The 61,822-nt window shown below is 40.3% G+C and overlaps 2 protein-coding genes across 7 annotated transcripts; one reads left to right on the top strand and one right to left on the bottom strand.

Annotated features, from left to right (window-relative positions):
* Positions 1 to 1,306: 1,306 nt before the first annotated feature.
* On the bottom strand, positions 1,307 to 61,432 carry tfb1m (transcription factor B1, mitochondrial). Of its 6 annotated transcripts, none has more exons than XM_057858878.1 (8): positions 61,409 to 61,432; positions 55,103 to 55,251; positions 54,455 to 54,606; positions 54,106 to 54,214; positions 53,218 to 53,369; positions 52,150 to 52,269; positions 9,430 to 9,557; positions 1,310 to 6,322 (listed from the first exon to the last, which is right to left on the bottom strand). In XM_057858878.1, exons 2-8 carry the CDS (start codon positions 55,233 to 55,235, stop codon positions 6,055 to 6,057), a joined length of 1,062 nt encoding a protein of 353 aa, XP_057714861.1. In that variant the 5' UTR covers positions 55,236 to 55,251; positions 61,409 to 61,432; the 3' UTR covers positions 1,310 to 6,054. The 6 variants fall into 6 exon arrangements, with proteins under 6 accessions (XP_057714863.1, XP_057714861.1, XP_057714860.1 ...); XM_057858877.1 differs by lacking the exon at positions 61,409 to 61,432 and adding an exon at positions 56,386 to 56,423; XM_057858879.1 differs by lacking the exon at positions 61,409 to 61,432 and adding an exon at positions 55,813 to 55,918.
* On the top strand, positions 26,207 to 31,140 carry LOC130930775 (claudin-20). The gene is made up of 2 exons (XM_057858882.1): positions 26,207 to 26,623; positions 27,192 to 31,140. The coding sequence occupies exon 2, from the start codon at positions 27,342 to 27,344 to the stop codon at positions 28,065 to 28,067; it is 726 nt and encodes a 241-aa protein (XP_057714865.1). The 5' UTR covers positions 26,207 to 26,623; positions 27,192 to 27,341; the 3' UTR covers positions 28,068 to 31,140.
* Positions 61,433 to 61,822: the final 390 nt, after the last annotated feature.

Here is a 61,822-nt window from a genome sequence, read left to right as displayed (position 1 = left end):
GTGTTCAAAATGCCTCTGAGACTTCAGCGAGGCAGTCGGGGTCACCAGTGAAGCGGGATGCTTTGCTAAAGAGTCTTTATTGCTCAAGTGCTGTGTCCAGCTATGTAACTCTCGTGCATGCTCTCTGTGAACTTTCGTGCACTCTCTCTCCCTAATGAGCCGGAACGCGCGCGGCTCTTTATAAGGTCCGTCACGTGACTGTGACGCAGCCGGTAACGCGCTCGGCCAAACAGACAAGTACGGTGGGTGAATTATGCCCAACAAAGGGTCACCACACACGTTAAAATATTTGACGCAATTAACGCACATGTTCCGCTCAGACAGTATTCTGCCTTTTGGTAAGTTTTACAGCAGGCTTTTTGTGCTGTCTAACAGCGAACTCTTGTGGTCGCTTTGCGACATGGTTTATTTTTTTTCTTGCCAGTTCAATATGGCTGCACGACGTGTCAGGCTGACGCCTGCGTTGTAATGTTGTGCTTATATGATCCTTGGACAAGATTTGTCCGTAAGTATGGTTGTTGTAAAGAATGTACATATTATGTTAGTAAGCGAAATGTTCTATTTTTTGTACGAGACGCTTTTTGTTTATGTTTTAGTGAACCTGTATAGCGTGCTAAGCTAACGTTGTTGCTAATGCAATGCTTGTGTACTTTTTGTTGTTGTAGTTTTACGACGGTCTAAAGACGACAATGGTTTGAGGCTATTTTATTAATAAATCAGATGAAAAAGGGAGAAGTCTGATTATTAAGGCGTCGTTCAGTAGCTGTCTAGCTTTGGAAAAAGTAGACGCTTCGGAGTGAGGACAGCATAGACAGATTTAAATGACAGTAGAGTGAAATGCCCACTACAGTCCTTATGTACCGTATGTTGAATGTACAGTGGGGAGAACAAGTATTTGATACACTGCCAATGGGTTTTCCCATTGGCAGTGTATCAAATACTTGTTCTCCCCAATGGGTTTTCCCATTGGCAGTGTATCAAATACTTGTTCTCCCCACTGTATATATCCATCTTGTGTCTTATCTTTCCATTCCAACAATTTATTTTACAGAATATATATATAATTTACAGAAAAATATGGCATATTTTATAGATGGTTTGAATTGCGATTAATTACGATTAATTAATTTTTAAGCTGTAATTAACTCGATTAAAAATTTTAATCGTTTGACAGCCCTAATATATATATATATATATATTATATTTTAGTCATTATTATTTATTTTTTTTATTTTCAAACTGCATTTTCCCATCCAGAGTGAGGGGGCACACTTTAAATATATTAAAGTGATACAGACATCTTTGAGTGAACTTTGAGTAAAATTCAAGTATCTTGAGGCAGGGCTGAGTGTCCTCTTTTTTTGGAAATCAAAATCTGGTCACCCTATTATATATTATGTCCTCTGGTTGTCCTACGTCTCAGACCGTTCTTGGGGGTAATTTAGTTAGTTTTGTGTAGCGATCGCAAATGCTACTCGATGACAGCCAACAAACACTTTTAATTTTTTCATTGTTAACAAATCTTAATTCTATAACTTATTTACACTTCCCCCTTACTAAAGTTGATTTTTTTTTTTTTTTAACAGAAAATGTAACAATGGCAGTCAGATACCATTTTAATTATCTTTTCAGGTCATTCATTGTCAGACAGAAGCAGCACGGCACGTCACGCTAAAAAATTAGTTAAAAATATCAAAATTGCTTACTTCTTTGTCCTCTGAAATACAATGCCAACCCAATAAAATGTTTACTGCATAAATTTCTACTGCCGAGCTGGCGTTAAAAGTCCACGCAAGTTGATTCAGTCTTCAATTTTTTTCCTCAGAGTTTTTGGTTTCAGGAAACGTATGAAGAAAACATCCTTCATATGTCGTAATGTCTAGAGTCGTTTCTACAAGTTCCAAAAAAGCAATGTGTGATCGGCATGTTCGTTTTTGAAAGATTACCGGAGAAAAGTAGCACAATTACCATGGTTTCTATGCGAGGGCGGGTCTATAATGTCCCACTCCTGCTTTACGAAGCAACGTCACAGTCTAAAAATAGCATGCGTGCGGTACGCCATTGATGAAGAATACTCAAGTCCATGCCTCATAGACTGGACATAGGTGGTGCTACTAAATACTAGAGATGTGTTTTGATTATTTCTTTGTTTGTTTCTCATGATTCCATATTTTTTCCCCTCAGAATGGAGTGATTTATAGAGCAAGTGCAGGGAAATATATAAACTTTTACTGACCACCACAATTTTTATTCATTTCTTTTAGTGTTTCTGAATGCTAAACAGTTGCATTTTTGAACAAATTATTTTTTCAAGCTTTTTATCTGAGTTTGTTCTACATGATAAAATGTCTGAGTGAGTGCTCTTTCGAGACTGGCAATTCCATACTTTTTGCTAGGGGTTGTAAACGCACAAGGTAATGGGGAACAGGTGGAAACAATAGACCCTACCCACGTGACGTCACAACTCCGCTCTCCTGAATGGTACCGCCCACTTGTCCGTCAAAACATAGTGTTAACCTGTTACGGCTACGTACATTTCTCCTATTTACGGCGTGTTTTTCTGCTCCTTAACATTAATAATCAAAATGGTGAAGGCGTGTGTGGCTGTTGGTTGCACTAACAGAGAAGATGGAAGGAGAGACTTGAAGTTTTACCGTATTCCGAGGGATCCAAAGAGGAGAGCGAAATGGACGGCTGCAATTCGACGTGAAAACTGGGCACCAAAAAATCACCACAGACTATGAAGTAGTCATTTTATATCCGGTAAGATGCATTTAAGATATACTTAGAGGGTTTTGGGCTGACAAATAACCACAATTAAGATCATTGCGAGGCTAATCGCCGACAACATACGACGTAGTACGACATAGTTTCAAATTCAAGATGTTTGTGACTTCCCTTTCTTCCACCATCGTTATTTTTTGAATAATATTTAGCTGGTACCAAGTGAAAGAAACTGGCCTCGTCTACGGAGCTGACAAATAACCACAATTAAGATCATTGCGAGGCTAATCGCCGACAACATACGACGTAGTACGACATAGTTTCAAATTCAAGATGTTTGTGACTTCCCTTTCTTCCACCATTGTTATTTTTTGAATAATATTTAGCTGGTACCAAGTGAAAGAAACTGGCCTTGTCTACGGGGCTGACAAATAACCACAATTAAGATCATTGCTAGGCTAATCGCCGACAACATACACGTATGTATGTAGTGAGAGTGCTATCGCTAAACCATATAAACATTAAAAGCCTTAACTCCATTGACAAACGACATGAAATACATTAGACTTGACAGTGGATGTTAGCAATAACAAAAGATTTTGAATTGAAAATTTCGTAACTCACCTTTCCAAGCACAAGATTCCCGCCGAACGAGGACCTATTTCACCCAACCAGCAACGAAGTATTTATAAGCCTCCAAGCTCTTGAAGTTTTTCAAATTTTCGTGGGAATAGGCTGATTTTGTGTGGACAAGATAATTGTAAATATCAGCGTAGCAGATGTCAGGCAGACAGGGCGAAGACAGTGGGTCGAAAAACATCGATTTGGGCATCAAATATGGATCTGGCGACTGTATAGAACGAAGCTTTTCCACATAACGCCTTTTATGCAACACATCCAGTGAGTTTACGGCATCAGGGTCTTCCATGAAATGCATTTTAAATTCCTCGATCAATTGAAAACAATGCTAATACAGAGACAAAATGACGGACAAGTGGGCGGAACCACACAGCGAGCATGTGGTTTTGTGACGTCGGTGGGTAGGGTATATAGGCAATTAGGTGACACACGGCGGGTAGACTTCAAAATAAAACAGGAAATGACATGACACGTATTTAATTGAATGAATGATAACATAGACACCAACCTTGTGAAGTGTTGTCTTCTTTTTTTTAAGTTATTGAGAAAGAAGCTTTAAAAATTAGGTCTTTCACAGTCACAGCCAATTATACTGTAAAGCTGGTTAAAGTAAGTTATGCTGTTGTAAGGTGTGTTAAATTCTTGTTCATGTGCCCCCTTTCTATTGAGCACCTGCCCCTCCAAACTCTGCACGGCCCTGCACACAAGCATCATCTGTTCCCTGTGAGCGAGTATGTTCTAAATGTGTAAAGCAATGTTCTAAAGTTGTAAGCAAAAAAAGAAATCGACTCAATTTAAAAATTGTGCAGATAATAATGTACCTCAGTAAAAATCTTTGAATGTTCCCCATCCCACATAATGACCATAGTTACACAAGCACACTGCAATTCCCCCCCACACTGCTCACATAAGTGATACAAAACACATTCATAAGCAGGGGTGCACATAATTTTTTTGCCCAGGTTCTCAGAGGAGGACCTGGAGATGTGACTTGGTCCTCATTGAGCTTGAGAGCCGATCCGCCTGATGCGATAAATTTATGACAAGCTTTACTTAGCTTTGTAAAATGCCAGCAAAAACACGTTTGTCAGTGCATGACGCTGTTCATTACCTTTATTCCGCCACTTGTCCATAGGGAGAGTGTGGTCATGTTTGACATCGATAGTTTGCTTAATTGCCACATGCTCTCTGTTTTTTTCGTGCTTTTCAAAGTTTGGATGACTGAAATTCTTTGACCGTACATAAAATGCGCTGCTCTTATCGGCGACATTGGGATTCTCACGGCACATTTTGTACCGCATTTCCGTGCGAGCATCATTTGCTTCTAGCCATGGTACCTCCTGTAGCCACTTTTCAGCAAAAGTCCTTTTTTTCGGTAGCTCCGGTGACGTCTCTGTCGTCTGTCTGTCTTTTGACGGGGGTGGGGGAACACGGAAGTAATTACTCAGTGTGGCCTGCCTCTTCGACATTTTGAGAAGTTATTTTCTCGTGTCCGCCGCAAATACAGTGGTCAGCCATCGGTACGCAAAAGCGTATGGAAGCCGTTGAGGGCCAGCGCGTTTGTCTACTTCCAGTACACATGCACGCATGCGGACCACTTATGTGCACCCCTGTTCATAAGTCTTTATTTGTAAATACCGGTAATCACCCTCTTAAAATATTTGCCTAAGCCACATTGGGACAAATATTTACTTTTTTCCTCAGGATGATGGCCACCTCTGCTAAAATTGGCCACATCCTTAGTCAAATGGATTACTCAATTCTGCCCCTGAAATGGAATCAATAGTCAATATAGTCTAATGAGAATTTGCTTCAGTATTTCACGTTTTCTACAAAAAAAAAAAAAAAAAAGTGACTCAGGCGATTATTGAAAGAGGATGACGAAATAGCACATCAAAATCAGCTTTCCTGTGTGCATCACACTTCAAAGGAAAGACGCCTTGTCACTGGTAATCAAGTTTCATGAACTGAACCTATTTTCGATTCAATTTGGCCAAGTGGTTCGTTGCATCACAAGATGCTTCATTAGCCATCACTAGTCTTAGGTAATATTTTACTATCAGAGGTACTGAATTGTCAATTTCACGATCTCTGAGCCAACTCGTCAAAATGAGAAATTATAGTATCTTTCGGACTGTAAGCCACAACTTTTTTTCCCCTCATTTTGAATCCCGCGGCTTATGAGGCTTTCTTTGATGATTTGGGTTACTAGGTAATACTTTATTTGATAGCGGCGTTATAAGATTGTCTAAATTATGACATGACGCTCTTAATGAAAATTTTTAAAAATTTATGACAGTCGTAAGACCATCTTGTCATAATTATGATAGTCTTATGACGCCGCTGTCAAATAAAGTGTTACCGGCTTATAGTATAGCGCGGCTTATCTATGAACAAATGCCGTTTTCGTGTCAAATTTGGTGGGTGGCGGCTTACAGTCCTTTTAGTCCGAAAATCACGGTATGTTTTAAATACTGGACTTTTTCCCGATAATCTAACCGTGATTCACCTGTATATGAGATAGATGTTTGTTTAACTGCTGCATTTGTCCCAATTTGCCTTTTTATTTCTTTCTTCTTCCAATAAACAGCCTGTGGAAACTCTTAGTTGCACGAAAAGCAGCATCAAAAATGCACGCCACTGCCAGGTGGAAATGTCAAGGCCTTAAGTGCTTTCTGCTCTTTGTTGAGTTCAGTCCGGTTGCTCGGGGCTCCGTGGGCTTCCCTCCAAATCGTTTGTCTGCGCACCCCTTTGCTTGGTGAGGTGTTTGACCCGGAGCTCTTCTCTGAAGTCGTAGCCGAACAGAAGCGGATCCCGGTCGCACATGTGAGCGTAGACGTCCACCAGCGCCTTCACTTGGGGGATGGTGAGCTCGGTGGGGCGCAGGGTGGGCTCCACATCTGCCTTGCGCATCAGCTCCTCTGTGAACGCGTCGCGACACGCCTCGGGGAACAACATTCTGGAAGGAGGGCGAATAGAGAGATGCTTTGATATCTCAATGATCATGCATGTTTAATGCTCAAATAGAAGGAAGGAGTACTCAGCAGTTATTTAAAATCAAACAAAAAACTTGTTAATCGTTCACCTTTTGCACTTTCAACCTGCTGAACACAGATTTCTCAAGCATTCAAGTCAATGGAGGATGTGTATTGTGACTATTTTGTGCTTCCAGGGGGAATGATCTCAATTGTCCATAGAATGTGAGTGTGACTATACAGTGGTGGCCAAAAGTATTTGTACCCCTGCAATTCTGTCAGCTAATGCTCACTTTTTCCCACAAAATGATTGCAATTACAAATGCTTTGGTAGTAATATGTTCATGTATTGTGCTTGCAATGAAAAAAGAACACCGACAATGAGAAAAATAAATAAATCATGGGCCTGACAAAAGTATTGGCACTCTTTGAAAAATCATGTGATGCTTCTCTAATTTGTGTAATCAACAGCACGTTACTTACCTGTGGCACATAACAAGTGGTGGCAATAACTAAATCACAGTTGCAGCCAGTTAAAATGGATTAAAGTTGACAACCTCTGTCTCGGTTCCTTGTGTGTACCACATTGTACATGGAGAAAAGAAAGAAGACCAAAGAAGTGTCTGAGGACTTTAGAAGCAAAATTGTGAGGGAGCATGGGCAATCTCAAGGCTACAAGTCCATCTCCAAAGACCTGAATGTTCCAGTGTCTACCATGCGCAGTATCATCAATAAATGTAAAGCCCATGGCACTGTGGCTAACCTCCCTAGATTTGGACAAAAAAGAAAAATTGACGAGGGATTTCAACGAAAGATTGTGCAGATGGTTGATAAAGAACCTCGACTAACATCCAAACAAGTTCAAGCTGTCCTGCCGTCCGAGGGTACAACGGTGTCAACCTGTACTATCCGTCGGTATCTGAATGAAAAGGAAGTCTATAGTAGGATACCCAGGAAGACCCCACTTCTGACCCAGAGACATATAAAAGCCAGGCTGGAGTTTGCCAAAACTTACCTGAGAAAGTCAAAAACTTTTTGGAAGAATGTTAGAGCTTTTTGGGAAAAGGCATTAACTCAAGAGTTTACAGGGAAAAAAAACGAGGCCTTCAAAGAAAAGAACACGGTTCCAGCAGTCAAACATGGCGGAGGTTCCCTGATGTTTTGGGGTTGCTTTGCTGCCTCTGGCACTGGACTGCTTGACCGTGTGCATGGCATTATGAAGTCTAAGACTACCAACGAATTTGCAGCATAATGTAGGGCCCAGTGTGAGAAAGCTGGGTCTACCTCAGAGGTCATGGGTGTTCCAGCAGGACAATGACCCAAAACACACTTCAAAAGGCACTAGAACAGTGGTTCTTAACCTGGGTTCGATCGAACCCTAGGGGTTTGTTGAGTCGGTCTCAGGGGTTCGGTGGAGCCTCTGCTGCTGAGGTCAAGACACACAGACTCATCCTGTCTATATGCGATGGCATGCCCCGCTTGGCCATCACTGGCTGCAGATGATCACGTGACATTGCTTGGCCAATCAGTGCTGCGATAGTGGTCGGACGATTATATACAACATGGATTCTCATGTATCATGGAATGGGATGGAAGTCACCGTCCTATCTGCATGATTTGCCATGCCAAGTTGAGCAATTCTAATCTCGTACTGGCAAAATTAAAGGAACACTTCGAGAAACTGTGAGGAGATGGGGCATATAAGAACACAACGCTTGCTGAATTCAAGGTGAAGAGAGTCAGATTCGATGATAAGGCCACTCTGCCTGCTCTTTGAATTGTACCCATTAACAAACCGATCATCTCAGCATCATACGATGTTGCGTACCTGATCGCAATGCAGGGCAAGCCAAACACTACTGGTGAAGCGCCGTTAAAGATGGCGAATCTGATACTCGGAACACTATGTTAGTTTTCAGTATAACGTGAGGTGCATGGACTGCTGCTGGGTGTACAAAGTACACTTCTGGTGCTCTTTGGTGTAGGGCTTAAAAAAGCGACAGTTCAAAAAAACCGAGGCACTCAAGAAGTACGACTTAGGTGCCTCAGTTTTTTGAATTGTCACTATGTTAGTTTTGTTCTGCATGGTTCATTTTGTGCACCAGTAGAAAAAATATGTCTTAAATTTGAAAAATAAAAAATAATTTATGCTAACGTTGGGTTCGGTAAATGTGCATATTGAAACTAGTGGGGTTCCGTAGCTCCAACAAGGTTAAGAACCACTGCACTAGAAAATGGTTTGAGAGAAAGCACTGGAGACTTCTAAAAGTGGCCAACAATTTGTCCAGACTTGAATCCCATAGAACATCTGTGGAGGGATCTGAAAATGGCAGTCTGAAGAAGGCACCCTTCAAATCTCAGAGACCTGGAGTGGTTGGGCAAAGAAGAATGGTCTAAAATTCCAGCAGAGCATTGTAGGAAACTCATTGATGGATACCGGAAGTGGTTGTTCGCAGTTAATTTTGTCTAAAGGTTGTGCTACCAAGTATTAGGCTGAGGCTGCTAATACTTTTGTCCGGCCCATTTTTGGAGTTTTGTGCAAAATGATAATGATTTTTTTTTTTTTTTTTTTCCCATTTTCTTTTGTGTTTTTTCGCTGCAAGCAAAATAAATGAAGATATTACTACCAAAGCATTTGTAATTGTCATCATTTTCTGGGAGAAATTGAGCATTATCTGACAGAATTGCAGGGGTGCCAATATTTTTGGCCAGCTCTGTATGTGCCCTGACTGACTGAAAATATATTTCAATTTTCTACAAAGTGTATCTTATCATTTTTTCAATATGGCCATTCTGAATCGCCGCTGCTGCTTAATTGCCAGACGTGTGCCGCTTTCAGCCAACACGCTGAAGTTATATAAAATGTGCCGCCTCGTCGTTCCCATGCAACCTCGCTGACTAATAATTGCTGCTCTCATTCACACAGCTAGCGCCGTGTTGTTATCTGGCCTCCTCACAGGCACGTGGGCGAGTGGACAGCCTCCTCATTTCGAAGTGTGCATTTTTGGTCAGGTTCGGTCAGAGAACCTTCCAAAGTGTGTGAGTGTTACAGATGAGTTGGAAAAGACGACACGTTGACATCGGTGCTCACCCGATTCCTCTGCGGCAGTACTTTCTGCGGAACTGGAAAATATTCCTGACGACTTTCTCCACCATTTTGAAGGGCTGCTGGATGCTGGGCTGAACCAGAGGGGTGAAGTGAACAACTCCAACATCCACCTTTGCACGCACACAAACACAGTCAGCAGGGTCAAAAACATTGACCTTGAGAAGATATTGCACAAAGGTGTGCTTGTGGGAATGAGGAGCAAAGTGGCAGCAGGCAGTGGGAGGGAAAAAGACAAAAGTGTCGAAAATAAGGTTGTTGGACAAATAAGTGATAACGGCATAGAGGGGAAAAAAAGATGACGCAGCGTGGCTGGCAGTTGAGTTGTCATAGTAACAGCACAGACCAAACACTCAAATGTCCTTTCTGTGGTAACGTCAACACTTTTTGTTCACTTAGAGACTGACTTACCTCATTTTCATGTCATTCTTTTCGGAAATGAAATACATTTGTTCCCAAAATTGAGCTATGCCAAACGTTTCCACACTTTGGCGAAACAATGTTCAACAACAAAAAATTGAAATCAAATAACTGCAAATTTAGACACACGGAACCGTTCTATTCTTAAATCTGAAACGGCACAATTGGCACACCAGGTAGAACCTAAATAGAAAGCAGGGCATGCGTTATCTCAATTTCAAAGTGGATTTATTATAGGAAAACCATCAAATGTCACTAGAACGAATGTTCATTTGCTGCCACCCCCCACTTTTAATGGATTGAGCGCATATTAGCGATAAACTCATTTAAATATACAACAGAAGAACCACATGATAAGACGTCTCTCATTGTCAAAGGCATTGAAAGAGTTAAAGGGAACCTCGGACTTAAAGACTCGTAGGCTCTAATAAGCCACAATTGTTTTCTTTTACTAAAATGTGTTATTAGTAGTGCTGTCAAATTTATCGCGTTAACGGTGGGTAATCAATTTTTTAAATTAATCACGTTAAAATATTTGACGCAATTAACGCATGCACGGAATGACCCGTTCATGCGTTGCCTCAAACAGTTTACAATGACACCATTTTAGCACAATGAGAGCAAAAAGGCAGAGAAATGCAAGTGGACACACGCGGTCATTGGACCGCGCCTTTTATTGGTTTAAGCTTTGGCAACTCTTTCACAACAAATATACACTCACCGGCCACTTTATTAGGTACACCTGTCCAACTGCTCGTTAACACTTGATTTCTAATCAGCCAATCACATGGCGGCAACTCAGTGCATTTAGGCATGTAGACATGGTTTAAGACAATCTCCTGCAGTTCAAACCGAGCATCAGTATGGGGAAGAAAGGTGATTTGAGTGACTTTGAACGTGGCATAGTTGTTGGTGCCAGAAGGGCTGGTCTGAGTATTTCAGAAACTGCTGATCTAGACTGCTTCGAGCTGAGAGAAAGGCAACAGTGACTCAAATAACCACCCGTTACAACCAAGGTAGGCAGAAGAGCATCTCTGAACGCATAGTACGTCGAATTTTGAGGCAGATGGGCTACAGCAGCCGAAGATGCCACTCCTTTCAGCTAGGAACAGGAAACTGAGGCTACACTTTGCACAAGCTCATCGAAATTGGACAATGGAAGATTGGAAAAACGTTGCCTGGTCTGATGAGTCTCGATTTCTGCTGCGACATTCGGATGGTAGGGTCAGAATTTGGCGTCAACAACATGAAAGCATGGATCCATCCTGCCTTGTATCAACGGTTCAGGCTGGCTGTGGTGGTGTAATGGTGGGTAATATTTTCTTGGCACTCTTTGGGCCCCTTGGTACCAATTGAGCATCGTTGGAACGCCACAGCTTACTTGAGTATTGTTGCTGACCATGTCCATCCCTTTATGACCACAATGTACCCAACTTCTGTTGGCTACTTTCAGCAGGATAATGCGCCATGTCATAAAGCTGGAATCATCTCAAACTGGTTTCTTGAACATGACAATGAGTTCACTGCACTCAAATGGCCACCACAGTCATCAGATCTCAATCCAATAGAGCATCTTTGGGATGTGGTGGAACGGGAGACTCGCATCATGGATGTGCAGCCGACAAATCTGCAACAACTATGGGATGCCATCATGTCAATATGGTCCAAACTCTCTGAGGAATGCTTCCAGCTCCTTGTTGAACCTATGCCGTCAAGAATTGAGGCAGTTTTGAAGGCAAAAGGGGGTCCAACCCGTTACTAGCATGGTGTACCTAATAAAGTTGCCGGTGAGTGTAAGTAGTGGCGAACGACGTGGGGAAGAATGACAGGAGACGATCTTTTTCATAACACTCTTAATTGAACACAACGCAGAATCTCTAATTAATTTAAAGCTCGCCATTGACACCTTGTCGTGTATTTCAATCACTATCTTTCATAGTTAAAGACACTGTTGAAGAACGGCAGGGATCCCATGTGACGTCACCACTCGGCGAAGTCAACAATTGCGAGCTACTACTGTAGTTTATTTTTGGATTGAAAATTTTACAAATTGAATTAAAACGGAAACATTAAAAGGGGTTTTACTATAAAATTACTATAACTTGTACTAACATTTATCTTTTAAGAACTACAAGTCTTTTTCTACCCGTGGATCCCTTAAACACAAAGAATGTTAATAATGTTAATGCTTTCTTGTGGATTTATTGTTATAATAAACAAATACAGTACACATGTTGAATGTTTATGTCCATCTTGTGTCTTATCTTTCCATTTCAACAATAATTTACAGAAAAATATGGCATATTTTAAAGATGGTTTGAATTGCAATTAATTAGGATTAATTAATTTTTAAGCTGTGATTAACTCGATTAAAAATTGTAATCGTTTGACAGACCTTTATTAAAAACATAAAATATTGCCATTGTTGTAAAATCTATAGCATTTAGTACATGTTTTGACCTACAGAGGGTGCCATGTTTTATGCACGCAATGGACGCTCGGGGTGATGATGTAGTTTGTCACTCACTAGACGAACACTACTGGTCTTCTGCAATTCCTTCTATGTGGCGAGATGTCCAACACACGCGCACATCGGCTAAAAGCGGCGAGTACTTACTATTTGTGTTTTTATTGAGTCTTCTATTACCCTTTAATTGCCTCAAAATATTGAGTCTTTTATTACCCTTTTATTGCCTCAAAATACGTTTTGCATGTGTTTCCCTCTCATACTTTTAAGCACTGTGTTTTCTTGTGGTAGCTTTGAAGCAGATTGGCTATCTGTTGACCACATTAGTCACGTAGCACATTTATACAACCCTTATTTGATATTACTATGTTTAAGTATTTTCTTAGGGCATTTTTGATATTTGTGTGAATCTAAACAAAACAAGCTGAAAGCGCACTGTAGTACTTTGGGTGTCAAATTCGCCTCTTGTAGGACGTTTAGTCAGTTTAGCACATTTTGGCAGAACACTGGTTTTGTCATGCTCTTGTCTCGTCTCATCCTGTTCATTTTGTGAAATATCGACAGAGCTGTAATGCTCATCAATGTTCCTCTTGGGTTCAAATTGAAAGGGTTGAACAGATGACATGTTTATGTTGCTGGAGTTGTACTCTGGGAGCCCGGCAGCGTAACCATGTGACGGCACCACCCTGCGACGTCAAGAGCAATGGCGACCTACCAGTTAGACTAATTTTACAAATTGTATAAAAACGAAACCATCAAGAGGAGTTTTTGTATCTAATTATTTTAACTGATAATAACGTTTATCTTTTAAGAACTACAAGTCTTTCTATCTCTGGATCCCTTTAATAAGCTCGGAGACAGAAAAAAATACAGCTCAGGGAAATTTAGTTCCACTTACTGTTTTTCTAAATTTAGAAAGATTTTTTTTTTTTTTTTAAAAACAGCATGTAAGGAAATCTTTACAGTCACGATTCCAAAAGGTAGTTTGATGACTTTCTGAACCCGAAATCTAATATAATAGTACAACTGCCTAGGTACTGTATAACACAATATTCAGAGTAGGGGTGTACTTGTGGCGCTCCCTGCGCGTGTGGTCCTCACTGGTGTCAGAACATGACAACTGGTGGAGGTGTTGCCTTCCGATCCTTCCCGTGTCAGCCCTAAGCTGACGTGACACGCGGTTGAAGAAGTCGTGACAGACTCAGCAGAGTTGCTTTAGGAGCTCTCGCTTTTACCAACAAGCGCACCCTCGCTGCCCCCCCCTCTCTCTGATCACTTGTTTTTCTCTAAAGGATCATCTTTCTTCATCTTCTGAACACTAGAATGGAATCACACGTAACATCAGAAGACAATTTGATAATCCCACATCTGGGCATTTGGTGCTGGTTTGTAAACAGTGTTTGACATGAATGTTATAGCTTAATGGGGTGGCGTGTGGTGGTGGTGCTTGCACACAATCCACCATAGTATGTGTGTGTGCGTTTAGCCAGAGCGCAGCAAGCGGACCAACGAATGCTAAGCTTCTCTGTGTGCTGCCTTACCAGGCCACTGGTTCGCTCACACACACGCACACACACAAACACATCAGTGGTATTAGTCATCATCATGATCATAATACATTTCATTTCATTTAGGGCTTTTTGGTTTTGGGTGCTTATCAAAAATCCATTAGAGAAAGAAAACTTTGTGCTCCTGGAACTTGTAAAGAGAGCAGAATTCACTGCCTCAATTAGTAATGCGAACAAGTCCAGTGATATCTCGTTTTTCGTGATTAATGGAGACCGCGATAAGTGAAAAACCGCCAAATAGCGAAGAAGAAAAAAAAAAAAAAAAAAAAGGCCATGTTTAGTATATTTATTCAGATTTAGCATTGGAAAGAGATACATACAGTTGTGGTCAAAATTTACATACACTTGTGAAGAACATAATGTCATGGCTCTCTTGAGTTTCCGGTTATTTCTACAACTCTGATTTTTCTCTGATAGAGTGATTGGAACAGATACTTCTTTGTCACAAAAAATATTCATGAAGTTTGGTTCTTTTATGACTTTATTATGGGTGAACAGAAAAAAGTGATCAAATCTGCTGGGTCAAAAATATACATACAGCAACGCTAATATTTTGTAACATGTCCCTTTCCCATTTTCACTTCAATTAGGCGCTTTTGGTAGCCATCCACAAGCTTCTGGCAAGCTTCTGGTTGAATCTTTGACCACTCCTCTTGACAGAATTGGTGCAGTTCAGTTAAATTTGATGGCTTTCTGACATGGACTTGTTTCTTCAGCATTGTCCACAAGTTCTCAATGGGGTTTAAGTCAGGACTTTGGGAAGGCCATTCGAAAACCTTAATTCTAGCCTGATTTAGCCATTCCATTACCACTTTTGATGTGTGTTTGGGGTCATTGTCCTGTTGGAACACCCAACTGCGCCCAAAACCCAATCTTCGGGCTGATGACGTTAGGTTATCTTGAAGAATTTCAAGGTAATCCTCCTTCTTCATTATCCCATTTACTCTCTGTAAAGCACCAGTTCCATTGGTAGCAAAACAGCCCCACAGCATAATACTACCACCACAGTGCTTGACGGTAGGCATGGTGTACTTGGGGTTAAAGGCCTCACATTTTCTCCTCCAAACATATTGCTGAGCATTGTGGCCAAACAGCTCGATTTTTGTTTCGTCTGACCACAGAACTTTCCTCCAGAAGGTCTTATCTTTGTCCATGTGATCAGCAGCAAACTTCAGTCGAACCTTAAGGTGCCGCTTTTGGAGCAAGGGCTTCCTTCTTGCACGGCAGCCTCTCAGTCCATGGAGATGCAAAACACGCTTGACTGTGGACACTGACACCGGTGTTCCACTAGCTTCTAATTCTTGGCAGATCTGCTTTTTGGTGATTCTCGGTTGAATCTTCACCCTCCTGACCAATTTTCTCTCAGCAGCAGGTGATAGCTTGCGTTTTCCTCCTGATCGTGGCAATGACAAAACAGTGCCATGCACTTTATACTTACAAACAATTGTTTGCACTGTTGCTCTTGGGACCTGCAGCTGCTTTGAAATAATGGCTCCAAGTGACTTTCCTGACTTGTTCAAGTCAAGGATTCGCTTTTTCAGGTCCATGTATATATATTTTTGACACAGCAGATTTGATCACTTTTTCTGTTAACCCATAATAAAGTCATAAAAGAACCAAACTTCATGAATGTCTTTTGTGACAAAGAAGTATCTGTTCCAATCACTCTATCGGAGAAAAATCAGAGTTGTAGAAATAACTGGAAACTCAACAGAGCCATGACATTATGTTCTTCACAAGTGTATGTAAACTTTTGACCACAACTGTACATGTTTTTTAAACTTTTTTTTTTTTTTTTTTTTTTACAAAAGTATAATTAAGAAAAACTCATGTATGTATAGATATTTTAATAAACGTTTTTTAAGCACTTCAAATGTAATAATTATGATAATTTTTAAACATATTACTGTGCCATCGAATTATTTTTAAACAACTATATAGTAGAAAAATGCGTGTCTTTATTAAATGCTTCATTGACCGAGCCCACTCTAATCTGCTCAAACTGCTCACTTACACAAAATGAGTTCCCACAGCAACTGTTTAACAAGTTAAATGATGATTGACACATGTGGCGCTTTGAAGCTTCAGCTTCCAAGCATCTGTGACAACATCAAACCGTAACGTCTGTCAATCATCGTTAACTTTAATAAGCAATTACAGTGCACTGCCTGACAAATTTGGAGCAGCAGGAGGAGAGTGAGACTACGTGATCGGTTCGGGACAGCTCATCTGTATTTATTTATTTAGTTGGGAAAAATTTCTGCGATGGACTGAGGGCGCGAAGTTTGAAGCGCAAAGTAGCGGGGATCGCTGTACATTGGGTTAGAATACATTTATCATTGAGCACCTTCCTTCAACCCTGAAGTGGCCCTCCCAGTTTATGACACATAATTGACATTTGTAGTCATCAATGGAAAAAAATGACTCACAGAGAGACTCTTGGAATCTAGCAAAAAAAAAGCAAATAGCTCCCAAAAAAATACTGAGTGATTCCCAAGATGTTTAGCTGGTCAAGCAAACAATTGGGGCTGCATTTAGCTGTGCTGGCAAACTGCAGAACTATCGCTTATCAGATCTATAGATAGGCCTGTGTAGCCTCACTGCTGCCTGAAGTGCAGTAATAGGACCACATTGGTGGAGCCTGATTGTCTGATAGTGATGATGAGCAAATGATGCATGCGTGATGAAAAGTGCCAAGCTGTTTTGTTAAATGCATTCTTTCTACCACATGAATTAAAATGCAATCACCTTTCTTCATCAACATCACACTCCTAGACGGTGTTGTTAGTAACAGTGTTGGAATATAACAGCGTTTCTGATGGCGTTATATTTTTTTCAGTAATGAGTAATCTAATTAATTACTTTTCCCATTGTTATAACGGTGTTACCATTACTGAGAATGTGAAGGGGCGCGTTGCTCCAATTTGGTTGCATGCAGCGCGAGTTGTCTGATTTTTTTCACACATCACCTGCCTGGAGAGAGCAGAGCAGGAGTGGGGAGGAGGGAAGGGGGTGGTAACGCCGTCGATGATGACTGGCTAGGTGGGTGGATCATGCCTGCTTCAATGCACGCTCTGGCACACATAACTAGACAGCAATATTAGCGACGGGCCAGGGAATTTCAAAGGTAGCGTTCTCAAACTTGAATTATATTTAATATTGTTACTTTACGTACTTTAAGGATAGTGGTCTGCTTTTTGTGCAGTAGGCCTAACATACAGTTTCAGAGATTTGCACTGGTTAATGGTCAGTTAACATTTGTGTTTTCTTTATAGACTAATAATTTATATCCAAATAAATACCAAATGCTCTAAAATACTGTATATAGTGTTTTTATTCTTCAATCAGTTAATATAAACATCTTTGACGTGAAAGATGTTATAGAATGTATAATGAAATAACTTGTAGAAGATGAAAAGTAACGCCTGTTTTTTGCCGAGTAATTAATTACTCTTACAATGAGGTAAATGAGTTACTAAATTACTTTTTGGGAGAAGTAATTTGTACCTATAACTAATTACTTTTTAAAAGTAAGATTGACAACACTGCTCCTAGACAAACTTTAGTTCAGGTGGTGTCATTATCAATACAACAGGATGAGCAGCAGATGTCAATAATGGTGAGCAGAGCACAGCTGCATTGATGGGACGGCTCTGTGGCGAGCTTTATAAGAATCAATTTTTTCACCTGTCATGCACTCAGCAAGGATTTAGCCTGATCATATACTGAACATCTGAATTGTAAAATGCTTCTATCAGTGCCTTGGTGATGCAAGATCAGACCACCATCTGTTCAGGAGAAGCAATAAAAACGCATGCCTTGAATTCCGCCCCGCGCTAGAATAATTAGGCCATTTATATTCTACGCTCTATGATTTAAGAGAAGAGCGGGGCAAAAGTCGATATCGAGACTATACAGGCGGCATTTCTGCCATCAGCTTGTCCATGTCACTTTGCTATTATGATTTATGGATGGCCTTGCTACACAGCTTCACTAGGTAGCCCATGTAATATGTACTGCACCGTGCCATTAATCCTCCTCTCCAATAACCTCAGCATGCCAGGACACTTCACTGTAAATCACATGCCGTCACCTGGCCTAAAACTTGAGGTGCAATGAACACGCTTAGACTTCACTTTTCCCACAGGAAGAAAATATAGAAATATGAATGCAATTACTGTGTGCAGGGTTGTGTGGGCAAAAACAAGTGACTCATCTAAATGAGTTTGCCCTGTAGGAATCGATACAAAGGCTCTCACTATCACCATTGTGCTAATTTGATCAAATATCAAAACCAAAATACAGTAGTACCTCTACATACGAAGTTAATTTTTACCAGGACTTTGTTTGTAAGTCGAAATGGTCATATGTCGAGCAGGATTTTCCCATTAGGATACATTATAATTCAATCAATCATTTCCACAGCCGGAAAAACTACACTAAATCCTAAATAAATTCTGCTGTTACCATTACAAGTGGCAATTACACATAGCAAAACAAATGAATTATAAATAAAAATTGGAATAATCATAATAATGATTCCTGCAATAATGTAACTAATCGGGATCAAATGTGTTTTGCGTGCTGTCCCTGAACACACCGCGTGGCTGACGTGACAGTGAGATAGGTGTGGTAGAGATTTTACTTTCTATTTTAATGTTCTGTTGTTGTTGGCATCAAATGCAGCAGACAGTAGGTGTGTTGTGTTGCACAAGTTCTGAAATAAACCTGACGAAGCTGGCGATTTCTTTGGCGATGTTACCACAATAATAATTGTCACCTTAACTTATAAAGACTTGCGAACGGTGGTCGGAGGAGGGCCGTCGCGATCGTAGACGTTCTACAGCCGTATTGTCGAGCCAATTTACGGACACGCACACCACGCTCATATTTTTCTATCATTTTCATCTTAATTTCAATGGTAAAAGTCACCTTTTTCCTTTTCTCCCCAACTGCACTAACCTTCTTGGAACCCATGTTGATTTCTCTCACAAGAAAATCCGCCGTGCGTCTTGTGGGAAAACAAGGAAACTGCGGTGCTGTCATAAATCGTCATATTTGGAGCATGTCGTCGGACGTACAAACAAATGGCGAGTCAAATTTTACGTCGGATATCGAAAAGATTGCGTTTCGAAGGGATCGTATGTCGAGGTACCACCGTATATCAAATACAGTGGTACCTCAACTTACAAACGCCTCCACAAACCTTATTTTCAGGTTACGACACATTTAGACGGGAAAATATTGCCTCTTGTTAAGAAAGTAATTTTAGGTTACGAGAGGCAAAAATACTATATAACTATACTATAACTATATACTGTAAAAGATGTATGTACTTCTTGATTTCTGCTTTTAAATGTCGCACCATAAAATCCTGCTGCCCTATTGGTCATAATCTCTCCCATCCATCCCCTTCAGTACGCTGCTCTCCTATTTGCCTATTGTTGATGACGTTTCAATTTGGGTGTCACAGTATGATGACATGCACAGGTGCGGCGCTGTTATTGCTGCTATAGTGGGTTGACCTCCTAACCAAATGAGCACAAGGCTCTTCGTGTTTTTGTTTCATGAAGAGTTTTTTTAAGTCCACAGACGGTTCATTACATCAGTAGCACATTAGAGCATACAGTAGGTCTTCTCGTGTTTTTGTGTCACGAATAGTGAGGTAGGCGATAGGCACCATCGATCTCGTGAAAGAGGACATTGCCTCACTCGAAAGCTAAGATACATATTTTTCCTTTTTTCTTTGCATTTTGTTCTATTATCTACTTCATTACAGGTATTAACAGATAACTATATGAAATGATTCAAATGTGTCTGGCTGTTGTTTTATTCCGGTTTTACACCTAATTTAAAATTTAACGTGGTGTGTCAGTAGTGCTAGGAACGGATTATGACATTTACATGTAAAATGCGTCTCTATTTACGAAATTTTCAGGTTACGAGACTACTTTCATAACCAACTAATGTCGTAGGTAGAGGTACCATTGTATGTAAAAAATGTATATGGTGGAAAACACAGACAAGGCTGAAAAAGCAGTTTCTGCTCTTGCACTCCTCTTTAACATAAACTGCTGTATTTTAAGCCAAAAGAACTGTTGTGTTTGATAGAACAATATGTCTATATACTGCTATAGCAGTTTTATGGTGCATTAAGCCCCACAACTATTTTTAATTTGTTTTACCCTGGAGACCCCCATTTACAGACACCGCGCAACCGCTTTTGTTTCAACCCAGCCATAAAAAGAAGGTAAGTACTTATATTTATCATTTTAAATGTCTGTCATTTTTAGCTTAGAATCATTAGTTGATGTCTAATATTTAGTTTAAAAAAAAAAAAAAAAAAACGACTTTAAAAAATTATTCATTCGCATATTTTAAATTTTTAAACAAATTACATCACAATGAAAAAATAGTGTCTGTAAATAGGTCACGGATATCTACCTCATAACCATCACTTAATTGTATTTTTTTTGTCACTGTCACATTTTCCCCAATATTTTAGATGATAAATAATCGATGAAAACAAAGAAAAATTGGAAAAAAAAAACATTTAAAAGGGTAAATATATGAAAAAGATTATCTCGACCACTCCTTGATGCCTGCGATTTCTGCATCGCGACCCTTGTTATATTACCATGTTTCACCCATAAAATCCCCAAAAAGTCCGGCTGTGGCCATTCACAGCTGTGTCTTGAGACTCTGTGATACATGCTGCACTGAGTTTTTGGATCAAAACAAGGTAAGTACGTGATAATATCTCATTAAAATCATGGTGTCTTTAACTATGCTCTCTCATGCTTTCACCTCCAGTTAGGGTTTAGGGGTTTAAATCATTATTTTTTTTTTTTAAATGCCCTCCTGTTCAAATTTTTCCTTCCCCCAGAAAATTGAGATTTTAAGCTTTCCAGTGATTTATCACACATGCATATAGGACAATTTTGAAATTTGGCCAAATTGGGGGTCTCAGAGCGGAACTTCGTGTCACCTTAGTGTTTTCTGCCATATATTAAATAAACATAATATAAATATTCAAAAAGAAATATTCTCACAAATACTGTTCAGTATTTCAACACTAAATAATTATGTTCACACCTATAAATATTGGTTGTAAGATATTTTAATTATGAATATATAAATAGAATTTATATGGAATTTCATGGTAAGAACAATAATGAAGGAAATTAGCATTCTCATGTTTTGTAATGTAATAAAACTAGTTCAGAAGAACAAATATTGCTCTGATAAGTGTTGTTTGTTCGGTCAATTGTAAAAACTATCACCCCAAACAAACAGCCCAATCTTTGTCATCTTGCTAGTAAACTGCTACAGTTTGGTTCACTTCAACTCAAGTGCAATGTGCTGTGTTCACACTTCAGCAGAAGTGATCTGCTCTTTTTGTTAAGTGGTAGGATGTTGGTCAAAATGAAAGAGGTTCTTTCTAGAGAGAGACAAAAATATTCCCCCAAGTGCACAACTCCTGTAAAAAGAGCAAGACGTTACATGTACATAACAGCTTTTTATTTTTTTTGCTGCTCCATCACATTTTCCTAATGCAATATGGTGCATAGAAAGATTTGCTGGAAGAGTAACAACTGACACTCGAAGGGCTCCAGTAAAAACTCAGCTTGACGGCAAGAATTCCCATGGTAGAATAATTGAAGAGGCCTAAGATATACAGTATGAGATGATTGCTATCAGGAAAGTCATCAGTCTGTTTTTGTCTGCAGTTTAAGGCTTTTTTCCTTGCCCTCTTTGAAAGAAGTACATTTCCATACTTCTTTTTGACCTTCTCAAAGCTCAGGTGGGACCTCTATTACTGCTTTGCTTTTGTATTCTCTGGCTCCTCGTTCCCATTCCTGCCTATATCATGACGATATTTCCCCCAGTGGTGCGTGAGCTGTAATTTGTCACGTCCTTCCAACGGAAATGGGATGGCAGAGGCCTGGGGGCACAATGGACCTTGCTACCTGAACCACAAACACTTTGCGCTTATATAATATCCAGGTATTGAGGAAAAAGCGAGGGGGCTGGAAAAGCTAGAACACTATATGAGAAGGATATCTCACTAAGATGTTTCAAACAAAAAAGAAGACTTACATTAATCATGAAGACACCTTGAGAAGACAACCTCCACATACTCACCAAAGGACAGCCTCTCAACAAGAGAAGGCAGCAGTTAAAGTTGGCTGATATACAAGTCTGATGTTGCTTGAGGGCTTTTAAGAGGAAAGGCTTTGGCTTCCTGTACAGTCAGCCCAGCGTACTTCCCATGGAACAGCCTGGGGCATGCATGAGGACAACAGACCTGATCAGCTCCTTTGGGAACTGCATTCCTCACAACAGTTCTTAAACTGCCCAAAGTTGCTCTTCCAAGGACTAGTTAAGTCTTAGCTAGCATTCACATTTTGGGGTGCTTTACACCTGGTAAAACTAGACACGAGCCATACCGTGCTATGAAGCTGCGCTGACAGCGTCATAGCAGCTATCACATAGCACCTTCGCACCTCAGCTGTGAACCAACTGCCTTTGCAAAAAGAGCTAGAAACCAATTACACGAGGGGACACATAACGGAGGAAAACGCTAATTGAACGATAAAAGACCCTCATGCGGGTCATGCAATAGCGTGACTGGTCAGGCTGTGCTGCAAAAAGACTGAAAAGCTCTGCTGTGAGGTGATAAAGAAAGAAAGCACAGCTCCCACATGCTTTTAATAGGCTGTGAGATCTTCACACATCGCAGTCACACATCTGCACTACCCCACTTTATGTTAACTGCATTTTGCTCTTTCTCTCTTTGCACCTTCATCCGCGTTCCTTCTATAACCTATTCATTTATTCATCATATTCCCCATGGAGGAACACCAGGATCAGCACTTAAGATCTCATCAGTTACAAGGAGACAGGTCACACACGACGGTGTCTGCAGAAAAGTGCAAAGAATCATCTTACGGGAGCTGCATTAGCACAGAACTAACATAGTATTTGAGGCAAGGCAATTTGCGCCATGTACGCGTATTTGGATGGAATTTTTAGTATCTTCATGGGAATTGAATAGAGGATTAAGCTATACAGAAAACAGATCGATAAGATGAACGGGTCAATTGCCGCTGAAAGATTTGAACAGAACAGTTGCAACTTGAAACGGTCAGTGCCTGCAGTATTAGATTAGGACTGCTTTTGCTGATATGGCCATGAAGCAAAATCCAAGCAAAACACATTGGCATGCCCATGGTATCATTCTATTTGTCATGTTTGTGCGCACCCTTCATTTGTCCTCTTTGTCATTCAGGAATCCAGATTGCCCTTGTCACACCCTCTCCTGTTGTATGCCCTCTACTGAAAGGAAGCGATAAGCAGACACGTACAGAGGAGCAGCAGGGAGGTTGAGTCTCCCACAAACCGATTCCTACGGTAGATATGTTCGTATGTGTGTTGACGTTCCCATGCCCCACAATTAAAACAAACAAAACTCATTAAGATAAAGCTGACCAGTCGCTGACGCAGCAAATTTCAAAGAATCTGCAAGCCCCAGTGCTGTAGCTGAGTGAGGGGAAAATAATACATTTCAATTCCTCACATTTTAATGAAACAGCGGAAACTTTGACATACAAAAAAGGTTTTTTTTCCTAAATATTTTGCCTCCCTCCCTCACAAAAAAAGGGATGAATCTGTATTAGAAATGGTGGCTCAGAGTAGTAGCTGAGCTAAACTTAACTCCAACCACAAAATATATTCACGGTATACAGTGTATTATATAGTGAATAAACTTTTGTTTGTTTGTTTGTTTGTCAAATCATTCTTACATTGGACAACGTCAAATTCTCTTTGAACTGGCACTGGATGTGTTCCTGTTTTTACCCCACCTGAATCTCTCAAGATCTCGATCAAAACCTCAGTGGTGGTTGACTTTACTTCTTTTTCTCTTTTTTATGTTGTGATGTAATCTACTGAAGTTGTACAGATACTTTCAAATGTAGGGAGTAAAGATCCAATGTTTTTAGAAATGTAAATACCTAAGTTAAAAAGATGAAAAAGCTATGTACAGTAACGCAGCAGATGTACTTTATGACTTCCCAGCACTGATAACACTTGGGAACACATTTTTTGTTTTAGATTTTACAGGTGTTTATAAATGTGTGGAATCCAAAACTTAGGTTTTTCCTCACAATCTCTATCTCTATATAACAATCCGAGACACATAAAGTACAACTGCAACATTTTGTCAAGATCCACCCAGCTATTTCGGCGTCCACAAAACACGAACATACAGATGGCCACACAGACAAACTAGTCTTTATACAGTAGAGATTGAGATATAATGTACTGTATGACATATATCCAATTTCTAATTTGACATACATTGAAATATGAAAGAAACAGGCATGACTGAGATGATTATTTAACGCTTCGTGTTTTCAAAGAGGATATGGCTAGTTGTCTACGAATGTTGTTTTCATTAACAATAACGATAATAAAAATATTTCGATGACGAACAAATTTTTCATGACGATGATGAGCTAAAAACGTGGCTTGGGGGACTAGAACATAACGATACGAATGCCAGTTTCCGTCTGACAATACGACAAAAATGTGACATCATTTCTGTCATATGTTCACAAAGCGTGACTTTTTCATATTGTACATGAAGTATATCAGCTTACATCGCAGCAGTGTTTGGGTCATGTCACTCATTTGAGACGTGCTTCCTTACCGGAGTTTAGAATATATCTCAAGCTAGGATGCGCATCTTGCTTGTTTGGAAACATGGGTTAGATTTGCTTTCTTACCTTAGCAAGAGAGAATATGCAATGTTGCTTTATCCTTTAAAGGTCTGTGCTGAGTGATCATCAGACCCTAAATGTAAATCCTAGCGTTAGGGTAGCATTTGCATTAACATTACCTTCAGAATGACGAGCGTCCTCTTAAAACACTGGCCAGTCTAAAGTAGCTCGTGTCTTACAGGTAGATTCAATTGAAAATAATGTACTGCTTTTCCTGCATGTATCATCACAATGTTGGCGTTGTCCTTGTAGACGCTACAATCTGGGCTAATCTGTCTATGTTTATTCGAAACGGTTGGAAACCTTTATTTTTGGACAAAAAAATAAAACTGAATTTTACAGACTAAAACATTTTTGAGAAGCTGTCGACTAAAACTAGACAGAATTTTGAATGACATTTCAAAATAGTAATACTTACAGTGTATCACTAAAGTGAGTACACCACTCGCATTTCTGCAGATATTTAAGTATATCTTTTCATGGGACAACACTGCCAAAATGACACTTCAACACAATGAAAAGTAGTCTGTGTGCATCTTATTTAATAGAATTAATAACTCAAAATATAGCTATTAATATCTAAACCCCTGGTAACAAAAGTGAGTACACCGCATGGGAACTACATATATCCCTAAATGTCCAAATTGAGTACTGCTTGTCATTTTCCCTCGGAAATGTCATGTGACTCATTCCAGGAGTGCTGTCAGCATTCCTGCAGGGATTGAAGAGGTGGGGGGGTCAGCCTGTTAGTGCTTAGACCATACGCCACACTCTACATCAAATTGGTGTGCATGGCTGTCACCCCAGGAGGAAGCCTCTTCTGAAGACGGTACACAATCTTTGAAGCAACGCTGACAGCACTCCTGTAATGAGTCACATGACATTTTGGAGGGAAAATGACAAGCAATACTCAATTTGGGCATTTAGGGATGTTCGTAGTTACTTAGGGGTGTACTCACTTTTGTTGCCAGGGGTTTAGATACTAATGGCTATATTTTGAGTTATTTTGAGGGGAAAATAAATTAACTCTAGCTGCACACCGACTACTTGTCATTGTGTCAAAGTGTCATATTGTCAGTCTTGTCCCATGAAAAGATATACTTAAATATCTGCAGAAATGCGAGGGGTGTACTCACTTTTGTGTTACATTGTATGTATAAGATATGGAGAAGAAAAAAAACCCTCCAGATATAAGGAAAACTAAGACCAGCATTGGATTTGGCACCCCAAATCAGTTAAAAACTGCTATCAGACGTGAAACAACGTAATTTTTTTTCAACAAAGTTTTGCCTAGTGTAATTACAAAATTTGGTTTTTAATGCTCACTAGCCCGAATAATAGTTGTAATAATAGTTGTAAAAATCTAGTTCAGGTAAAGAAAACATGGCAAATATATACATTTTGGTAGCTGTAAAATTACAGCTCAACAAATATACTGTATAAACATAAGGGGATGGGTAGTTAAATTTTGGAAAATGCTCAACTTGAAAACCAAGTAAGTAGATTGTGGACACTTACAGTACATATTTGATTGAAATTTGTTGACATGCAACATGCGCCGTTGGGAGCACACATCTACATTTACACACACATTACACTGACAGACGTGCACACACACCAGGGAAGAGCGAGAAAGAGAGAGCGAGGAGAGGAGGCGGGGGAGCGATCGAGAATACAGAGACCGCCAGCGCACCGCGGCTCTTCTCTCCCCAGCAGGCTACGCTCAAGCCTGTGTGGTCCATTGGGCTGGGGTGTGCTCTCCTCCACTGTTGCTAAGGAGATGGACGTCTCGAATGGAGCTGCGGTCCGGGCTGAAATGTCCATATTGTTCCCTTCTCACAAGCCTTTCTCGCTTCAGTGTGCGATGCGTTTATGTGTGTTTACCGGAATCATCGCGAACAACGTGACGAGTCAGCGGCAGCTCTGCAGCAGCCGCCAGGGTAAGATGCGATCAGTTTATTGGCATGTAAAAGAGGAGAACGCAATCACTTCCCCATTAGGTACACAAAAAGACGTGTTCCCGAAATTTGATTTAAAAATAATTGTTGCTAGAATCAATAGACTGAGAAAGTTATCAGTAACTTGTTTACTTATCGTTACATTACGTAAGGAATGTAATGTTTTTATTTAAAAAAAAAAAAAAAAATGACTAGGTAAAAAGCAATGAAATATCACTGCTATTGAAGACATTTAATTTGAGTGTCGGCGTAAGGGCACTGCAGCTTTATGCCTACATTTCCATTGAGCATTGCAAATAGCACAAAGTCAATTTTCTCTCTTCTGTATCAGCACTGTGTGAGGCACAGGACAGGGCATAGAAAATGCACAGATGCACAATACATCCCTTTATTTTGCTTACCTAGGGTCAGGCACAGTCAGCTCTTATTGCTCGTCCTTTGTTTTCAGCCAGTAAAGTGTGTCTGTGTGAGCTGAATGAGGGGAGAGAGGAACCAGTGTGAAGGCAGCCCAGTCTTGTCGCTTTTTTTCATTAGTGTCTCTCTCCTCCAGAATTGTGGGGCTGCAGCCGAGAAGCTGAAGAAACAAGGGCTTGACTGGCAGCTGCTCGGCGTCCAAGGAAAGGGAGAGACGCGGCCGGGGTGAGAACTGGTCAACAAATGTTACCTGGCGAGGACGTCGGCTGAAGCTTGACAACGGAGCATGGCGTCCACAGGCATGCAGATATTTGGATTTGTGCTGGCGCTGTTGGGGATCATGGGTGCCATGGTGGCCACTCTACTACCCAACTGGAAGGTGAGCGCCGACGTCGGCTCCAACATCATCACGGCCATCTCCCAAATGCAAGGACTGTGGATGGACTGCACGTGGTACAGTACTGGAATGTTCAGCTGCACACTGAAATATTCTGTGCTTTCACTTCCTGCGTACTTGCAAACTGCACGCACCACCATGGTGTTGTGCTGCGTACTGGCAGCCATGGGTCTCTGCTTGGCGTCCCTGGGACTTAAATGCACACGCTGGGGTGGGGGTCGACGCTCCAAGAGGCACGCGGCCATCGCCAGTGGCAGTTGCTTTGTTGCCGCTGGCTTTCTGTGTCTGGTGCCGGCGTCCTGGTTTACCAATGAGGTCATCACCAACTTCCTAGACTCCACTGTGCCCGAGAGCAATAAGTTTGAGCCAGGGGGTGCCGTGTACGTGGCTTTCGTTTCTGCCGGGTTCCTCTTAATGGGGGGCTCCATCTTCTGCATGTCCTGCTCGGGCAAAAGGCACGGCCCACAGGACCTTGTCTTGCTCCCCCCGCCAGACAAATTGCTACTGCAGCAACAGCAGCAACAGCTGCTCCAACAACAGGAGCTCCAGCACCAGTATTGCTCTCTTTCCCCGCTAGACAATAAGACCGGCTACAGCCTGCAGGACTATGTGTAGGAAGACAGTGTTGTGTATGCACGGGCTTACAGGAGAGGGGGAGTAGTGGATGACTACTGCTTATGCTTTAAGAGTAGGCTGGATGCCAAACAGGTGGCAAAATCTGAGATGGAGAATAACTAGCTCCTGCTCTTGTGTCTTGCTCCTGTCTTTCTTCTGTTTTGCAAGCACAAGCAGTGGAGGTAATCCCCGAGTAGCACCTTGGAACAAACAGGCTGACGGCGTCAGAAGCATGGATGAGGTGCTGCACAATCGAAGGCAGCCGCTAACCAAATGCAAGACATCCTTCATCAGTAAATCACCGGGAGGGTTCCATGGGGAGTGGATTAAGCAAATAGGAAGGAATTTTCCACTCGTGAAAGGTTTAAATCGAAAGAAAAAACCAATCACTTAGCTGCTATTTACGCTCTTTTGGAGCTCTCTCAATCGTCAACGTACGCAGTAGATGGACGTCCTTTCATAAATGGCCATATTTTGGATTGCTTTCCCAGCGACTTTGATGTCTTGCTGCTAAGCATGCTGTGTTGAGCCTGTCTTGTGTTTTATTACAGCGTGATGATCGCTAGAAGTTCGAGACATAGCCACACAATATGCTTGTGCCTGAAAAATCTATAGCGATATTAGCGTGTGGAAAGTGCTCAATGAGGAGGAAGAGATGTAGGCTACTCGGCAGGTGGAAATGTGAGGGAGACGGAGAAACAAACAGCAAAAAGAAATTGAATGGTTAAGCGGACAGAGTGGGAGTGGACTGTTATCGTATTCCCTATTCCGAAAACATCCTAATCCTAGATTGTCAATTCTGGCCAATGTAACCATTTCTGCCACTCAAACACACACCACCACCCCATTAGGCATGCACTCCACTGCTCCTACAGATACTTGTGAATCCTTACAGACACAGTAAACACACACGCTCATGCTGATTTTTGCATGTTTTCAACACAGCCATCCTCTGCCATGCTACCATGGAAACCAAATTATTGTCTGAGGGCTGGTGCTTGTCAGCCAAGTGATTTGTTTGTAGTAGGACATCTTTTTTTTTTGCTTCTATCCATTGTTCCGTAAGCTTCAATCAGAGCCTCTGCATACACGACTTAGTCTAATCCCCTTTATTAGCTAGTGAGAAGAGGCAGCATCCGTGTTAAATTGTTTAGAGATTTATTTATTTTTTTGCGCAGAAACATTTAGTTGCTAGAGTGGTATAGAGGCAGATGTAAAGTCTCCCAAGTCATGGTCAACTGGCTCGCTATGTGGCAGGCAGCTAAAAAAGGTTTGAGTCATTCTCCATATGTGACTTGTTTCCCAAGCGCATAAGCATTGAGGCTGCACCTGAATAAGGCCTCGGTCTTAAATAGGAGCCGTTCCATCTTCCTACACACAGCCACACATTGAACACACAAACATAATGCCCTTCTTCCAGCACACAGCACATGGATGTGATAGCTGACGTAAGAACTCTGATACATGTTGAAATTGTGACGAGACACAACACACTCAAATAAGCTCACCTACACAAATGTCAGGGGCACTGTTGCCCTTTCACCCTTCCATGTCTCAGTCCGCACATACTCTGTTCATGGGGAGAAGTGGAAAAATATAGGAATTATAATTGAAACAGGATTTGGCAGTGATGCATAGGACCACACAGTTCCCTCCTTCTCTCTCATAAACACAGCTTTCTGTGGAGGGAGCAGATGGCCGAGCCCAGCTCGCCACCTGCAGGCTGTTGCCGGCACACCACAAAACATCGCTGTGGGGTATCATCTCAAGCGCTGGCAGCCCTCCGGGACCAGGTTTCTACACCATCTTGCCCCAACATCTCCTGCTGACAATAACTCAGTGCCCAGGCACCAGCAGCAATGCAATAAACAAAAACGCTAAGAATGTGCCATGTCATCAAACAATACTGACGTTTTTGCGTTTCAAGAATGTGCCAAATACTGTAGTCTCATGATGACATTTTATTATAATCCGGAATCCTTTATCTTTATTTTTCTAATATGTTCTTGTACATGAATTGTACATTAGCGAATGTTTTATGGATTTGTTCTGCCAGACTAAGTCTCAAGTCAACTAGATGCTTGTGTGCAGTCCAGTGCGGCTTTCGAGGGTTATTTCAAATCCTCTTTATTTCTGATTTCCCAAAGCACAGTGAGATTCACTAAGCATGAGTATTGAGAGGACATGAGTGTGGTATTTTCTAAATAAATATATTCATTCAGGAGTATTAAAGGGTCTGTGGCAGCTGTACACAAGTATCTACATGTTTGTTTATGCTGAGGGACTTGGAATTCCCTCAGATTGTTCCAATAGAAGTTACAATATCATGATCATAACCATATCTTCTTTATAAGAAGAGAACTCCAGTGCACCTTTTTTTGTGTTACTATTTTGAGAGGGTAGGTTGTTTCAAATGGTTGAGCATTTCAAGCTCCCTGAACCAGTACAAACACAACACAAGTGGCACTCTGAAAGAAAAAAAAAAAAGGGAATGACGTCTGACCGTTCCAGCAGGGAGTTAGGAGCTAGAGGGTCCTCTTTTTTGTGTGTCTGTGCAGCTTGATATCAGCACGCAATTTACTTAGCTTAGAAATGGCCTGAGTGCAAAGTGGTCCTAAGAATTTAGTTACAAATGTGCATAGAAACTGTACCAATACATTGATTTATCTTTTTGATAAACTGCAGCTTATTTTTGTGGATGCTTCAGCACTTCTTACTTTGCCAGAGCATAATTGTGATGATGAGCAGCTCACAAGTTCTGAAACAGTTGTCTCAATGTGCTTGTGCAAGTAGTTCTATTTTTTACTAATAAAACTATTTTATGAAAGCAACTTGCCTGCCGGGTATGTGTTACATGTGTGACCAATGAGGGCGAAGATGGCAATTAGCGGTTTTGCCAAATATACAGATTGTTGAATGGTACAGACTGTGCTGAGTGCAGCCGGCCAGCCAGGCTGCTCTTACACAGCAAAGCACCCTGGGGAGCAGCGGCATCGGTTTGACTGTATGCATCCATAATACATTGCCATGTGCAAATGGGTTTTGAAAAAGGAATTCTACTCTGAATGTCGCACCCAAGCTCACCAGGCATTTCCTCACTGAGATGACAGCATGAATAATAACCTTCCATAGAGTTAGAGTGAACTAGAGAGAGATTAATTTTGCATTTCTCATATGTGCAGAACATTTAAAAAGATGTTTTAAAAACATTGTTTATTATTTTTAAAGTAAAAATGTCACATGTGAGCTTGAGCCTTCCTTTGCTGACTTTTGGGCAAGAAACGGTAGACTGATCAACAGGCAATTGCAGGGCACAAACAGGTAAACAACAATTCAAATTCCTGTCAAATCTGCGTACAATTTAGAATACTCAATTAACCTAGCATATTTTTGGAAAGTTGGGGCAAGCAAAAGTGTGCTTAGAAAACATATGTAGGAATAGGGAGAACATGTAAACTCCAAAAAGGAGGGTCTAAAATGAAATTGGAAGTCAATGCCTAAAATCTGAAGAAGACATGCAGACAACTACATCTCTGAGCAGAAATTGTGAAGAAAATAGGATTATGATGAGCTTTTCGGCCCCAAATGCATGTCCACTTTCACTGCATGGGATTTAATAAAATACAAAACGGAACACACCGAACATACAAAATTAGAGCGGTGGCAAGTTTTCCAACGTCCTGGAATAATGACTGCACTGTGCAACAGAAAATGTAATCAAAACAAGTAAATAGAAAACACAATTCAATAATAAAATTATAATATATGGTACTTAACAATAGCATGGAATGATTTCACTGTTGTGCTATTTCAGTAGACAGGCGATATTCTGCTAAGGAGCTACCTTGTATTTTTTTTGCCTAATGGTGAGAAGGGGAGCGAGCCACGTAGAATATTTCTGGTATAGAAATGTGAAAAATGGCGTGACATGAAATAATTATAAATATTTGCTACCATGCATTCGTGATCAGAATTGGTCGTGTGTGATTGTTTACTGAATAGATTGTTTCAATTAAACGCGTCACCTTCACTTCTTACGGAGCATTTTTCATCCAAAAACTTGGATTTGACTCTTTGTTACAACTGATCAGAGCAAGGCTACATCGAACTGAGAGATAATTCCTAAAACAAATGTGGAACATTGACAATGCTCACATTCTCCCACTCCTTGGCTATGCAACCCAAGTGCAGTTCAAATAGCTGCTTCTCTCAAGGGGAAAACACTAATAAGATCAGATCCTCAGTGTATTTAACCTACATTCTCGATCAAAGACTCCCACCTTGAGTTGCCGCAATGACAAATCTCAACATGAACTCAGACAACGGGGTGATGAGCAGGCGACACTTCCAAACAGTCGGTTCTTTTGAACTTACCGCACAAAACCATGTTACATTAAAGATATCTTTATTGGCCTAATGGATCTACAAATAACCTTCGATAAAATGTGGAGCAACAGAGCATGTAGGGGATAATGAGGCGATGATGGCACACTCCATTCATGCTTGCCAGGATGAGAAAGACATCCATGTGTCCATTCACCATCCGTGCTGTGGCCGAAATACAGTGCAAATGTAGCGTAAATGATCTACAGCCCATGCGTCATCACACTTAATGTGACGCTCTTTGCTTTGGATCACAGTTATGCTCGTCAATGATAATACTTGAGATATGATGTTAGTTTCGATGCTAACTGAGTGGTTGGTACAAGGGGACAATCACCTTCCTTTGTTTGAAGCGGTCCCAGTGCACATGCAAAGCTGGGGAACCATCGAAGCGACCTTGGCAGTGCAGTAAACTGCTGAGGAAGGCAGTAAAAGCTTTGGGATGACAAAGGAGCCACGTGTAAGAAAACAATACAGTGTGACAGTTCAAAAGGAGACCCGTTAATATTTCAGCACGGATTGGGCAATGCGTGGCTGAGAGTATTTGGTGGCCAGGCAAACTTAAACGGATTAAAAAAAAAATGTTCTGGCTCTATCTCTGGAGGTGTGTTCTGGTCACAGCACAGAACATTAAAAATAATAAAAGAGACTCGCTATTACAACTCTTATGGGGGGAAAAAAACCCTAAAGCTTGTATCAGTGTTACCAGTGCACACAAATGAGCATTATCACATGCAGGCTGCTGAAGAGTAGTATTGATAGATTGACTTTCACAGTTGTTCCCACTATGAATATAAATCTTCAAATTAAAGTTAACTGCATTTAAATAGGAAGATATAATTCAGTTAAATGAAGATTGAACACTCCGATTTTTGTGATTTCTTTTTTTCCTCCTGTTATAAAATACTTTAGGACCAATGTGAAGCTAACCGAATTTTTTGTGTGTGAACACAAAAACCCAACTGAAAAACATCTTTGTGTAGTCCTTGCCCACAAAGTCAAATGTCATTTGTATTAGCCATGTTTCAACCAAGCATTCAGTGTAATAATATATGGTTTCTCATGAGTCAACCCAGGAATCAGCGATTGCAGAATTTATGACCGATTTTAATATCTTCCACGCAAATCAAAACAGTTGACAAATACAGGGTGAGGTGCAGAATATTACATTAAACCTGTATTTTTCATCATGGTCGCTAGATGTCGCTGTTAAGTAGCATCCGCCATACACACAAAATAATCTGCATTGTTTTCTGACTGAATGTTTAAAATAAGGTTTTTGTTTATTTTTCACAGCAGTCAATAATAATGTTTAAAAAGTGGACAAATATACTTCGTATTGTTTTATTTAATAGTGTTATGCACTTTAGTTAAGTCAAGTTAGTTTTTTCCCCGTTCCACACTTAAAGTGCATGTGACACGAAAAAGCATGTTTATATTATAATACACGCGGTATTTTACGCTCCTGAATGATATGGACCGCTTGGATGTGTGTGGAAGCGATCGCTATGTTTATTTAGTTTTTTGAATCCCGCGCCATGAAAATGAGTGACTTCCGGCTTCGGTCTTGCATTGAGGAGGAGGGCGCTGTGACGTGTACGGTAGAAGGCGTCCTCTTCACTATACAGCCGTACTGTTGTGTATGAGGACGAAGGATTCAGCTGATTTTGTGGATTAATACGTTTATTTTTCGCATCACGCCAGCCAAACGGCTGCAGAAAAATCATTTTGTATGAGGGAGAGGCGTATGCGCCTTTTTGGAGTTTCAAAAGGTTCCCATTCACCGTGGATATTGGCTAAACAAGGCCAACTACTGTGGGTTCATTGGACTTACGAGGAAGTGAGTAAACATCTAGTTTAGTATTATGTCAAATATTAATACAGCTATTACAAAATAAACACTACAAACTTTCTTTAAATAAAGGACTACTTACGTTTGATCATTGATAGGCATGTAAAAAGCTCTCCTCATGCACGTTAGCAGCACGTTATCTGCACAACAACTGCAGCCACCCTCCTCCGGGGAACAAACTGTAAATTGCTCTCTGCCGAGCGGTTTGCCGATCCGCAAAGACAATCGACAACCCAGTCGTCATGTCAAATAATCCAGGCTAGTTATGTGTGATTTTCCCCTTCAAAGACTTTGAAACATCACTCGGTTCGGGTTAGCATGTCGGCTAGCTGTCACGCCTCTTGGTTTGTTTACATTCTCCGAAGCCGGGGAAGGGAAATGACATATGTCCAATTTAGGTGTCATAAAATATCGTTCGGGAGGTGCGACAGTAAAGGTGAAGTCGACAGTTTTGACCATTATGGAGTAATTCTGCCATGTCGTCCTGAATAAATGCATTTTTATTGTTTCATGTTCCATTTAGCACAAGACTATTATTTGTCATGACCATGCCATTTATTTAGCAATTGGGGAAAATACTTGGATAAAAAGAATATCCTGTAAAAATATTGAAGTAAAGAGACAGAAACAATGACATTTTGCAGCTCTCTTCGTCGCGTTTTCCTCGTTGTGAATAGTTCCCCCTCAACGGGCTGACTGGTCCTTCTCAAGCCATTTATATACAGTAGCTATTGGGGAAAAATACTTGGATAAAAAAAATATCCTGTAAAAATATTGGAGCAGAGAGACTGGAAGCCGCAAAATGTCATTGACATTTTGCGGCTGTCTTCGTCGCGTTTTCCTCGTTCTGAATAATTCCCCCTCAATGGGCTGAATAGTAAAACCGATGAGCCCAGTCTACCGCTGACGTCATCCACCTGTTGGGGACGCTAAAGCCCTATAATGGTCGGCGTGGCTTACAGGCCGATTAAAAGACTAATTTTTCATCATCTGCGCTTTGCTAAATTGTTGTATGTAATCGAATCGTCTCAAAATATGATTCTAATTCACATAATAATGCCATTTAAGACTTTTTTTCTCCTGTCGTATGCTCTTTAAGGCCTATGTTTACAAAATCCAGGTCGAGTTGATAGCTTGCACATTATTTAAATCTTTCCTCCAAATTTCACTCGTCCCTCAAACCCATTGTTTGATGAAATGTTCTGCATTTTATAAAAAAATAAATAAATAAATAAAAAATAAAAAAAATCTGTCCAAGAGCGATAAAGACCATATTGATGATTATTAATGTATATTCTCAATGTTTGGCAGTGTTTTGGTATTTCAATTAATTTCACAAGAGATTTTTTTTTACATCATTATTGTATTAATTTGCTTTATAACTGGTCATTTAGGTTGATTAATTGCCTGCGGAAAAACAACTTTCAAGCTGCGGAATCAAGAATTGCTCTCTGCAGAATCAAAGCTTTTTGTGGCTGATTCCTAGTGGGACTATGTGATGGGAAATTATGAACAGATAAACTTTGTCCTCCAGCATGTTGTTAACGTTATTCACATACAGTATCTCTACTAAATCATATGGGTGTTTTCTATTTCTTGTTGTCAAACAATCAGTAGAAAGCAACATTTCAGGTTACACCCTTCCAGGTATTATACCACTGAAGTTGCTAGAGCCGACTAACAAGAGGAAACTAAAAGGGCAATAGATATTTTGGGATAGTAGGAACCATTTGAAATTTTACTTGCAAATCAACTATAGACCCTACCCACGTGACGTCACAACTCCGCCCTCCTGACTGGTGCCGCCCAATTGTCCGTCAACACATCGTGTTTACCTGTTACGGCTACGTACATTCCTCCTATTTACGGCGTGTTTTTCTGCTCGTTAACATTAATAATCAAAATGGTGAAGGCGTGTGTGGCGGTCGGTTGCAATAACAGAGAAGATAGATGGAGAGACTTGAAGTACTACCGGATTCCGAGAGACCCGGAGAGGAGAGAGCGAGATGGGCTGCTGCAATTCGACGAGAAACTGGGCTCCAAACGATTACCACAGATTATGTAGTAGTCATTTTATATCTGGTAAGATGCATTTAATATATATTTAGAGGGTTTTGGGCTGACAACCACAATTAAGATCATTGCTAGGCTAATCGCCGACAACATACACGTATGTATGTAGTGAGAGTGCTATCGCTAAACCATATAAACATTAAAAGCCCTAGCTCCATTGACAAATGACATGAAATACATTAGACTTGACAGTGGATGTTAGCAAGAACAAAAGATTTTGAATTGAAAATTTCGTAACTCACCTTTCCAAGCACAAGATAGATTCCTGCCGAATTTTCGTGGACGAGGACCTGTTTCACCCAACCAGCAACGAAGTATTTATAAGCCTCCAAGCTCTTAAAGTTTTTCAAACTTTCGTGAGAATAGGCTGATTTTGTGTGGACAAGATAATTGTAAATATCAGGGTAGCTAGCAGATGTCAGGCAAATACGGCGAAGACAGCGGGTCGAAAAACATCCATTTAGGCATCAAATATGGATCTGGCGAATGGATAAACTGAAGCTTTTCCACATAACGCCTTTTATGCAACGCATCCAGTGAGTTTACGGCATCCGAAAGCACCGGGTCTTCCATGAAATGCATTATAAATTGCTCGATCAGTTGAGACCATTGATAATACAGACACAAAATGACGGACAAGGGGGCGGAACAATACAGCGATCACGTGATTTTGTGACGTCGGTGGGTAGGGTCTATAGTCTAATTGTATAAGCTGTTTTTTTTTTTCCAATTTATTTGCCCTTCAGGCATGACAAATCTAAACAAACATACAGCATTTATATGTGTTTACAATTAATTCAACCCGAAAAGAAAAGGGCTGACGGAAGAAGCCGAAGCTTATTGAAGCCCGTCCCCAGTATGGAAAATATCGAATATCAGTTTTGAGACCGGCAAACTTCACCCTGTTTGAATTGTTTTTCCTTTGCTCTTGGTTTTTGTTTGTTTTGGTAGGTAAAGAATATAGCAATTGAAGTTGCTTTGGATCACTGGTTCCAAATCAACTCAGTTTAGTTGTGTGAAATCCAATCTGAATCGTAGCATTGAGATCAACTACAAATGCAGTTAGCAAGACATACAATAACCAAAACACGGTTCAGCAGGTTGACTGTTTAACGCCACATTACAATACAATTTGCGGGAACGATAACATTCCGTTAAATGTGGCAAGGTTGGAGATTGTAAACAGTTTTGTTTTACCTTTAAAAAAGACCAAACCCTCAGGCGTTTAAATGCGTTGGCACAGGTCCCTGAAAATAACTTTCCCCGATCCTCTTGATACCACGTTTGACCCGTTTTACGAGGCAGGAGGAGACTGAGATGAATTGCGGTGGCCGTGCAGTGTGTGCACGGTAGGAGGTGAGAAAACCGTGCGGCCCTGCTGAATAAATTTTTCTCTCTCTGTTGAAGCCAGAGGTGGGCCACGTCAGGTCACAGCTAAGGTATCCATCACTGTCTGCCACTGCATTATTCTACCACCAAACGCCATCCTGCATTTTAGAGATAATACTCCTTTGATACTTGGAATACAAGCTAACGGCAGCACTGGGAAGAGACCCAAAACATAAATGAGCCGAATACATCTGCACTCTCCCTGGACAGTCACCAGCCCTAATGGATGTTCAATGCGGCATTAACAAATTTAATTTAGGCTCAGCTCATCTGGCCTGTGGTCTTAGCTGATGACTGTGTACAAGGCGAACATCTGTAGGGCTTTCCTCCTCCGAGGCTCAGTTAGCTGGCTTGGGCTGCCCAATGCAACCATTTTTCAAGATCAGTGTGATGACCAGCCCAGAGAAGCGACCATCTGTTGGAGGTATGCCTCAAGCTACAATCAGATTCATCTTGTAATGAAGCGGTCGTTTGGTTGGTTCTGTAAACGAGTATGTGGGTAATTTTCCCTCCTCACTTGAAAAGAACAAATGTTCAGTTAATCTTTTAAATGTAATCATATAAAATCAAGCTACTTATTTATGGTTTATCAACGATTATTTTTCTCAATACAACAAAACACTACGTCAATGTGCATGACAAGGTTTTGAGCAAGTGAATCCGAGTGGAAAATATTATTATGTGTAATAGTGTACTAGTGGAGAAAAACTTCAATAAAAGCCAGTATTTCCTGGAAGTAGGCAAAATAGTAATTGGCAGGCGAATATCTAAAATTGTTCCGCCTACTCGTCACACATTGGTTACGAACTGTAATATGAATATCAATTCGAAAAATCAAACGAGCTCTAATGGCTCCAGGAAGTGGAATGGACTTTGTCCCACACTTATAATGGAGAAACACAGAAACATAATGTACTGGTACATAAACAATAATGAATGTGTGCCTATTTTCTTAGCAATTTTTTTACCTGTTTCGAGTGTATCAGTGTTTATGTAACTGCGTGGCTTGAATGACCATCACATTTGTCACTAAGCCTGCCGCGATAACAAATTTTAGTAGGCGACATATTGTCTCGTAAATTATTCCCAATATGCGATCTTACAGGTAGTCCCCGGGTTACGATGTACCAGACTTATGCGATTTCAACTTTACGACGCATGTCTCATCCTGATTTTCTCCATTTTTCTTTTTTAAGTCGCGTAACAGTATCTCGTCTGCCACCTCTTAGCGTTGATGGTAAGTACAGTATATTATTTGTCATTTAATTTTGTGACTTATTAGTAGGGGCTTAACGGAACACAAAAATCTCGGTTCGGTACGTACCTCGGTTTTGAAGTCACGGTTCGGTTCATTTTCGGTACAGTAAAAAAACAAAATGCAAAATACAAATGTGCTAGTTGTTTATTACACACTTTTGTGCTTTCAACAATAGGAACATTAGCCTATACAAAGCTAGAATTCTGCTCAAAAAGTAGCGGGTAGTTAAAGATAATCAAACAACAATTTGCCTTTCAGACCCCGCGTATTGGTCAGCTTTCTTTCAGAAAGAGAAGAAAAAAGAAGTCCTGTGCTAAAGAGAAAAGCAATCCCAATGACAAAGATTTTAACATGTATTTTACAAATGAAATGCTTCAATTAAACATTTTTTTTTCTTATGAATGGTTTTCAAAAGCTTTATTGGTGGATTTTCTCAAGTTAAAGCGCCACAGAGAAATTAATACATTTAATTGTGTAAGCAGGATGTGTGTATTATTCTTATTATTTAATTATAGGTGTTTTAGCTCATTTCAATTCATTTTATTTAAATGGGCTATTATTTATTTTATTATGTGTTTATATTTTACAAATGTGATGTAGTATTCATTTATATTGTATATTTTATGTTGTATAACTTTAGTTCCTATGTGAATATTAGTTCCTACTTGTTTTGTTGTGGTAGGAGCGTTTTGTATTGAACACGGGGCCGTGTTGGTTATTATTATAGCAGAGAAGACAGTCGTAAATCAACAAAGACAAGTCAACTGTGCCCCGATCTACCACTCAAGAGATCTGATGGACTCAAAAAGTAGGTTACGATTGCATATTAGTTTTAAAATCGACCGGATCCACCGTATTATTACACGGGTGACTTCCGGCCCGATCCTAGCTAGTAGTATTGACGCAGGAGGGCCGCGTCTCGCGTCAAATAATAAACTCTGCCGTTCTTTTCGCGTGCGTTGCGTTGAGCCGCTTCTGGGACGCATCTAACACGCGGCCGCCCTGCGACTGGTGTGCATTGGCTGATTGACTCTAGGCCCGCGAGGCCACGTTGTCGCACCGTTGACGTTTCTGGACTGTCCTACCGTGTTGGTCCTCATTATAGTAGAGAAGACGGAGTAAATATAATCAACACAAAGAAAATGTAACCCGATCGACTCACAGCCTCGAAAAGGGTTATATTACGTCAGAAACTCGTTCGGTACATGTCCGTTCCAAACAGAATACCATGGACCGAAACGGTTCAATACTATTACATGTACTGTTACACCCTTACTTACTAGGTATAATTAATCATTGAGCCATTGAGGTATGTTTTTTAAAGCAAATATGTCTCTATTGATTTACTGTACATCATTATTGTATGCTCTTTGTCATTATTGTATTGTCTTTTCTAATTGTGTGTTCATAGTTTGACGGTGACAAATTCATAAACGTCAGTTGTTAGAAGAATTATGGTGCGATCGGAGTTACCAGAGGGAAGTAATATCTATCTATTTATCTTTTATTTTTTGCTTCATTTTATTAATATATAGTATAATACAGGTTTTGGGATATTTGGGTATTTAGGGGTACTTAAAGGGTTTATTCCGACCTAGGCGGAATTTCTGGTTAGGTCGCCAGCGTAGGAAGTCGTTTATAACCCCGGGGGCTACCTGTATTGTCATTTTAAAAAAAAAAAAAACAATTCAACCACTAATGTAGTGACAATACATCCTAATAAATCAGCCATTCAAATGCAACAAATTGTTATTCTTCAATAAAAGACAAATTATTTTAAAATAATATAAAAAATTAAAAAAAAACACACACAATGCATGATGAGTCATTTGAAAGCTAGCTAAGTGAATATGAAATAGGTGTAGAAACCCAATGCCATTTTTGTTCTCTGCCAATTAGAGCCCATCAAAAGTGTTTGATCCAAAATGACTGTCATCTTGTCATGCAAAGTTCATATGTTAGCAAATTTGAAGCACAATTTTTGATTGCCAATCAGAATTTTCATAATGGGTGTCATTTTAAAGCTATTTTTAGTGTATTATTTGAAGTATGTGAGATTAACTCCAGAAATCTTTGTTTACATGTTGAACATGACTTGCGTTTGAAATGTTCACCGGAAATATGTTCGCTAAGCTGCTAACCGTAAGCTTTACACTCCGTAAAAAAGTCTCATACGCAATGTGTATGCAGCAGATGCAAACACACTCATGCACGCATGCGGCGATAAATCGCAGCCGGGAAAATTACGGCCCTCATTTTTATTTACCATGTCATAAATAGACTTATTGCCTATCACGACAGGCTTACGTGTCACACAATGGCTGGGCTCGCAAGTGGTGATATTTTTTTGGGTTTGGGTTCGCCATCGTAATAGTTCTAAAAATTTGTGATATGCATATTTTGATTCTTTGAGCAACCACATTTCTAGTTCTTGTCTGTTTCTTCAAGTTTCTTCTCACACATGTCCTATGCCTGTGGTCACAAGGCAAGGAGACGATAAATTAAGGATTTCACAGACTACAGCAATATTAAGGATTTAAGGTCTCACAATGTTTAACATACCTGCCACTACCAGTCATGTTTAAATGATTAAAACTCCCAATAGTCATAAACCAAATGGGTATCTCTTTTGTGCTTTGTGGTGTCATATTGATATGACAGTGTGAAAATAATCCTGGAAGATGGGTAGCTGTGAATGAAAGCAGTAGTGTATCCTCCATAAAATTGTAAACCAAGGCCACATTTAAACTGCTCTGACATGAAGGGCTTTTAAATGCAGCCTCTGAAGAACACAACCCGAATTGGGACACAGTTTCTAGTTATGAAGCTATTTTTCCCAGCATCTTTTTCTTTTAACTTTGCCAATGTGCATTTTAAATTGAACTAAGGGTTAATAATTCATGACTGTTTTTATTGCACAAGCAGATATTCACATTAAGATTGAATTTTATCAGTGGAATTTGTTGTTCATAGATTAGGATTAGATTATTAACTGTGTGTTTATTTTACAGCACACTTTATATGTCGATATTCATTATTTGAACGAACAGTAAAACCTTCCCGTAGCGTTGAAGGCAAATTTTAGCCTGCCGATCATTTGGATGCTAGCATTAAGATGGCAATGTTTCCAAAGCACAGTATGTCTAGTGTTTATTGTGTATTGCCAATGTGTGTAAGTATTGTTGTCTTTTGTTAAATTTTACATAAAACTCCATATGAGGTGTAATGACTCATTAAATATCTTCAAGCATGCTCAGGTAGGGGAGAATCACATACATCACACACTTGCTCAAGCAATGCAGGGTGTATTCAGGGTGCTTTCACAATGCAGGTGCTTGCAGATGAACACTGCGCTATTAGGCAAACTAAAGGTGTTTCCTTTGTTTTTTATGAACATGAAAAGCCATAATCTAAATCATGATCAGATTTTGATTTATCGCTCAGCCCGCCTCAAAACTACTCTTGACCAGCACCAGCCACCATATTTAATAAATGAAGCATTTGCTGCTAAACTATGGTGCATTTATGGAGCTTAATAAAGGCATGTAGCCCGTGATGAAGCATCTACTACATGACTTTTAGGCCTGCTTTTCACAGTCTAAAGCAGACTTAAAAACACATTCTAGTTGTGATCCCAGGTGCATTCTTTGTCGATTAGCTCATTTCTATGTGAAAATGGTGTGGAGATGAATCTGGACGGCTGGGTGTGGAAGGTAATGATGGCTTGATGGGTTTCCCTTGACCCATGACCAGAATATAAATGACAAATTATTATGATTACAAAGGCAACAAGAATAAAGATTGTAAAAAAAAACACACACATTGTGGATGTGTGTGTGCGTATTATATTACAGTGAACCCCCACTATGTGCAGGGGATAGAAATTGAGCCCTGTTCTGAAATTTTACTAAGATTATTAGGATTATTAAAATACTGTTGGTGGTCACGTGATATGCAAGACCTACAAACGTTACCATTTTTTAAATTAACTTTCAGATTAGCAGAAGCTAAATTGTGTATTCACACTATCAGGTTGTTTAATTTGGCAACAGGCATATAACTGGTGGAGACTGCATAAGTAAGAGATTGAAGCTTTTTACCATTAAAAATTTGGTCGCACAAAGCGAGTGGAAAATTAAGTATTCGTGGAAAGGCACAAAGTTACAGAAAATGAATCTATAGTCCTGATCATTTTGGAGAAGCCAACAAACACTAAAAAGTAGAGATCCACCGATATGGGTTTTTCAGGACCGATACCGATTAGTAGTAGTTAGAGGGGCTGATAACCGATTTTTTAAGCCGATATTCATTTGCAGTAAAGTGTAAAAATTGGCGTAAAAAAATGTATAATGCAAACACTGAACTTCATTGAGATGCCTGAAGCATGTTTATTGAATCACACAAATAGAACAAAATAGCTAATAATAGGGGGTGGCGCGGTACAGTGGTAGAATAGGCGTTGTCCAACCCAGGAATTGTGGGTTCGATTCTCCGCCCTGATGACCTCGTCTAAGTATCCTTGAGCAAGATACTAAACCAAATGTTGCTCCTGGTGCTGCGTGACCAGTAGGTACAGGGTCCCCCCAGGATTGATACATCTAAATTCAAGACTTTTAAGACCTTTTTTTAATGCCATTTCAGCTGAAAATTAATACTTTTCTCGCACCCATTATTTAGATAATATTGAATCATATTAAAAAAAATAAAGCACTGAACATCCAATTTAACCTCAATTACTAAGTGTGTTTGACAAAAGAATGCACATTTACTGAAGATACAATTAAAACATTTAAATATAAGGTCTTTCAGATTTTTTTTCCCAGGATAAAATGGATTTTACACTATTTTTGTAAAGCAACTTCAGAGATTACATTTGCAATACAACAGGTTTCCCTTTTAAGAGGACCTAGTCAAGGTGGTAGGTTGGTGATTATCAAGTTGGTCACCTTAACTGGTGATTGTCAAGTTGGTCACCTTAACAGTAAAGTGCTTGGGAAAATCTTGTAATTGGCAGTGAAAGTTTAAAAAACAGCCACTAAATAGCAGTAGTTTACCATTAATTACCACAAAATAAAAAAGCTACACATGACCATTTCCCTTGGTAATTGTTTTTTTCTAATCACATTACAAGTATACAAAACACATGTTAATCCTTTGTTAGCTATTGAAGACATTTCTTTTAATCAGATAGAGAAAATCCATACTCTTATTCAATCAAGAAAAACATTTAAATATACCAGGAGTTGTTTTACTATCACCTACATTATAATTTGCCTATCACCATGCCATATTATTCAGATCAACGTTACTCCGCACTCGTTCCAATAATAGTGTCAACCGTGTTGTGTATCTGAGGGTGACGGTGGATCTACGACTCCGGTTTATCCATGCTAAGGCTAGTGCACCTGCCAATACCCCATTGAACATGGCTAACTCTTGAGTTAAAACTACGAAATTCACATTATTTCGAAAGGCAAACCGTGCAGAAATACATTATTGCATCTAACACATTTTAATTGGAGAAATTGGCAACTTATTTTGAAATATTAAGCAGGTCCACTGCCTTCGCATGACCCATAAACTGCGACCCAAAGTATCTGGATGCGACTTGGTCGCCGATCCAATACCTCACATGCTGGTCCAACTGTTTGGACTTGGTTGTCTTGTTGAGGCTTTCGTCGAACATAACAACTAAGGCATCTGAGCAGTTCCTTACGTTAGCACACAGTACTGTGCGATCGCCTGCTGTTGTGATGTTCATGCTAATGATGCTAACAGCGCGCACGCACGAGGTGCATTATGATTTGTAGTGCAGTGCATCGTAAAAATTCTATGCGTCATCTTCGTTATGGATTAAAAAAAAAACTGAAAAAAAACTTCGTCACGGATATAATTTAGGTTGCACTGAGATGTTCTTCAAAATTAAAACCACGGTGAAAAAATTCCAGACTTACGACAGCTAATTTAATACTTTTAATACCTTTAATAATGGAAAACTAAATTCAATGCTTTTTTAATACTTTTAATAAGCCGCGGGTACCCTGTAGGTAGATGAGGATACATTGTGAAGCACCTTGAAGGCCTTAAAAAGGTGCAATGCACATTACCATTAAACCAATCAGAGGACAAGGTGCACACTAGTGCAGGAAACAGCAGGCAAGAGAAAGAGGTGCGGCTGCATCTGAGCCGAAATATCCAGTTTTAACCCTTAAATACCTGCAACATGAAGCAAATATCAGAGAATCCCAAAATTTGAAAAATAAGGTATTAATGAAAACTTTTTTTCAAGTTTGTAAAAACTCCAAATGAATATGTGTAATAAGCACTCTAATATCTATAACCCTTGCTAAATCCTGTTTTTTTTCCTCATCGAACCTGCAGATGCAGGTGTTGACTTGCATCCATCATTTTTTTTTCAAAAAGAAAAGTCAAAATTCTGAATTAGTCTCAAAATCATGAAATTTAAGGTGAATCAAATGTGATACATTAACAATGAAGGGTTAAATTAATCTTTCATATCGGCCAGTCTCATTAAAAAAAAAAAAGGCTGGTACCGATATACGTCAAATTTCCAAATATTGGCGCCGATAATAGGTTTATCTCTACTAAAAAGTCAAGGGTATTTTTCCCCCCTGATCTACATAACTTGATTTAAAACTCCAAAATTGTATTGTCCAGTACATGCTGGTACAATCAGTTTTGTTTCCAGCAATTACAAAGGCCCTTGTTAAGCTCGAACTTTCAACTTTTTTTTTTTTTTAAATACGAGTTATGCAACCCATTAAATGTCTCAGAAACTGACATGAAAATACCATGAAATAGCTCCCTTGTTAAAAAAATGCATAAATGACGTAATCTGGTACAAGATTAAAAAATTGTATATAGTATATTAAGTAAAACTGTTCAATCTAGAATGAGATCCATTTTACCCAAATTATATGATTAAATCCAGTAAGTTATGAGGAATTAAAAAATGTCTAGCTTTTAAGGGTTAAACTTTCAATTAGTTCAAGATGCCACCATCGGACCAAGGAAAATCTGTATTATTGATATCTTTAAAGCGATAAAGTTAAAAATTCCCCTTACCTGGGAATGACCATTTGCCTTAAAACAGATAAATGGTTTAAAACACAAAGCAAGGTGGACACCATCGAAGAACCTAGGAATTTTAAACATCAGGCTGTGTGAGAATGTACCAGAGAAAGAAAAAAAACATGAGAGGGGGGTTGTGCTCAGGTGTGATCTGCCTCGGGTTTATGCCACGAGGGAGAACGCCATCAAAGTGCCCAATCGCAACTCTCAAAACCCTCAAGGACAATCTCAGTCACTCAGTAAAACACAGCAGCTGGGGGCAAGGAAAACAAGGCTGATAGATAAAATAAGGAGGACTATATGATCCTCCCCCATCCTCATGTCAATATTGGCAACAACAATACAGTTACTAATGTAAAGTGGATTCAACAATTCCTTCCCCATTACATTGTTATCTTACTGTCCAGCACCGTGGGCCTATATTCCAATATTTTATTGCATGCTGGAAAGGGTCACTGCTTTTTATGAGCATACACAACATCTAACCGCTTCCAAAAATGTCATATTTAATTAATTGCCATGTGTGGTGTCACACCTGCTACTGGCTGAGAATCGCCATTGGCAAAGAAGAGTGTGGCAAAGAGAAACGGTGGGTATTTAAAAGCATTATTTTCAAACAATTAGAGAAGCACCAGTCTTTGTACAGTTTGTACTGTGCAAAATCACATTTGGGTTCGATTGAACAGGTAAGTAAGAAGTGTTGATGCCAGTAAATGTAGATTTTTCAAGACCTGTTTAAGGAGAGCCACAACTCACAAACCTACAAGGAAATCCAAGAGAACAAAGGGTTTAAAGTTGGCATGGTGACGCGCCGAGAATACGACACATTTCATGATTGTATGTACATACTTCCGTCTTCATTTGAACAATGTCGCAATTCCGTGTGAAAAGGATGTAGTTTTCATGCCAGGCAGCGCAGTTTTAAAAGGTGAGAGTCAATGATGCACTTGACAACAACCTCCTCCACCCAGAAGACAACATGCCCGCCCATTTGAAGCAACAGTGTCCATGCAGTTTTGTCTTTTGCTTCAAATGGCACAAAAATGCTTACATTAAATATATTTAAATTAGGAATATTATAAAAAACAGTAAATTTAAGCCGACATTCCGCCATGGTTTCTGTTTTGAATGTTTAGTAACAGCGACTGCGCATGGCCAAAATGACATGTGCGAGTGCTGACACCATCGGCATGAGAGAGTTCCATTTACAGTGGGGAGAACAAGTATTTGATACACTGACAATGGGAAAACCCACTGGCAGTGTATCAAATACTTGTTCTCCCCACTGTAAATGGAACTCTCTGCCAATGGGTTTTCCCATTGTCAGTGTATCAAATACTTGTTCTCCCCACTGTATATGGATGTAGGGCAAGCCCCGTGATCAAATCGTTCTGCTTCGGAGGCCGGAATAAAAAGCGTCTTTGTCTTCTGTTTTCGGCGTCACCATGCAAAGGTGAGGTTATTCCGCAACACAATCGTTGCGTCTTGGTGTCGCAGCGTCACCATGTAAATGCCCCCTCAGGTTTAGTCACGCCAAGAACAAACAAAAAGAAATCCCTGTATAGTTTTAAGCAAATCTCTCTTCATTAACATAATTAAACCCACAGCTTCAGAGGCTAAGAGATAATGCCAACAATTAGAGTCAATTGAGCCTATTGTCTAAAGGTGTGTGGTGCACACACAAACACAGTTGTAAACCAACTAAGTTTGAATTTCTTTATAAACTCAGCATTCGATACACAGAATGTAGGCAACACATTATGATTAAGCCTGTAACGATATGAGTATCACAATCGCAAAACTCAAGGCCTCGTGGTGTGAGACAATAGAATTGTGACACATCTTCAAGTCCAGTTCAAACCAAATGTTTTTTAGTTTTAAATGCGCAATTGCCTGCCTGCATTGAAACAGACTCCCGCAAAGGCAGAGAGTGACAGGCATTCAGCTAGTAACACCCTCGGGCTATGTCTACACTAGGCCGGATAATGACATTAAACGTGTAATTTGTTATACTATACGGCATGGCGACTACACTACTGTACCTCTTGTCCGAAGATTTTATTTCATGGGCTAGGGGACGCGACTTTTCATAAACGCTGCCGAAGCCGCCTACTGTAGCCAGGATATCCATATAATCATGGGATACAAAGGAAGTGACGTTACGGAGCACACCACCCACATTACAGCATTGTAAACAATGGAGGCAAATGGTACAGACGCGACTTTCCTGCTCCTCTTTTTACAACTATTGCTTATGTCACATTGTTCAAACCCCCCCCACAATATTTAGGCATTAGCTCATTGTATACGTCTTGATATGGAAAATGGCTGAACATGCTTTCATAATATGGCAAGCATATTTGACGTTTTCATTACTATTTTCTAAATGTCCTGACTTGACTTCCTCTCCTGAAGAGACCCCAAAGCATTATGCTAATTGCCAATCTTTTAGTATTGTGATAATTTATTTATTTATTTATTTATTTGGGGGGGGGGGGGGGGGGTATTTGTATTTATTTATTTTGATAAAAGTGTTAAAATGACAATGAAATTTAAATAAAATATATTTCACAAATCTTTGCTGATATTTACTCTACTCAAACACCGAACAAGGTGTAATTTTTGGGTCGGGGTATTTCATGCTTATATTAGTTATTTTTAATAGTTATTTTTAATATTAATGTTCATGTGTTTTTTTTTTTTGCTTTTTTTTATAAGAAATGAGCACTTATGTTTGCTTTTTCGAAGTTGCGTTTTGTCTCAGCCATTTTCAAAGAGCCAAAAATAGCAAAGAGTGCATGCTAAACCTCATGATTTGATTTCGATGGGTAAAGTTTCGTCCAATCGTCTCCCAGAAGTGGCAATAGCAACTAAATTTAGTGTATCTATTGGTTTAGAGACGCGAACGCGCCATGTCCTTCAGCAACATGCTCAGGTCTGAAGGGGTTAAAAAAATGTTTTGTGTACCGAATCATGGGTCAAAAATCATGATACGAATCGTATTGTGAGTTTTGTTGCGTTACAGCACTAGTCATTATTTGTTTGTTTTTTTGGCAGGTTTATCTACAAGTCTGACAAAATGTGTACTGGTATTATAAAGTCGTTTACATTTTAAAATATGTTTACATTTTCGAAAAAAATCAAAAACATTGCTGGTGTACTCTGAAGGTTTGCAAATGTCAGACAGGTTTTACATGTTCTTTCATTAGATGGTAAAGTGTACATTAAACCTGTGTATCCACCTTTTGCCATTCATAAGCGTAACAGAATAAGTGATGACTTCCTACGATTATATGAGTTTTGTATCAAATGGAAAAGGTTCATATTTCACACTGATTGAGTCAATGAGTGCGTGAATTTTGTTTGGAGGTCTTCTGTGAGATTTTTGACAAACGGGTGCCTTGGCACAGAAAAGGTTGGGACAAACTGCCTTAGTAGAACCATTCTGCATATTCCAGTTTAAATGCATTAATTTGCTTGAAGACTTATTGAAACCTAAAGGCTTTCATCATTGCTTATAACTAAAATTTAATCCTCATGAGTAAGCTGAAATGTTTTGCTTGGTAAGCACTAGTCTGCCGTTTTGCATACTGCTCTTCCTTACAAGCACCACACCAGCAGCAGCAGCAGCAGCAGCAGCAGCAGCAGCAGCAGCAGCAGCAGCAGCAGCAGCAGCAGCAGCAGCAGCAGCAGCAAATTACCTGCTCCAACATTTTAAAAAACCAATAACTTTCCTGCTAAAATTCTCATCGCCTAAGAAAATATATATTGTGTTCAAGCCACAGTACTGTTTTAATCATTTCCCCCTTACACACACCCTATTGCTAGACATTTAAAATGTAATGATGTGAGGAAAATTATTTCCTTTAGTCAGGTATACATGAACATGTGACATTATTTCAGGGTTTCACTGGAAAAAACTAGTGCAATTAAAAAAACAGTGACAGAAAACAGACTACTAAAATGCCTTGCAAAATGCAGAATATAAAATTGTTTCAAACAATGTATCAAAACGAAGGATTCAAAATGAGCTGTAACTTACATACACTTACCTTAAACAAATTCACTGTACAAACAAAATTTCATATTCATGGGTAAAGAATTCACATATCAGTCCTGTCATAAAAATTATTCAATGAGATAATCAGAGATTTTACTAAATCCCTGAATTATATTCCAATCTTAATTCTGCAAGATCATCTCGGATAATTTTGTTTCAACAGAAGAAGGACAGTTTCTGTTCAAGCATTAATGTGCCCCAGCGCACAAGCAGGGCTCATAAATACATGCTTGGATGAGTTTGGGCTGGAAGAACTTGACCTCAACCTTTACTCACTTCTTAGCTGAACTGCACCAGATACTGGGGAGGAAACCCTGCCATCCAACTTGGGTGACCTTTGATTGTGGCGATGCTCTTGAAGAGAATTTCCAAGAAACATGCCAAAATTATTGTAAACTACAAGAGCAGAAACTGCAAAAGCTGCAAAGGGGAACGACTACTTTCACTTCCTAGAGTCTAAATGACCGACAGTCCCTGAAGTTTAGTTCATAGTGTCCAGAGCTCACATACAAGCATTAGCGCACTCTGAGCACAGTGATCTTTTATAGGGCAGCAGCACCAGGGGGTCTTGCTTCATGCCATCATCTTTCCTAATGATATCATTTCCACCAAGTGGCCATTAAAAAATTTAGAGGGGGAAAGATGGCTTCTGTGGGCATGTGGGAGGTGCTGAATCATCTGCAGTGCAGTGTGATCCCTCTGTAACTGCAATGCATAGTGTGTGTTCATCTCAATGGGGATATGTGCCCAGCATATGCCAATAACCATTAATAAGCAGTTAGATGAACACATAAAAATAAGACAAGAGTAAAAGTAACGTGCCGAGTGGCAGCTGACTGTGATAAAATAATCATCAGGAGACATCGCTTCGAAGAGAATGAAAAATCAGCCTTGGACCCATTCACTCTGCCACGTTTTACTCCTCAGAGGGTACAGTATTCATTATTCATCCACAGTGCATTGTAAAGCCCAACAGTATCTTTACAGGACCAAAAGTCCATCCCTGACATCAACTTTACACCTCTCCTTTAATTTAGAGACTTAGAAAAACATGGTTTTATCTGTATCAGGTTATAAGGAACATCTCGAGTGTATTAGAAGGCCTCCCGCCTATTATCTCAAAATAACTCAGTACAGCTACTATACACCAGCGCCAACATTTTAAGTTTTTTAGTCTTTCTAGCAGGGATTTGATTTCTTTAATACACCCTCTAGTCTTACTATAAATCCTGACCCCAAAATAAAGCAAAACATCTTGCATTCACAAGTTATGTAAGCAGCAATGTCTTTCTTCTTCCGCTGATCCACACACAGGCTAAAAGACACAGGCAGAAATGGGGCCTAAAAAAGAACTCGGGCCTCATTACGTGGCGCAGCGCTAGGGTGCCACATCTCAAATACCCACCAGGCATCATTACATCCCAGAAATGGTCCAAAGACAGAACAGAGACAAAAGTGATTCAACACAGTCTTAATGAAGCCTTGAAGCAAGAATGGTGAGGGAGAGATGAGTGATGGTGACATGACAAGGGACTTGTGATGGCAACATGGGTCCAAATGAAGAAGGCCACAGATATAAGGTTGAAGAACCACAATTGTCCTCCAGAAAGAAGCATGAAATAACAATACATCCATCTGGCAGTGATGGCCTCGCAGCTACAATTCTACAACTGATTGAAATAAACATCAAACTTTTGGAAAATAAATAAATAAATCAAAAGCACTCTGAAAGATGAAAAACAATTTCAGCAACATGTCCCTGGGGAGGCATGTGTGGATTTTCTATGCTTAAGCAAACAGATCAGAAAATGATTATTGAAGGGGCAGCAATCAAATGACTCCATGGAAATTAAATAGACTGCCGCAGTAAATAGACTGCCACAGTAACAAAATATAAAAAAAAAAAAAAAAAACTGTTGTGCTTGGCTTGACACTGTGCATTGCAAGTACAGAAGACAAAATATTCATATGCTACCTCTGGCTTGGGGACGAAGGCCCTTCCAGGGATGGTGAAACGGCTGTGGACAGTGCAGAGATACTGTGCCATGATGGACAAACGGCTCCTCTGTCTGCTCTTTGTGCTGGCTGTCAACCTCTAGAGGAAACAACACAACTTGACTTGAAATGACAACACATTAGTATTCATTGATACATGTTTGATGAGGCACTGTTGCAGGGTGTGCTCTACATGATAACTACATAAATTTAGAAAAGTGAGCATGCTTCATGCATGAAAATTACAAATGTTAACTCCATCATAAAATCAGGTTCTACATACAGGTAGTCCCCGAGTTACGAATTAGTTCTGTTCCTACACTGGCGAAATAACCCGAATTTCCGCGTAAATCGGAACTAACCCTTGAAGTACCCCTGAATACCCCTTAAATTTCAAAATAACTATACAAAAACATGTTTTATACATCATATTAATAAGATAAAGTAAAAAATAAGACACTGTAAGGTGTGTTGTGTTAAATGCCATTACATTCAATGACTATTCGGGTTTTACTTGTGAGTGAGTCGCTTTGCTGGGAGAAAAGGGCGCTGTCGGAGAGTAGGGAGAGAGGGGGGATATCATGGCCGCTCAGGTCACCAGCGTAGACTCTCTCAACGCGAGTCCGCCGTCCGACTCAAAAAAACGGATCGGGACTCGCAAGAGGAGTTGGTGCCGGGGGAGAAGCAGCAGCAGTATGAGAACAAGGAAGTGGGATCTGACGCCGCCAGGAACTGCAGGACGGCGGCGACGCTGCAGGGGATTAAGCGATCCTGACATCACAACGAGAACTAGGTACTGTTTACCCCACTAAAAAAAAAAAAAAAAAAAAAACACACTGGAGACAGAATAGCGGACGACACTCCAGTATCATAATGTTGAAATCACCTAAGTCGGATACGTTGTAACCCCGGGGACTACCTGTAGTTCAATTACTGGGACTATATTCCAGTTAGTTAGAAATGATTTCATTCAGTAACAACTCTACCACTCTAGGCTCTGAGACAGACAGACAGATCATAACAGACAGATATACTGTAGGTTTCACACCTCTGCCACCTCCTTCTGAAAGGTGAGAGTGAGTTGAGTTCGTCCAAAAGCAAAAGGCCCAGTTCTGTTGGCTATATTTTCTAACCAGCTGATCATGAGGGGGGTGGAAACATTAAAGGGTAGATTTCCAATGATGTGAAGGTTTGGTGGATCTGTACAACACGCATAAACACAGAGACACAGTAGCAGTTACATATGCTAGTATCATATCTTCAGCTGAAAAAAATAAAGTAAAACCATAACTGTGGAAGTGAAGGCACAATTTGGAGGTTGCTCATACTATCCAAAAATGCTTTTTTTTTTTAAATAATATGGCGGAAAGCTTAAGTACCAGGAAAATACAGAGATGAATTTATTGCATTTATTTTCATTAATTTCTTCCTTACTTTGCATGCTTATCACACGTTGTTTTTAAGTGATAATACTTCAGCGTCCTAGGGCTCGGCAATTTTGAGATCATACATCAAAAATATTTTAAGGTCGATCTCGGTGATCAGCTGTTACATTTTTAATCGAACCTCACATGGTTTTAATGGAATGTGATTAGTTTGGAAAATTTTGAGCAGTCCCTCAGAGTCCAATCAAGCAGTTTAATACACTCCAGTTGAGGTAAACTGCAACACAAAGCACACGTAAAGAAAACTGTACAAAATGCGCATCAACATACAAAATATGTTTCATTTTTCAAACGTCTATTAACTTATTACTAATATTCATTTGTACTATAGTTCATGTTAAAACCGTATAATGACAATAAAGGGCTATTCTATTCTATCACAGAGTTACTTTACAGTATGTATGCTTTAAATTCATTGTAGTTATTGTATCAAATACTGAATATTTGACATTCAATAAATCTTACATACTTTTTTAGTTAAACATTCTCACCTTCCTCCCAAGGCTTAGATATACTCCTAGGGAATCCTCTGTCCATTCTGTAGGTAAGAATGTCACCGTGGACAATTCTCAACTTGCCTGGTGCAGCTTCAGACAGCAACTTTTGAAAAAGAGTTGCAACAACATCCAATTAGAAATATGACAGCACCTTCACTGAAACGACACGGTCTCATCAGTCACTCTCCAGGTGGCTAATGATGCATCAGAATAAAACAGATGAATCAACACAGCTTTGAAAAGAAAGATGCAAGTGTTCAAGCTTTCTATCCTGAATGAAGGAATGACATTGAGAAGCTGGTGCAATGACATTTACCTAGCTTGAGTGGGGAGACTCATTTACCTTTAATCCAGGGATGAAGCGCGAATCCTTCTCCACCACAAGCAGGTCTGCTGCCCCAGCATTCAGAATGGACCGGGTCAAGCCCCCAGGACCAGGGCCGACTTCACACACATAGGCATTGTTCAAATTGCCTGCCTGGCGCACTATTTTGTCTGAAAAGATGGACGATCACCTTAATGTTTTTTGCACATGATCAGCCAATGACATTCTTTTTAAATTAGTAGAAGCCATGCATCATGTAAATTACATGACACACTCCAATCAAATGGCTTCATCAGTCTTCTGCATCCAAATATAGATAAATAGCATGTAATGTAGCAATATGTGTGTGATGAAGATGAGCTGCATTAATCTAACGGTCACCTTGCACAATAACAAAAGGGCATATCAGACCTGCAGTGCATTACATATAATTATATTAAGCTCCACAAGGGCTGATGACTAGCTTTTTTCAGCTGAGCAGCAGACCTTCTCAACCTGACCCAAACAGGAAACCGTGTCTGTTTTAATTCTGGAAACAAGGCTGTGTGGTGCTGTGCAGTCAAGTGCACTGGTGTAGACAATATAATGAAGAAAAGAAAAGAAGTGGGTATTGGTGCAATGCAGATAGAGTAAGAAGAGGAAAGAGTGTGTGGCGGTGTGACCAACCTGTGAGTCTCAAGTCCAAAAGAAAGTTTTGGGAAAGCTGTTTCTCCGCTCTCAGGTTATACAGCTTTATCAGCTCACCGACAGTGGGTAAGGGAGGCATGCGGAAAGTGGCAAGCTTTCCAGAGGCGGCCATTTTGTTTCAATTTACACTGTAACAGTGAAAACACAAAAAGATTAGCCAAAATGTCATTCATATTCCTTAGATATAATTCCTACAAATACTAATGGGGGAAAAAGCGATATGAGGACATAAGTGACAAGAATTAGGAATGTAAGTCTTCAGAATGGGTACATATTAATTAAGACAGGCACTTGTTTTTGGTTGTTTTCATTCGAGTCAAACTAATAGTGTATTGGTGGGAAATCAATGGAAAATTCATCATGAGCAGTATGTGCAGCAGTATTATCAGGCTATAAAAGTATGTCTACAAAGCCTCTATAAAGTTTATGTACATAATGCATTACAAAAGTAATACCCAGGAATATGATAGCTGTTATGTCATATGTTCTATTTTCTATAAACAAAGGAGTGACTGACCTTCCTAAATAAATACTTCACCCACTTTGTGTCTTGAATTAAATTGTAACGATAATTTGTGGACACCATGTAAATTTACCTAACATTATGACAATTGTAATCACGTTTTCATGCAGATTCTAACTATACCCATTAGCATTCCTAAAATTTCATATTTTTCTCATATACCTACAAACAATTACAGTAGTTCGTTTCCATCTCATGGGCCGAGTTTGATATTGTAGTCGATTACACAGTCCAAATTGATGCATTTTTGCTTAAAAACCTTGCGCGCCATCTCGTGGCATATCAAAGACATTCTAGGTTACAGTCCTTTCCGTATAGTAACACGTAAAACTTTGAATTAAAAATAATAGTTTCATTACTTACGTGACGAATTTGAAACAGTGATTAATGTATTCAATTAAAATCATTAAGTCTTCTAACTGAAGACTGTGAACGCTGGCTGGATGACAGCTGCTTTAGTTCATCAATCGAGATGGAGTCATAGATACCAACTGAATGATTAATTTTAGAGGAATAAATTATATCTGTACTGTTACAGTATCATCTTTTCTATAAACTGTGAAAGGGGCGGACATTAGCAATAGATAGCTTCATTACTCCTCACCCGAAACGCATTTAGCTCGCAAAGGCTGTGAATTACGGTGTAACCTGGATTACCCGAACCGCGTCAAGCGTTAAAAAAATAAACATATATTCAATACAACCAACGAAATGAAGTAAAATAAAACACATGACCCACGCTTCTCACCGATGACTGTTCTCCTCCTCACATTTCCGTTTTCGTCATGTCATTTACATCGGGATAGCCAATACGATGACGAGAGTCTGAAATTCCACCAATCAATATGCGTAGGCGGGGTTTAAAAGGTTTGTCCTTCAAAATTGGGGATTGTTGATGTATTCATTGTTTATGGCCAGAAGAGGGAGATGTTTCAGCGACACGGGGATTTGAATTCATGAAAGCATTATTTCACCTGGTTTATGATGGATGGAAGGACGGACGGACGGACGGACGGACACACAGATTTGGAGAATTGAACATAAACAGATTTGGAAGGCAATCCACTAACTTAAACAAAGCATTGCTTTTATGCAGTTGCTGCTTTACCAAAATGTCTTTGTTGCAAGCTGGAGATAATAAATTCGCGAATTGGTCCAAATGTAATTTTGAAGTGACACCAAGTGGAAGAAAATATACCCTGACATGAATTCCAATTACTCTTTCCTCCAAACCTGTTGTGAAGCAAAAGGTTGGCAACCAGCTTCAGGAAAAGTGGGAGATGGAATGTTGTTTGGTTGAGCACAGAGGGACCCTGGTGTATATATGCGCGGAGAAAGTTGAATTACAACATAAATCATACACACTGTGCATACATACAGAGGTCATTACTCAAATAAGTATCCTGAAATAATGCAAATTATACCAGCACAATGAAAAAAGGTACAGGAAGATCCATCCATCCATTTTCCCCGCTTATCCGAGGTCAGGTCGCGGGCGCAGCAGCTTCAGAAGGGAAACCTGGACTTCCCTCCCCCAAGCCACTTCAGCCAGCTCTTCTTGGGGGATCCCAAGGCGTTCCAAGGCCAGCCGAGAGACAGTCTCCCCAGCGTGTCCTTGGTCGGCCCCATGGCCTCCTCCCTGTGGGACATGCCTCACCAGGGAAGCGCCCCGGAGGCATCCTAATTAGGTGCCCGAGCCACCTCATCTAGCTCCTTTGGATGTGGAGGAGCAGCGGCTCTACTCAGACCACCTCCTGGATGACTGAGCTTCTCACCTTATCTCTAAGGGAGAGCCCGGGCACCCGACGGAGGAAACTCATTTCGGCCGCTTGAACCCGGGATCTTGTTCTCTCTGTCACGACCCACAGCTTGTGACCATAGGTGAGGATAGGAACATAAATCGACTGGTAAATAGAGAGCTTCGACTTTCGGCTTAGCTCCCTCTTCACCACGACATACCAATACAGAGTCCGCATCACTGCAAACGCAGCACCAATCCACCCGTCGATCTCCCGTTCCATTTTTCCGTCACTCGTGAACAAGACCCCGGTATACTTGAACTCCTCCACTTGGGGAAGGACCTCATCCCTGACTCAGAGACGGGATTCCACCTTTTCCTGGCTGAGGACCATAATCTCGGATTTAGAGGTGCTGATTCTCATCCCGACCGCTTCACACTCTGCTCCGAACCGCTCCAGTGAGAGCTGAAGGTCACGGCCTGATGAAGCTAACAACACCACATTATCTGCAAGAAGCAGTGATTTAATATTGAGGCCACCAAACCGGACCCCCTCAGTGCCTAGGCTGCACCTAGATATTCTGTCCATAAAGGTGATGAACAGAACTGGTGACAGAGGGCAGCCTTGGTGGAGTCCAACTCTTAGTGGAAACGGATCCGGCTTATAACCGGCTACACTGACAAAACTCTAACACCGGTCATACAGGGACCAGATCCCCTGTATCAGGAATTCCGATACCACATACTCCCGGAGTACCCGCCCCACAGGACTCATCGGGGGACATGGTCGAACGCCTTCTCCAAGTCCACAAAACACATGTAGACTGGTTGGGCAAACTCCCATGACCCCTCGAGAACCCTGTTGAGGGTATAGAACTGATCCACTGTTCTGCGTTCCGGACGAAAAACCACACTGCTCCTCTTGAATCCGAGATTCAACTTCCTGACGGACCCTCCTCTCCAGTACCCTTGAGTAGACCTTCCCAGAGCGGCTGAAGAGTGTGATCCCCTATAGTTGGGACACACCCTTTGGTCCCCCTTTTTAAAAAGAGGGACCACCACCCCGGTCTGCCAATCCAGAGCCACTGTCCCGATTGTCCACGCGATGTTGCAGAGGCGTGTCAACCAAGACAACACCACAACATCCAGAGCCTTTAGAAACTCCGGGTGGATCTCATCCACCTGCGACACTCTGCTTTTTGACCACTTCGTTGACTTCAACCCCAGAGATAGGAGGACCCGCCTCGGAGTCCCCAGGCTCTGCTTCCTCATGGGAAGGCATGTCGGTGGAATTGAGGAGGCCTTCAAAGTATTTGGCCCACCGACTCACAACATCCCAGGTCGAGGTCAGCAGTGCCCCATCCACACTATACACCATGTTGGTGGTGCACTGCTTTCCTCTCCTGAGACGCCTGATGACGCCAACATTTCTTTGAAGCTGTCCGCAAGGCCTTCTCCATGGTCTTACCGAACTCCTCCCATGCCCGGGTTTTCGCCTAAGTGACCACCCGAGCCGCGTGCTGCATGGCTAGCGGGTACCCATCAGCTGCCTCAGGAGTCCCGCAGGACAAAAAGGCGCGATAGGACTCTTTCTTCAGCTTGACGGCATCCCTCACCGATGGTGTCCATCAGCGGGTTCTGGGATTGCCACCACGACAGGCACCGACCACCTTGCGACCGCAGCTTCGGTCGGCCAACTCAGCAATAGAGGCGCAAAACATGGTCCATTCGGACTCAATGTCTGCCGCCTCTCCCTGAACATGGGAGAAGCTCTGCCGGAGATGGGAGTTGAAACTCCTCCGGACAGGGGTCTCTGCCAGGCGTTCAGTACAAGAAGACTGGGTAACAAATTTCGTACATACACTGAATAACTTTTAATGTTGTACAATGTGATTACTGAAGATTGACAAGATTGTATTAGTTGTACTTATTTGAATACGTATCTGTACTTGCAACCCTTTTGTGGGATACTTCATGTGGTTGAGATTCACCCAACAACACACTGATGAATGCTAAAACACTCACAGCAAAACAATACCTGATACCCATTATTTCAATGTTATATTGTAATACCAATACTGCTTCGCATAATAATCCCCTTAATCCCTTGGCCCTGTGTCACAGTGTTCCTGAATTGAGGCAAAAAAGAGTTACCAAGTAGAGTACATAGGTTGCTACAGCAGCAGTTGTGTTTTGACGACAGACATAGTCGATGAGTCCCGAAGGAAATGTGAAGGAATAAAAGTGTGCACAAAGTACAAATATGAAATTGATGAAGTATTATTTAATGTACTACATAAAATGTAACTATCTTTTAAGTTTGTGTGGGAATGCTTCTGACCTGCCCTCATTTCTTCTGGGATTTATAACACATGGGCGCAGACAGGTCATATCCATATACTGTATATATATTGTTTAAAAAGTAAAATCATAACAAGGCTCTTCCTCACAGCTTCCCACCACATGACTTCACTTTAGGGTGTGGGAATTATTCATTCATTATGGCTTTCCATCAAAATACACTTCTCATGACTTCATTCTGGATCACCCTTCCTCTTTGATACCACTGGTAGGAAGATGTCATCATGATGAGTATGACGAGGAAAATGAGCTGTTTTCTAGGCTTTGATTCCCTTTTCGTGTCACATTAAGTGCAGGACATAAGATTCGATTTGATTAGAAAGTCTGTGGTGTCACCTGTGGTTTGACTGTTGCATAAAAATTACCTGGTGTTTGTTCATTCGTTTTCTCACTTTCCCTTTTTCTCTCACCCATGCACACACACACACACCCACACCCACACAATAAAGTGATAGCTGAGGGAATGTCAGGAGTTATCAACCGGATGGCCTGTGTGGTGTGCTTTCACTTCATCAACAACATGACATCAGCGTAACACCCGCCCAGTTTGATAATGACTACATGAGAACAATACTGCTCTTGGGTCAAATCCACATGAATTACATAAGAGGAAGAGAATGCAGTCATCATATCATCATTTAAAATAATGTCTTAGTGACTTAATCTGTTTGATATAGCTTTTGTTTGGTTTGGTTTCAAACATCTTTATATATTAAGTGTTTTCCTTAAAGTGGTCAATAACACTTGCGCAAACTGCATCATATTGAATATGTTTGCGTTATTAACACTAACCAGAGACAAAATGTAGGCAGATAGTATCAGCCAATTACAGGAAACAAACTTCAGATACATCAATTAACATCCATTTTTTGAAACGTGGGAGGAAACCGGAGTACCCAGCGAAAACATTCATACACACTGGAAGAATAGGCAAGCTCCACAAGGGAAGGCCAGAGCCCAAGATTGAACCCTTAACCCCAGAATGTGAGGCAGACATGCTAAGCGGCCATTTATCCATGCCGCCACAGTGCAAACCACTTTACTTCAAATACAAATACACCTGATCTAAACAGTAGTTGGACAGTTGCACTGTGGCCGAAAACAGAGTTGCTCATAATGACAGACAAACATTCATACTTATATTCACACTATTTGAATTGGAACTGAACCCATGCTTCACAGAAGTCAAACAAGTAAACCATTACACCATCAGTGACTTGACATGATGTATCTGGTGTCTTCACAGTGTACTTGAAGTGCATATTAAACACATGGTATGCATCAGCAAAAAAGATCCATATTTTCAGTAGAATCAAAGAAATTTCCAAATACACAATTACTGGCATTTGGCCCCTTCTTTGCAGATCAATGAGATCATTTGAACAAAACCATGTGTCACTGTTCGAGAGTTGACTAAAAGCAGGTGGATCTGAGACCAGAAAAACTAAGCAGCCGCAGCGACAGCACCAGTTCTGAATAAAACCAAATACTTTTTAATTGAAAATCTGGACATTTCCACCAATGTTGGGAAAGTTCATTTTCCACCTAGACTAGTTCAAACTTAAAATAATAATAACAGTTACTAACTGACTAACTAAATTCGTTGTTCCAAAAATGAAGTAGCCACCCCCCACTCACCCAATATGTTGCTGCAATCTGTTACCTTCAAAATCTTGGCATTTGCCATTTGTTGGCAGTCAATCAGTCCACAGGATAATCCAGGTGCATCTTTAACTCTACAATCTCAAAAACACAAGCAAATAAATTGTTGTTTGTATTATTTATTTCTAATGAGGAAATAGAACAAACATAGGACTGTCACAAACATAATCCGCGATTGGATCCAGGATAAAATCAGAAACTAACGATGTATAAAGTACTGCTACTGTAGCCTGGAACTCCAGATTCCAGACTCACCGCTGTTCCAGCTATAGAGTCTGGCGACTGTTCTGCGGATCAAATTCCCAGGGCGGCGCAAGCCACAGCAAACAGACAGCAGAGTGGACCAATCAGCGATGGGCAGACGTGACGTTGGTAAAGCGACAAGAAACTCTAGCGCGAGGACGTAAACATATGA

This window comes from Corythoichthys intestinalis, chromosome 15 (assembly GCF_030265065.1).
Source record: "Corythoichthys intestinalis isolate RoL2023-P3 chromosome 15, ASM3026506v1, whole genome shotgun sequence".
Lineage (NCBI taxonomy): Eukaryota > Metazoa > Chordata > Actinopteri > Syngnathiformes > Syngnathidae > Corythoichthys > Corythoichthys intestinalis.
Note: the sequence above shows the minus strand (reverse complement) of the source record. Positions and strands in the feature narration are given on the sequence as shown.

Excerpts from the sequence above, each read along its gene's own strand:
- LOC130930775 (XM_057858882.1), top strand. The coding sequence starts at position 27,342 with ATGGCGTCCACAGGCATGCAGATATTTGGATTTGTGCTGGCGCTGTTG.
- tfb1m (XM_057858878.1), bottom strand. The coding sequence starts at position 55,235 with ATGGCCGCCTCTGGAAAGCTTGCCACTTTCCGCATGCCTCCCTTACCC. Across the intron at positions 54,607-55,102 it reads TTTGGACTTGAGACTCACAG|ACAAAATAGTGCGCCAGGCA; the intron begins GTTGGTCACACC and ends CCATCTTTTCAG. Across the intron at positions 9,558-52,149 it reads CCTTCGTCCCCAAGCCAGAG|GTGGATGTTGGAGTTGTTCA; the intron begins GTAGCATATGAA and ends GTGCGTGCAAAG.